Genomic DNA, 72,089 nt, shown 5'->3' on the forward strand with positions numbered 1-72,089 from the left:
GCTCGGTCCTCTTCTTTCTCCTTCTCAGTCAGTACCTCCAGGCTAGTCTTTGGTCTCTGTATTTGGCTGGTGCTCTTCACTCTGACTGCTGGAATGTTGACACTGAATGGGGTACAGTCCCCATCTTTAGTGTCCTTAGAGAAGCTGACGACAGGTTTCAAATGATCCACCATGTGTTTGCTCAATATCTTAAACAATTCCAGATTTTCAGACATGTCGTTGTACAAATTATATCTCAAGAAGGGTCCCTCAAATTTATCCAAGCGTGGTATGGTCTTCAGTTCATCGTTTAAAGAGAATTTAATACGGCAGGCATAGTCTCTGATGCTCTCTGGGTCTGCCAGCACCTTATCCAGGTTATGGAGGAACACTCTGTTCTTCTGATATTTTGTTAGTTTCTCTTGCAGCAAAACACACAAGTGTTTGATGAAACTGTCTTCTCGAGATGAGGGCTCAATGTTTGCGCTGGTGAGATCAAAACACAAAGCTATACGTAGGACCGTCAGCACAACATCAAGAGGGACAATCCAGTTTATGATTGCATCATTGTCTGGTAAATCCCTCACATTCGCTGAGTCCTTTTGGCCCTTTATTGGGAGGTTTATACCAGCCATTGCATGTCTGCTGTTCGAAACACTGTGCCCAGGACTAGAAGTCAGCACAGTCTGCTCTTTCTCCACCTCTCCAAATATTCTAGCTCTCGGAAATTGTCTCAAGAGAGCTGAAGGGCTGCAGTCCATAGCTAATGGGTTCTCAGTCTCTGCATTAAGCACATCACTGTTGTCTTCATTTCTTAATATCCAAAAGGGAATCCATATGGCATCACTTTTGTGATTACCACGCTCAGCGACTTTTTGCAAGACATCTTCAATCTTAGGCTCTGGGTGAAGACGGTATGCCCTCCTGAATGTGCTAAGAGACCGTATCCAAAGTCCAAATTCATTGTACATGTCCATTTTCATGGAATCTGGCAATGGTGTGGAGAACAAATCTTCCAGCTTCTCTTCCTCCATTTTCTTGGCCGACTCCGGGAAGCATCCATCATCTGAAGGACACTCAAATAACTTCAGTATTTCATTGATCACAATGCTCGGGAGGGTAGCGAGAACATGAGGGTCCTTGGCTGCTACCAGCTTTTTTACCCGGATGCTTGTACCAAAGTTTTTAATAATGGCACTCTGAAGATTCAAGGTGGCTCTGAAAAGGGTCAAAGTTGGTAATGCAGCCTCTTCATTCACCTCAATGTCAGGAATTTTGGACAAAACTTTGTGTGTCATTGCGGAGATTCTGACACACAATGCCAAAAGGTCTTGCTTTGGCAACTCCCGAGTGCCTCTTTTGTTAAGGGGATGAAGTTTCAAAAGTAGTCTGGTCACCAAGTCATCTACCAGTTCACTTTTTACGGCATACTTTGCCGGAAATCGAGTGGACGCGATTATGTTTTGTGTAATTCCATCATACCCCAAAGACTTGTCTGAGAGGCAATGGGCAATGGCTTTTGCCACAAGACGAGCAACATGGTGGACTATGATTCTTGACCGGATCCCGACTGCTTGTTCAAGTCCACTCCATGATCCTATAAAGCCTTCCAGTTTCTTCACTACACATCTGGCAACTTCAGGGGCAGCAGACAGATCCTGCAAAACATTGGCAGAGTCCTCCACTCCAGTCACTTGGATCCAGGGGAACTTCTTAAACAATGTCTTGGTCTCACCCACAATGGACCACACAAGTGGAGAATCACTGCTTGTGTCGGAGTCATCTTTTGGCTGGAACAGGACCAGATCAATTATCTTAGCAATGGTGTTTTCAGACACTGCAATCTGCCTTGGGATCCATGTGCTCTTGGACGCAAGCCTTTTCAGCCTGAATTCCATGTCATTTAAGGCACTAATAACAATACACTGATCCAAGTACTTTCCCATGGGTGGATCGTTTTGGGCGTCAGTCCCGGGCATCTCGGCAATCTTCAGGAAGACTGCGTTTATGACGTCTTTAACTTCGGCTTTGGAATTCAAAAACATCTCCAGTAGTTTAGCGGTGGGGGATAATCCATTGCATTTACAGAGGTAGTTCAAGATCTCTCTTCTCACCATCTCGATAACTGCTGATAAGAGTTTCTCAGCGTTCGAGAAGGGATCCTCCAGCTGACTCGAGTCCCTCCTTGACATTTCCATTACTGTGCTGCTAAAGGTAGTCAGGTTAAAAAAGTCCTTCATAGCACCATTGTTCTCTCCAGAAGATGTTCCGGCCTTTATCAGTGAGTTGCAATTGATCAGAGGTGCCATAACTGTCAGCTGCTGAACTGGATCATCTAGTAGGCACTTAATCATTCTGCTGCAGCTCCGTAATATTATGTAGGCCTCTGGTGATTTGGGAGAGACTCGTGGAGGGGGTGCTGAGCGTGGTCTGTTGGCACTCTGTGCTCTTGGTGGGCTCTTCAAATATAAGAGGGAGAGAAAGAGAAAGTAAGGAATAGGAGAAAGAGAGAGAAACAGAGAGAGAGGAAGTGATTAGAATACTGGGCTTGAAAATGTTCAAAATAAGTTAACTCGTCTAAAAAACCACTTACCTGTCCCTGAGACCCAAATAGAACTGGTATGAAGATTTTATTGACGAGTGAGTCCAGGGCTGGTCTGAATTTCTCAATCAAGGCCTCCAGCCCCTTCAAGGTCATCTTTACACAGGAGAGAGATTGTGTTTTCAGAATGTTTTCCAAGTGAGTACAAATCAGCCAAATGTTTGCTTTTACCTAATGCATCATCCAATTGCATCAATATAAAAAGTAGCTGTGGTTTATGGCCATATTACCTTCAAAGTGAATTGCTGAGAGAGGCTTAGTTCCATGCGGACCTCACGAAGCAGTTCCTCCTCAATTGCTCCTAGCTTGCATTGGCTTTTAACAACCCACATCTACAGATAGGTTTAACAGAGTGTTCCAGTAAAATGTCGCCCAATGAGGCAAAGTCACGCAGGTACTATTTTCTTATTTCTTTTTATAAAGACATGCTAATTTCCTCATTTAATACATTATCTAAGCAAACAAAATGCTTGTACACTTGCAGTAGCACAATATATTTCCACAATTACTCACCAGTTCATTGAGATAGACTATCCTCTTTGCAACGAAGTCTTCTAATCTTAAAAAAATAAAATACGGCACTTGAATGACTTGTTTAACAAGAGAGTCTATCACTACATCCTTCTGTCCTATCACTATGACAGTCAAGACTACTACAAAGCAAGCTACCAAGAATTTAACAGTAGGTTACTCTTAAAACGTATGTCTTGTTAGGAAACTGGTAATGTTCTATGAAAGAAAATATCAGAGCATTGCTGAGACATTTTACTATTGATAGCTTCACACTTACTTCTCAGTGAAGGCTGTTTTCCCATGGAAGATGCTCCATTCCTTCATGTGAGTGGTTGTTATATGTGGTGGCAGGACATTCTCTCTCTGGACCAGAACCTGTTTGAGCAGATCTCGCTATAATACAGAGGAATCCATTGCGGTCAGTGGAGGGAATAATTTACATTTGATAAAGGCAAAGTCATTGAACTTTGACAGACTTACCTGCTCATTGCATTGGGTCTTTTCCCTTGAGGCATTGCTCCTCAAGCCCTCAGAGGCCATACTTCTGACGTTCTGCAAAAAAGGGGAAAGTACTAAGATTGGGGACATTAGATGAAACAAAACTACTGTTTGCCTACTTATTATGGATACAGATTACTCCGTATGAATCTAAATATAGTGAATTTGATCAATTAAAAAACTGCAATATACTGATATTGTTGATAATTGTACATGTTAAAAGTTAAAAAGAGCGGTAAAAGTTAAGGTTGTGTGACATTTAATTATTTGATGACGTCGCAGTGTTAGAGTATGATAAATGCATTTTTCAATCTAGTTCCATCACGGAAGTAAGATCAAGATAAGTGAATATAACAATAATAATAATAATAATAATAATAATAATAATAATAATAATAATAATAATAACTGGTTAATACGTTTACTTACCGAATATTTTGTCAAACGGATCAGAACCGGCGTTGTGAACTGATGCAGGAAACTCTAGAAAAAAGATTAATACCACCAAGCACAGCGAGTGAAAATGTAAGTTAGTGTTACTTACCAAATGTCTCCCGTGTGGATTCTCAAAATAAAAAGATTTTTAAAATGACTCTTTCAATAAAGCAGACCGTAAGATACAGGTCTGGTGGTCAGTCCGATTAATTTCAACAGCAGCCAATTAAACAATTATTGGTGTAAAGGCGAAGAAATGGGCAGTTGTCTGGATTCTCCAAAAACTGTAGTTAATAAAGCTAAACCTCAGGTATGCTTAAATAGAAAAACGGCGTGACCGATCAATTGTGTTAATAGCCGAAAGGCCCAAGCAGGCCAACGTTGGGACTCAAGGCGAAAATCTGAATAGTCGTATGGGTTTTTAAAAATTGTAGGTACAGAGGTGAGAAGTCGAAGAGGTTAAAATTCAGATCTGAAGTCTCAGAGAAAATCGCAAGGTTTTGCTATCTGGAGAGCAGCGTAAAAGCGTATGCTTTCGGCAAAGTTGTGAACAACTCTGACCAGTGTTTGATTCTGGACATTCTATAGTTACCAGGAGCAGAACAACGTATTGACATGGAGACGCACTTTTCAAAAATTCAGAAAAACAGCCCAACCTAATAAACCATCGCAGTGTGCGCGTGTCATATAACACAGCAGAAATTCTTCTTTTTTTTTTTTTTTCTTTTTTGGACAAACTGATGGACACAAGACTTTGTATTATCTGTAAACTACGGAATAAAAAATACAGCTGGACTATGACGAGGAGACTATTACTACACTACATACCTGGCATATCGGTGTGAACAGAATTCAACCGGAAAGACCCCCACCCCCCTTTTTTTAAATTTAAGCACAACTGCTGTTTCCATTTTATAGATTGAATCTAACTCTGTATAGTGAAGGCAGAATGTTCACTACTGGATAACAGCTCCAAATTGAACTGATTTTAAACAGTCTAAGATGTACGCTGGATCTTTCAGTAAGATTGATTTGATTTATATAAGTCGCTCAAGCCACCCGGATTGCACAGGTTACATATTGTGCTGAGAAAATCATTTGACATAACCGAAAGGGTGAATTTGTTTTTTGTTTTTCGGTTTTTTTTTGTTTTTTTTTTGAAAAATAAATCAAATGCGTTAATGCGTGTGACCATCACTCCCTTTAGAAGGAAGGTATCTTTCTACAAGCGCGTCATTTAGAAGACGACAGTCAATAGAGGGCTCATACTTTTATAAATATAATAAACATATCTTCTCTATTGGCACATGGGTTACAACTCGTTACTGAATACATATTTGGTGGGGGTTTTTTTTTTTATCAAGATTGTCGTCATCCTTTTTATCAAGGGATCAGCTGTAACACTGCAGATATTTAAGCCTTCTTTAAGCCTCAGTAATTCTGAAGAATATATTGTGCTGTTATTTGTTGATGTTTTTGTTGTTAATTTCCCAAAACAACTTGTTCATTTTCTGCAGTGTTATTTGTATAATTGTGTGTACAGACCCATTAACTATTTTAGACCACAAGAATTCTCATCATCATCACCATCATCATCTGACACTTATCCGGAACCAGGTCAGTAACTTAGCAAACCCACAGCTTTGGGTTGCTGATAAACTTAAAGCAAGCTGCTTTTTATATAATTAAACCTGAAACCTTTTGGATATGTGAAATATTTTTTCAAGACATGCCAATTGCTTGACTTTTTTCACTTCAAGTTTGATATGGGCAGCCGGCCAGGGCGGCATCTTGCCAGGAGGGGCACAGGGCGACCGCACAAAATGATATCATGTCAGCATCTGGGTCAAGAAACATTATCGGAGTTGGCACCCTGCTTCCAGTTTGTGAGCTAAGTAGGCTACTGCCTGGGAAGGTCTCCCACTCAGAAGTACACTAAGATTGTCATGTAGATTAACAGTAAAGTACTGGCAGCAGTGTTGCCAGTAGTGTGCTGTTAATTTTACAGGTCCTACTGTAACCTACTTTACAGTATGTTACTGTAATAATACCATGTACTAAATTACAGTACATTGCTGTATTTTCTTGATTTATCAGCAGAGTACTGGCAGCAGGGTTGCCAGCACATGACCTTTTTTCTGCAGTTTGCTTACTGTAAACTTAATTTACAGTTTATTACTGTTACAATACCATGTACTGAAACATGGTATATTTCTGTATTTTATTGAATTTACAGTATACTAGTGGCAGCAAGGCAGCCAGTACAATATTGTTTTTTTACATTACACTGGATTTTCACTGTAGTCCCAAATACAGTACCATGTAGTCATTTTCGTAAATAGAGCATATTACTGGCAGTATTGATGACAGCCACTCTCACTCACTCACTCACTCACTCACTCATGATCTTAGCCACTTATCCTAATCAGGGTCACGGGGGGTGCTGGAGCCTATTCCAGTGCTCATAGGGCGAAAGGCAGGGAAACACCCTGGACAGGTCACCAGTCCATCGCAGCTGATGACAGCCAGTCACTAAGAATTAAACACTGCCTTTACTATAACCTTGATTAGCAATTTTAATGTGATATTCTATACAACATATACATACTGAATGATTTAGTTAACTAAAATGCAGCAATAAAAACATTCTGTGGACAAGAAGAGACTTATAGGATCTATTGTGTAACCCAACATTCATTTAATGAAATAAATAAATACTGAAATATTAAATTTTTTGATATAAACAAACTGTTTTTGTTTGGTTTTTTTTTTCATTACAGTTGGAAATTTCAGGTATGCATAACAGAACATGGCAGTGATGCATTCGTTCATCAAGTGTGATAACACTAATTAACTTTTTAATTTATCACCACTGTGAGTGTCACTGAAATCAGCCTTATGTACAAAATGATAAGAAATAAGTTAACGTTACTGATGTACTCTCCAGTCACAGCAGGGCAAGTTAAGAGGACTGCATGAGAGTGCTGCAAGCTACACTCAAAAAAATAATTTGTTGAATGAACACAATTTAACCATAGCACATATTTCCACATACACAAATCAGGTGAAACTGGTGTGTTTTTATCATGTTCTACCAGGAAAAACCAGGGGGGTGCTCCAAGTTTGTGGCTTAATAACTGACCCAGCTAAATTAACTCAGAATAAGTAGTATACCTCCTAATAGAAGAGCCCTATAACTTTCTTCTACTAGAACAATGAAACCATAAGACTCTTTTCTTTGGAAGTGGTTCATTATTAATTTGCCAGGTTAGTTATTAGACTATGTACTTGCAATCCCCCCCTCCCCCCCACACACACAACCAGAGTTTACCTGATTGTAAAGTACAATTCCTTTGTAATTCCATCTAAAGTACGCTACCCTAAACGCTGAAAATATGTTCCTGTCCCACTGCAGCTTTGAAGGCTCCAGCTCTCCAGCCCTGGCGTCTGTGTTTTCACAGTTGGACACAGTTCGGGGTGGTTGGAATATTTATATATCCTATGCTATACAGCCCTGGAGTAAAAGTTGACATCGTCGTTCAGGTCCGATTCGGAATTCTCGGTTGCCGTTTGTACAGTGCTTGCCTACATGTTGCTCTGTAAGCCACACTGACTAGGTTAACCTTTATACTGTAACTTTATACTGTATTTGCTTTTGCACTTCCACTAGTAAAATACATAACATATGAATGTACAAGTATACACAACCAGTGGGCATGATTGGGGACTGGGGATGATTGGGTAGAAGGAGGTCCTACTGGAAAAGATGAGCTCAGAGCAGCTCATTTTAAAAAAATGGAAGAAATAAACTGGGACTGTGAACTTGCTCAAAATTCAAAACTGTTAACAATGAACGTGAACTTGTTCATTTTAATCTGTGTGAACTGATCTTTGAGCTAGTTCTTGTGAAGTGTCAACTTGCACAACACTGGTTTTAATTTGTTTGTCGTTGTTGGTCATGACTCACTGATTTGCTACCCACTGTGGTATGAGTAAGACCTCCTTTATTGTTAAACCTATTATTTTTGCTGACATAAAATGCTTATTTATGTATGTATGTATGTATCTATTTATTTATATAACATTTGTTTACAGAAGATACTCTTTTGTCGCGCTGACCCTGGCACAAGTCCTCATCTGTGAGTTTTATTCGAAGATGAACAAATCTGCGCACACTTGAAGCTGTTCTGCATGGCAGGAACGTGGCCAATGTTCTGCAATCTGTGTCCGTAATGCCACGTCATTTGATGTCACTGCCGCACCTGCGCAGCCATTTTGAACTTCGAGTGAGGGCGAACGGGGAGAAATAAAAGACAAGACAAAACAGTCGTATTAAAAGACAGTTTTTAGGTATGTCAGTAAAATAGCTAAAGCTAATATCTGTCCAGATCAAAGTGTCAACAACGGCAGGGAAACAGAGGGAAAGAGAAAAACGAAACGCTTCACTCAAGTGCCTAGAAAATCAAGACCTACAAGTCATCTTTTTTCCTGAATAAAAAGGAAGAGGGAACAGTGTCAAGTCTCAAGCAGCTAAATACAGCGCGACTTTGTGTCACATCATGAATCCAGAATAGTGAGTACATCTTTTGACCTCCTCCGATTGCTTTGTTTATTTCAAGTTCTTTTCCAGGCTTCCATCCCACCGTCGCCAATATATTAGCATCAGTTGCTAACCTGTATAGCTCTTAAGTCGCACGGGCGGTGAATGAGTTAACCTATGTAGACGGCAACCACATTTGAGAAGTCTTTAAACCACTCTGTCTGTTTGGTGCACAAGCAGACCGCAGCCATATGAAGGAGTTCACGATTTTTTAAAGCGTGACTCAGTGTGTGACTGCTGATGCTGACTGACTCCCATGCTCACTTAAACGCACACAGGAAGGTTGCAAGCTAATATGGCCAGTCCGAAACAGTGACGACATTCGTTTGACACCGCACTGAATTGTCCTGAAGGATACTAGAGGTATCCTTTGTAACGTGGGTCAGAAAAGTAACAGCGGTGCTTTACGCTCATACTAAGCTACCGTATGATTTTAATACGATGGCACTTGTGGTATCTGTGTGACAATTTGGGTGTCATTTAGCGGCCTTCAGTAATTATGGCTTTGACAAGTCTTTACTTGTGTTTTTTTTCTCGCCGATCTTGCTGTCATTGTCGTGGTTCAACCAGAACATAATGTCGTTTTGCCGGCACTGTCCACACACACACCAGGAATTCGTAAGCCACGTCGCCCGTGCTCAAATTAAACGCTTGAAAGGTTTTCACCGGGAAGAATAAACTTGTTAGAGCAGACCTGTGAGGCTATGACACGTTTTCAATACGCAAAATTAGGTGATTCGTACAACCGTACTTTGAATAATGGACACCAATATGTGACGCAGCATGTTCGTCCTTGACAGAGATAACAGGCGGTTTCTTATTTTAGATGACACGAGAGACGATCATTGATTGCGCCATATTTCTTAGTTTACTAGGCTGTTTACCACATGTGATCTTGTTTTGAAAGCTTGCTGTGTTGTGTATACGATCTTGCTCAAAATAGAAGGCAGAGTATCCCTTCACATGACGTCTGTGGTCATTCTTTTTTTTTGGTCCAAATGCAGAGATTTCTGTTAAAATTGCTGTTACAGTGTGAGTTGGAAGGTAGGTGACGGGGACACTCAAACGCTTGTAGCCAGTTAACTGCTGGTATTTTGATTTTTCTCTGTCAAACATGGACAATGAAAGATACTTCCCAGGTCATTAACTTAATATTATGCTGGATCCTGAGGTAGCTTGAGAATTCAGAGATCTGAACTTTAATGGACCTGTTTACAGTCCTCTCTGACCTGAAGAACACTATTGCGCTCACATAAACCTCATCCTGTTGCTAGGACCTAAATACAGATTGCATAAATGGCCTTATTGTTTTCCTAGTTCAGCCATCTCTTAGCAGATATAGATGGATATAAACATGGACATAAAGAATGCCTTTTTATTCTTTCTTTCTTTCTTTCTTTCAATCACCAGTACATCCATCATTAGCATAGACACCTTCTGTAGGTGGACAAGTTCTTTGATTTATTATGGAACAAACTGAAAGACTAATGTTCTTCTGTTTTGTTGCTGCACATCAGTAAAAGGTGAGAGAGCACCTGTAACAGTTTGCAGTGATGATAACACTCATTCTGGTTGTTTCTCTGGTTGTGTTTCAGTGACTACCTTTTTAAGCTTCTCCTCATTGGTGACTCTGGCGTGGGAAAGTCATGTCTTCTTTTGAGATTTGCTGTAAGTGACACACTGAAGATCTTCCTGGTCCGCTCACATGTGCAACTTTGGGCCTATTGTCTGCTGAACATTTGATTGCTGTTCCTCAGCCCTTCCCAATGTAATCATTCTCAGGGGTTCTGTTTGCAATGGGCTTGTCTAATCTGTCTTTTTTTTTTTCTCGTTCCAGGACGACACATACACAGAGAGCTACATCAGCACCATAGGTGTCGATTTTAAGATCCGTACTATCGAGTTGGACGGCAAGACAATCAAGCTGCAGATTGTGAGTTGAGTTTTGCTCTGTGTACTGTCCACTGTCCACACCCCCATCCACATGCGTGCGCGCACACACACACACACACACCCTTCCCTCTCGCTGTGGCCGAGCACAAATCTCATACATGAAAGTGCTTAAGCTGTGTGAAATGACTTGGATGTCACATTAGAGGAGTCTGATGTCACATTAGAGGAGTCTGAGGGAAAAAAAAAAGAAAGAGAAAAAACATGCCTGTTTGTTCAGCCTGCTTGTGCTGCTACAGAAATGTCACATGTTGTGTGTGTTCTCTGCCTTTTATACATCTCCATTCTTATCTTTTTTTTTTTTTATATTGCGTTATAATCAAATACTGTGAAGGTTTTTAGTGCTGTCTGTTGTATTTGGTTTACTGCCTAAGGTGGAAATGATATGTGATTAAGGCACACAAATCAATTTACAGGCTGAATCTTTTGGTGTTTGCCTTGTCACTGGGCCATCATATTGAAGTAGAGACATTGCTTGAACAGGCAAAAATTTACAAACAAGCGTGCCATGATGTGGAGAGGCTGTGAACTGTGTCTGGCCATAAAAGCCTTTCTCTATGTAGCCTGATTCTGTCGTGGAGAGAAACACAGTCTGAGTGGAAGAAGTGCCTGCCACTAGTCTGATGTTGTACCGCAATGTTCAAACACAGAGTTCCGTTTCAGAGAAAACAGTCATGAAATAATGGAATAATATTGGCCATAATAAGTAATATTGACTCAAGACATGAAAAGTCTTCTTAGAACATTGTCAGTAGGTTCAATTCAATTCAATTTTATTTGTATAGCGCTTTTTACAATCAAAATTGTCTCAAAGCAGCTTTACAGCGATCAGTGTCTAGCAAGTATATTGTAATTCTCAGTTACATGAATGCATTGTCCCCCATGCCAGCACTGAGGTGTGAGTTGATGCACTGCATGTGGGATGAGGCATTTGTAACTGACATGAAGTAACACGAAAAATTAGGCATAGTACAGCTCTGATGAGCTTTTATGTTTGTATGCAAATTTACGATAAGCTTCTACAAATTTATCAGAGGCGTCGTTGGGATTTCCTGTAATCAGTGGTTCGAATGTGTGCGTGTGTTTATGTGTGTGTTTATGTGTCTGTGTGTGCGTGTTTGTGTGAGTCGCAGTGACATTGCATATAAACCTGTTAATGCATGGAGTTTCACAAATCTGCTAACACAACTCGTGTATATTCCCTTGCACCCTGTGACAGTGGGACACAGCAGGCCAGGAGAGGTTTCGCACCATCACCTCCAGTTATTACCGTGGAGCCCACGGCATCATAGTAGTGTATGATGTCACGGACCAGGTACACTCACACGTGAAAATAAATAAATAAACAAAGAATTAATATGCTGTGTAAAATTAAATTTGCTGGAGACATGTAACTGGCGTAGGCTGATTTAAGGCTTTTAAACTCATTTCTAACTTTTTTCAATGCTAATGGAAATGAAAATGTTGAAAAATACTGATTGTGACTTGACCAATGCTAAAATCTGGTGTTAGACAGTATGATATTTGATTTGCAGAAAGCAGGTCATGACAGAGGAGAGTCATGTTTCATTTAGATAGTATTTTCTCAAAAAACAAACATCTCATGAACCAAAGAACTGAAATAAAATTAAGATGATAGAGTTCATTCTCTCTGTCTCTGTCTCTCTCTCACTCACTCTCTCTGTCTGTCTTTCTGTCTGTCTAGGAGTCTTATAATAATGTAAAGCAGTGGCTTCAGGAGATAGACCGTTATGCCAGTGAAAATGTTAACAAGCTTTTGGTGGGTAACAAGTGTGACCTGACTACCAAAAAAGTAGTGGACTACACAACAGCCAAGGTAAAAAAAAAAAAAAAATCATGAAGTGGTTTTGAATGGGAATCTCACTGAGAATAAATTTTTTCTTTCCTGTCTGATTCACAGCTGAATAACGTATTACGTTAATACACCCCTGTGTACAGCCACCCTGCAGCTTCTCTGATAAGTGAGAATTTAAAGCTCTGATGTAGTAAAAGATGCTTTGGTGGTATTTTCATGTGTGCCACACAGTGAAAGGTCATTCTGTCAGACAGTTTTGTTGTCCATTGTTTGTATACACACGTGTAAGAAACTTCCGAATATTAATGACTCATGGCTTACTTACGGTTTTGCACAATACAGAAGGCCCCAGGTTCCTGTCAGTGGTCTGACCTGATATCGTTCTCTCATCTCTCTGCAGGAATTTGCAGACTCTTTGGCCATCCCTTTTCTGGAGACAAGCGCCAAGAATGCCACTAACGTGGAGCAGGCCTTCATGACCATGGCGGCCGAGATAAAGAAGAGGATGGGTCCCGGAGCCACTGCCGCCAGCGATAAACCCAACCTGAAGATTGAGAGCACGCCGGTGCGGCAGTCCAGCGGCGGCTGCTGCTGAAGGAGCTGTTTGTCCCTCCACCTCCACCCATGCCCCCACCTACACCCAACCGCTCCATCTGTTCACACTCTCAGTCTTTTACACTCTCCTTCACAAACCGACCAACCCACCCACCCACCCACTCACTCCGGCAAAACCGGTCCTGTGTTTGCCAGTCATCCACAACAGCATCCACCAAAAACAGCCACAGTCTCTCATCGAAACAGAGGGTTAGGGTAGAACTGTAGGGACGGGCCTGAGAAACAGCCAAGAAAAACGATTTGAGAACAGAATGAAAAAAAAAAAGTGTCATTTTGAGGACAAGGTGGAAGAGAGAAATGATTGGAGTCTCACTGTCTCGTTGAGGAAAGAACAGGTGATTGAGAACAGATGAGCTGATGTTTCCGGATTAAAAAGAAAGAATAGAGATGAATTGATAAAGTAGAGAGAGAGAGAGAGTAAGAATAATCTGAGAATTTTAAGAGGTCTTATCTGTCATTCACACACTTACACACACACACACTCACACACACTCACTCACACACACACACACACACACATCACATCACATCACATCACATCACTTACAGCATAATTCCCAGTTGTAACTGGGGGAAAAGAATCTTTCCATCTTGATCTAGGACAACCACACTTTGTGGCCTCCTGATTACTCAGTTGCATCACAAGGTTAAACTCCTAATAATGTTCAGTGAGAAATCTTGATAGACCCCACCCTGTTGCAGTTTGTCATCTTCATTCTCACTGGTCATGTTTTTGGCACATTTCTTGGCCTGATTGGTTACTTCAGCTGTCAGTCAACACACAGAAAAGGAAATCTGCCACAGGACTGGGCAGGACTTTCATCATTTTGTGGTTGAGAGCTGATGTTTTGGGGCATGTTTTTGAGAGACAGCACTTTTATTGTCCTCTCCTAATCTCTATAGCCATCATCTTTGATATCTTAGTATTTTCACTATTTGTTTAATGAAAAGTTCTCGACAGAATATGCACACACACTCTCACACATACATCAGAATACTGAACTAGTTTGGGTTGAGTCAAAGGGAGGGACTTTGGCTATGGAGTAGAAATCCAGCACAAGCAGGATGGAGTTATTCAAATGGGCAATATCCTGGATTTTCTCTTCAAATCTTTACGCTCATATATCATAATTATGACGATATTACCACTGATCCCACCCCTCCCCATTTTTCAAATCACAGACGTTTGTACAGAGTTTCAATGGTTTGTTATGACTTTTTCTTTTTTTTGTTTCTTATGGCAGGGGTCTTAGGCTCAAATCTCTTCTTGGTGGGTTTTTGGTTCATTTATTTAAGCTACTGTTCCCTCCTAGACCTAACCGAGCTGCACCCGCGACCTAGCACTGGTCATTCATTAGCGTCACTAGCAACAATAAAAATTTAGAGTGTGTCAGGAGACCTGAGAAATTGCGAGTGGTGTAAAAGCTGAAGCGCTGCTGCCACTCGCTGTAATTAGACAGAATTTTTCAACCATTACCCCTGCATATTTAAGGGCAGGCCCAGTTTCTCTTGTCAATTAAAATGAACGGTAGCATGTGTAAATGCTTTTTCCTTTAACCTAAAAGGCCGTGTATCAAAACCCTGAACATTCATAACAAAACACACACACACGCACATACAAAAATGCCCCTACACGTCCTTATTATCAAAGGAAATAAAGTAAATAACTGCTTTCATAAATCAAATTTTACAGCCCATGTCATACATACTGAATGGTGATTTGGAAACATAAAAACAGGTGACGGGTGATTTTTTTTTTTATTATTATTTGTGACGGTGTGACTTAGTTTGATAAAGGATAAACTACTGCAACATCACAACTAACTAAATCTCTTTTTGCCATTTTAAAGTCCATTCATACATTGTACTTTTTTTTTTTTTAAATCCCCACTTTGTTAGGCTATTTACTAGTAAACATATACGATATATACATATTTAGAGCCAGTATCAAGGCCCTTGTTGTGGAAACTCACAAAAGTGTGTCATATGTTCATTTGCCTTATATATGTGTGTGTGTTTTTTGTTTTCTTAAAATTTGTTTGGAGTAAAGGGATTGACTGGTTTATGTTTGATAGCCGGATATGACTTCCTGAAACTCCGCTCTCAGACGTCAAGTGAATAACTGTGGATGTGTGTGAGCTCTGTGTTTTGGTTTGTGGAGGACAGCTTAATCTTCTTAGCCTTTTTTTGTTAAGTTTACCTTTCTTTTAAACACTCTGCTGCCTGCTAAATGCTATTTCTTCGCCGGAAACCCGTGAACTGCAGAGATTCCTTTTCCAATGAAAGAGCCTTAGTACATTTAAACGCAGGAGACGAGTTGTTTTTGGATGTGGCTGTTTCACTGTGTAGGCTATGGCTCTAGAAAGTGTGTAGATGCTTGTTATGAAGTCACTGACTTAGCTGTGTTTGATCTGTCTCGAGTAAGTAGGTAAGAGCGATTTCGTGTCTTTTTTCTAGTGTAGAGGTCACTGATAAACTGAGCCATTGTCATCCAGTTATTAAACAGCTCTAAACAGTAAACACCATGTCTAGTGCACGCACAGCATCCTTATTTTGACTCTGAAGTTTTTAACGTCTAGTTATTTATTTATTTTTTAAGGAAAACTCACACAGTAGTCACATGCTCTTGGTTGGAGGGAACAGTGGCACAAGGTTGAGGCAGGGTTGTGTTTGGGAACATTCCTGTCAGAAAACAGGGCGATTCATCTTGATCTTATTAAAGTTTGTGACTGAAACAAAAAAAAACAACAAAAATTTGGATAATCCATTTATTCTCTTTCACAGCATTTGTGTTCATACACAGAGTCATATAGAAAAATAAGAACTATACTGGCACCGTATGGTGGCACTTCCCTTTTGATTTTTGGATTGCTTTGGAAGGCCTAATTTTGAATTTCTCTCAATGCAGAAGCTTTTGCTTTTTCTATTGGTTTTAATGTATAAACTGAAATATACTGTGGAAGTACTGTTTTAGATTTATGGGATTGGGCGTGGTGGAGGAAGCTGTCTGATTGGACCATGGTTAGGAGGCGGGACTGGGAAGGGCTGGGTGGGCGGGGCTATTATTGAATGTGACGATGGAAACTCGCTACGCTCTTACTCTCCATATATTTGTTTTTACTTTTGAGAATGTTTCTTTGTCATTTGCACATCTCTTCATCACTTTCTTTTTTTTTTTGAGGCAAAATAAAGGCATAAGTGATCAAAGTGAGCACCAGCCTGGTAGAACTTCCTTAATCACATCTGTGATTTTTTTTTTTGGTTAATTTTCCTATGGCTTGTTTACTCTTGGTGCTGCTTTGCATAGCTGTATTTGGTTGATTCTCTCTCTCTCTCTGTATATATTATAAATATATCTATAATAAAATGGACTAAAACAATTGTCATGTATTTTGTTCCTGTCTCTCTTATTTGTCTTGGTTGTTTAATACCTGAGTATATGTCTGTGTTGGACAAGACATGACCTGGATGCCTAATGGTCTCATCTTAGCCATGGTCTTCCGTTAGTGCTGCCGCTAGGAGGTGTCTCGCGGTGCAGATTGTTCTCTGTTGTGTGACTTCTCTGGCCCCACCTAGTGGTCAGTCTGCAAACACCAACACTCTAGTAAACCATCTTTTTTTTTTTTTTTTACACAGTCAGCACCCTCCACATATCCTGCAGCACTGTCCCTATCCAACGCAAAATGATGAATGAGCTTTGTAAGGGTTTCAGAGAGAAATATTTTTATCATCAAATGACAGAGAGAAAGGGGGGGGGAAGCGATTTATTATCTGTAATGCCCTTTTTTACCAATGTAATGCGGCCATCTATATATCTTCATGAATTTTTACTGTATGTCAAAGTCTCCTTTTCGGTGGGAACACAGACATGAGGCTTAAGCTCAGAGGAAAAATACTGTTCAAATGACCTGTAAATATGAATTTTGGCTGATACCTTTTCACACTCGTTTACTGTATCCCCCACCCTCCTCTTCCCTCTCTCTGCATTCCCCCAGACCTCAGGGAGACGTAGCCTGTGTGGTAGTGGTGATGTGTGAAGGCACCAATGACCTTGAGTTATTTATAGCCAGTGAGGGGAGCTGCAAACCAGTGACTGGACCACTGACTCCCCAGACTCCCCTGGGCCTACGCACGGCCGCTGACCGCAGGGACGGAGCCAGAGTAGAAACACTGCAGACAAACAGATATGCTGTAGTCCCTCTCCATCTAAATTAAGGTGGATGGGGTGTTTTTAATGGCTCTCCTCAAACTGCAATTACCATGTGGTAATGTGCTCCCACCCCTCAAAAAAAAAAGAAAAAAAGGTGACGCTGATGTGGTTAGTTCTGAGGGAGGCTGTGAAGGAGGTCACCTTGAAATTATGACATTGCAGTTAGTCAGCTGTGTTGATGCTGTTTACAGAAATTCACATTATACTTATGTTCTCTCCTCCTCTCTTTCCCTCTCTCACTTCATCATGTTTAACCCACAGTGCATAGTTACATGACCTCACTGTACTGATATCTATGATTTATTAATTTTCTGCTAGTGTTTCTGTCTGCTGACACAAATATTACCCCACATCCTCAGAACAGCACAACACCCAGGACACATTACTTTAAAATTACTTAGAAAACACAAATAGCTGTAGTCCTATTTCAATATGTGGCACACCTGTTGCAGGTGTATTCATGATTTTCATACATGCCTCCACTGTTTACATCATCCATAGTATTGGGTTGAATTGCTATGCAAGCTTTGGAAGTCTCCAGCTTAAACATTTCCTCTTTCATTTCAAGTGGTGTTAACATTGGGACTAAAAAAAAAAAAAAAAAAAGAAATACAACTGACACACCCATTTAATTTTTTCTTTTTATTTCATGTCCTTTATTTACACCTTCATCTATCCAATCCAGACCACATTCCCTCTCTCTGCATAACTTCATCTTACATTTTATCCGTCATACACGTTCCACTCACGCTCCACCTCTTGCTCCCATCTCTCGTTCCTCGTTTTTGTGTCTCTGTAACAGTCTAGTCGTCTGCCCCTTTGCGGCGAGTTCAGTCGACGGGGCCCTGAAAGATGAGTTTGACGTAGCCTTGCTCTCCGGTCAGCCAGGTGCCACAGAACGGACATGCGGCGTGGAAGGCGTGCGTGCCATGGGGCAGGGGGATCTGGCTCCACCCCTGCACTGTCTTTTCGGAGCACACGTGGCCGCAGGGACAGAAGGCGTGGGTGGGGGGGCCCGCGTCCAGGTACAGCCCCCCCTCGCAGCCAAGCCACAACGGAACGTAAGGCCCCACGCGACGGCACATGGGACACTCTCGCTCACTCATGCTCGCCGGGGCAGTGCCGCCCGAACCAGCTGCCGTTTTCTCCTTCCTGTATCCCCAGTTGTGGTAGCCGTGCACGTGGCCGCAGTGCATGTAGACCCAGGGCTGTTTCTTGTCGATGGTGGCTCGTTGGGCGAGGCTGGGGAAGGCCAGGGTGTTGAAACCCACCGGGCACTGGGGACGGGCGGCGTTCAGCTCCTGACGGAGGGACTCCAGCTGCTTGAGGGTGGGCGTGTGACGCAGGCCGGCTGGTGTCCGCCACAGAAGCGTGGCTCCACAGAGGTCGATCAGGGAACCATCCTGCAGGGTGTTGGATTCGTTCTCCACCTACAGGAGCACCAGGGGACAAACATGACACCCATGATGTTATACACGGCTTTACAGATGTAGAGGCCTTCATATGTGGCATCTCCCTTTCACTCCAGCGCAAACCCAGTATTACCCATAGCCCTGATCACCAAGACCACCTCAGCTTTGGCTCTTTTAGTCTATTCAGCATACTGAATATTTCAAATCTGTGGTCAAGCATTGTCATTTTAACGACACATTTTATGTATCCAGCTGAGGAGGGTAAAAAAAATGAAATCTCAGTGGTCTTTCTCTTTCATGCACACGTGCTGTCCTGTGTTTAAGAGAAGACATTTGCTTTGTTGACAGTATTTGTTCATCATGCCAGCAACTCGTCAGCTGTATTGTTTTAGTTGCAATTCTGCGAGATTTTTATGTCTTTGTTGTCTGCTTATTGTGCTTCAGCTGTGGTTGTTTTCCTGATTACCGTATTACAGACAGGCCTTGAGCAATGACTCTTTCAAAGGGTTCAAAACACTAAACAGAACACAGAAAACTGTGTCTGGTCTTTCTTCCTATTCCATTACTTGTACCCTCTTTCAGCTTACTAACTGACTGATTGATTGATTGATTGAATAACCCTCTGAATCTCTTACCAGTTTTCCTCTCTGCTGGGCAGAACGCGTCTCTCGGAGGGCGAAGACATTCCCGCACACTGAAATCTCCCTCCACACTCCCGGGGCTGGCTCAGACACAAAATCCCCCGCAGGGTGCATCACCAGCACCCCATTGGTCGTCAGGCCATCCATCAAACCATCTGAGGTCCGCCATTTGGCTGCCCGCTCCTAGAACGCACAGAGAGTCATACACTATTGAAAGTCATATACTACCGAGAGTCATAGACTACTGAGCGTCATACACTACTGAGCGTCATACACTACTGAGAGTCATATAATACTGAAAGTCAAAGACTACTGAGAATCATACTACTGAAAGTCACACACTATTCCTATAGCTGTGTTCTACATCACTGTAGGTATTCCAAAGATGTGGGCAGAGACAAGTGGACTTTTTATCTGAATATCTATACACAGTTTCTTAAAGAATACCCTCCACTGCAGACATATAAAAAGTATAAAGCACGTGTCTTGTTAGATCTTGTGTTCTGTCTCTGTGTGGTGTTATGATACAAATCAGGACAGTCATCCTGTTAGTTGCATGATTAATTCTTGATTAAGGGTGTTTTCACACTTGGTCCCTTTCAGCCCTCAAAACAAACTCAGAGCGTTTAGTAAACATTTTTTGCGCATATGTGAACACTCCAAACTAACTCAGACCAAGCGAACCAAGTCCACATTGCAGTTCTCTAAACTTGTGCATCGTGAACACAAAGCGCTCCAGGTTCGCTTCGCCTGTTGCCATTGTATTTTAGTCCTCTAGGCTTGCAGTAGACAGATCATATGCTATTGCACTGAGACATTCAAAAAAACAAATAGAAAGAACTATGGCCACTGGTAACTATGGAAGCCCTCAGATGCCATGAATTTACATTTAATTTAGATTCCGTTTTCTCATGATAATGTGTTATTTTTCTTTGTTTTTCGAGATCTCAACTTATTTATGTCATTATCACGAAATAATGAAACTTTATTTTCTCAAGATGACATAATTCGAGATATCTCCCATAATAACAAATTAATTATGTCATTATCACAGGAAATCAAAGTTTTGTTATTTCGTGATAATGACAAGTCAAGATCTCGAGGAAACTAAGAATAATAGCATGTTGTCATGAGAAAATGGAATTCATGGCATCTTAGGGCTTCCACAGGTAATGATAGCAAGAACTATAGTGTGGACAGAAAGACAACTGAGACCCCATCAGAGCTGAAGTGGACCAGAAAGATAACTGGGGACTATATGTGAAAACACTGAAATACATGATTAACTCTTTTGAATTCCACTCGCTGTGTTTGCCCTAATCAATTCTTTCCTTGCTTCCAAACCTGAAACCTAGTTTTCTTCTCCGGGACACATCCATGATCAGCCCAGAGTGTAATGTTCCCTGAAGCATGTGACATGTCATAATTCATAATTTAGCTTCAATGATAACAGTGGTTCCCATCAATAATCAGAATAAAACCAGTAGACAGAATGGACTAATGTGTCAGGTACTCATTTGACATCACAGACTTCCTTCTCCTTTTATCAGTCAATGATATACAATTTAAACTACCCTGTTTCATTTATCAATTTGTCCTTGTTATGTCTATTGTACATTTATACACATTATAGCCAAAGTTTTACCCTCTGTCATTTAACTTAATTACATATTACATCCATGCCTGCTAGTTCCCTTTGTGTCAAATCTGAAACATTACTCACAGAGTTTTCATGACTCACCCTTAGATATTAAGGGAAGTTCCCATTAACGTAATTTGTCCATTTAATTTGACTGACATGCCAAATGTCCAATAGCAATGTTCATAATTATTATAGGTTAATAAATCACAAACCAATAAAAAAAAAAACAAAAAAAGAAAAAACAGAAAGAAATATTCCCCAAGATGATGGATGCTTTCATGCTATTCCATTAATAACTGAAAACGCCTACTGGTTGAGAATGTATCTTGTAGTTATATTTTTACATCCTCTCCTTTCTTTCTTTCTTTCTTTCTTTCTTTCTTTCTTTCTTTCTTTCTCTCCACCTCCACAGGATGACAGTGGGCTGCACAGCCTGAGTCTGGTCCTTGCCAAGGACACATCTCTATGTGCCAGTTTTCAGGATTCGTGACATAATTCTGAACACACTTAAATGACAGTTTGCGTTGCGCTATTACATACTTCGCACTATTAACCTTCACCAAAGAGAGGATTGCACAACCGCATGACTGTCATCATTTCGTATTATAATTTATATCAGGCTATTTGACCCTCCAACTGTGTTATCCATTTATCTATAGCTTTATTGGCCATTTTACAGATGTAAAAGATTTTTGCTATGAGAGACCAAAGCTTGAAATCCAGTCTTAGTTATCTATGGCCATGTCTCTCCATTCCTTCCGGCCAAAATCGTTCTCCTTCGATATTTCACATCAGATGAGCAGAAGACAGGCAGCGTGGACAAGCACAAATGCATTTCTGTTAGTGGGTAAGCCTCAGTTTTGGATCTGGATCCTTCAAATCAATGAGCTGCTTAAATACACAGCTGTTAAATACACAGATATGTTTAAATTAAGTGCCACAGGGTTCATTTCAAAACAATAGCCTGCCCTGAGTCAAATGTCCTAAAAAAGCACAGGTATTCATTTTTGCAATGTGGCCATGACGCATTGAAGATGACTAGCATACCAGTGCAGGTATTGTAATGTTTAAATGAATGTTCTGGTATAGTTCCACGTTTAGCTATTTTTTCAGCTGTTTTTGATCACATACTGTAAGGCTGTGTTATGTTGAGTCTGCCCTAATCATTTTCTGTGAATCTGTGGCATGGGCAGTGCAGGTCACTGATAGCACAGACTAGTGACACACAGAAACATATTGGATAGATAAGACCGCCTTGACTTCCATGTACTCTTTGCAGTTTTCTCCATTCTGGTTATCTGTCATTGTGACTGTTCCTGTCTGATATCTTATCTCCATATACACCCTGGAAACATTTATAACATTATCCATAAAATTCTACTGCATAACTTGTACATCTGACAGTGGTTCCACCGTGTGTGTGTGTGTGTGTGTGTGTGTGTGTGTGTGTGTGTGTAAGCACTACTTTTGCTGTATTACATTTACAATAGATGGAAAAAGAATGAATTACCCTGCTCATATTTTCATATTGTATGTTTTACACTATTTTCCTCAGGATCTTTCAAGGCAAACTGGATGTCTTCTTTACGTCTGTTACAGTGAGGACCACAGATCCTCTGAATCTGTTACAATCTAGACATGCTGTTAATATGTTTTCACCATGGATGTTACCAGGCTCTGCTCTGACTCAGTCTTGTGACTGCCACTGTGACTCACCCCGAGGAAGATGTTCTTGGAGGAGTCAAAGCCCGCAGCGTAAATGCGTGCCGTGTAAGGGGCGCTGCGCTCGCACATGATGCGACAGGCGTAACGGGAGATCGTGCTCTGAGCAGACTGCCCCCCGCCCTCTCCGGCCCCGCCCTGCGCCTGACCGCCACCCACTGTGTCCGTCACCACAAAGTCTATCATGCTCTCTGTGGATCTGCCGATCTGTGAGTACAAGAAAACGTTAGGAAGACATTATAAAATCACACACACAGAGAGGTCACAGAGATGGGGTGAGACAAGGGAAAGTATTGAAGCAATGGGATATCTTTAGTTCAGTAGGGTAACACACTGGTTTGTAATGAATTTCTAATGAGTTACTGTTGGTCTGGCGAATTCTGACACAGAAAAAGAGCTGACAGAAAATTGGATAAATAAAAAAAAAGACTTCAAATGACCAGCTTCAATCAACTAAGACCTGAAGGGATTTCAGAGAGACTAGCGATATAAAAACAAAAAGCAAAGTGATTTCAGTAAACTCCAGCGTACACTGATTCAAGGGACATTCAATGAACCGTCACTATATTCTTCCTCTTCACACTACTGCTTAACGAGAAGCTTAATGCTCCAGTGACCAGTTTTTTTGCAGGCACAACATCTGCAATGGTGTCACCTTCATTTCTATCACCCTGTCTAATGTTCCGTCCATTTCGACACAGCTTACCTGAAACATATCTGTGTTGGTGTCATGTGTGTACTCCACAATAACAGAGTGACTCCTGGACAGGGTGTAGGAGATACTGTGCTGGCTTTTGTTGCTTAGGGCCTATGCAAATACAACACATTTAAAAGGAAGTAATAATGTGAAAAGCTCTTTCATTCAACTCAGTTAAACAAGGAGATACTTGGAGAGTATGCCAGGCTCAGGCAATTAGGCACCCTGCTAAAACAGAATTGCACATTCTGAGTACATTACATTCTAATATACATGTTATATTATACATATTATATTCTGAGCATATTACATTCTATTATACCATACGATACCATATTATATTCTGAGTGTATTACAGTCTGCAGATTTTAAGCAACTGCCAGATTTTAAGACTCTGGTACATTAAGCTCTGTTTTATTTTGATGGCACATACATTTAACTGTTGAGAGAACACAAACTGACCTTTGACACTAAGGGAGTGGAAACATTATGAATGACATCAGGTTTGACCCCATTGGCCTTAGGCCTCTTGTAAAGGGCCAGCCGACTTCTCCTGCGTCCCTTATCCCCACTGGCCAGCGATCCGTTGTGCCTGTAATAACAGCAAGGCCAGAGCACAGCTGGTGATTTAAAAGTGATTTGAATAATTTACATGCAAGTTACATAATTTAGAAACTCTCTGACGTTCTAAAACCCACAACACTCCAAAACCCTCAACGCATATCAGATTTTCACGATTCTTTGTGATTAGGTTATGTATGCATACACATAAAATACTGTGAAATTATTCAGAAGAACTAAAGTGTTTTTTTTTGGGGGGGGGGGGGGGTTGTGAGTGTGTTTTGACTCGTGCATGAGCAGTCTGTGGAGCTGTATGGATACCAGTGTATATCAGTTCATTGATTAATGATTATCTGGTGTCTGGTAATATATCATCCTGAGTTTAAAATGTCAACCAGCCAGTCATCAGCTACTTAGAATCTGAGAGTTGCTCTGATAATTAAAATGATCTCTGTCACTAAAATTAAAAAATTACCAGTCGTAATATGGGTTTGACCATCCCTAAAAACATCCTGTGATTGTTCTAGCATAAAACTTAGACAATCAGACTTCCTTCTCATTACTGAACAGCTGAGGTGCATCAAAACAGAAGTGAAATGCAATTGCATATCATATCCATTCTCTGCATTTCCTGTCACTATCCCTCAGCGGTTTATGCATTAGATTCCTTCACAGACAAAATCCATCACACGTCCCACAGACGCAGAGATCGGTAGTTGAGTATGAGAGAGGTGTCGTTATCACATGCCATTCAAAGCACTCTTTCCCTATTCTGTAACACGGCTTGGCAAAACGTGAATGATGTCTTTGTCGGCAGTCAGATGTGGTGTTTTATATCAGCAGCTTAATTCCACGGATGAGTCTGAAAACCAGCTCTATGTTTGAGGCAGGATGTGATAAAACTTGGATGAGTGTGTTCATCCAAGGGGATCAGAATTCAAACCTTAATTTCAGATAAGTAAGGTTTGAATTCTTTAACTTGCGCATCTAATGGTATTTTGGGTTTAGGGACAGAACACAGTAGAATCTAAAAACGATGTTTTAACCATTTTAAGAGCTCTACTACAGCTAACTGTGGTCCTGTGGTTACCTCCCCCCCCCCCCCCCCCACACACACCCACACACACCACCACCACCCCACCACAGGAAACTGTTCTATTTGTTCCGTTCTGTCTGTTTCTGTTTGTTTACTCATTTTTACATTATCATGTGCAATCAGTTGGTTCTGCTGACACAAAATGGTTTTTTTTTCTGTGAGACACAAAAATCCTCAAATGTAACATATGGCTGTAAATACCCACCTTCCCCTCCCTTAAATGGCTAAATTAAAAGAAGCAACATTAGTGTTAATCTGTAAATTGAAGCTATCAGTTGAAAGATAACTTCTGAATGATGTAGTTTTTAAGAGCCCACAATTAACCCAGTAATATGACATGAATAATAAACATAATTCATCTCCATCAGACCCCCTGCTCACCACACATAAGCCGTGTGAGTATCACTTACCCTAACACGATTAGCTCTCCGTACTTCACGGGTTCCTTGTCTCCGGGGAAGAGACTTTCATTGGGCTGGGAGCCAGAGCCCAGGGGGGGTGAAGGCTGGCTCTTGTTGCACGACGGACGCAGCTCCAGGGAGGGCGGGGGGCACAGAGCCTCGGAGCTCCCTTCCAAAACCATGACAGCAGGCCACAGTAAAGGATCACAGCTTTCAGAAAGAGACCGAGAAAGAGAGAGAGAGAGAGAGAGAGAGAGAGAGAGAGCGAGAGAGAGAGATCATTTCTCTCTCCTTACATGATGAGATGTAGTCAGATAAGTGCTATGGGGAGGGAAACCTCCCATTGTTTGGCTATTTCTTCCTACTGTCTTTTGACAGTGTAGGAATATCTTATGACAGGGCATTCCGGTAGAGGCATGTTCCCTGCAGTTATCTTCATATTTACAGGAAAAAAAGATGTATTATTGTGATATAATATTGTATACATACATAGTAATGTACTCATAAAATGTCTACACATATTGGTAGAGAACATCAGTGTGAAGTATACAGGTGGCTATTGACAGCAGTTTTGTCTGTTTCTGAAACACGTCCACGGAACCGTGTGATTTTTCTTTATACATGTTACATAACGGGGTCTAGTAAAACCAACCGTTTTACAAATACTGTTGAGCACTGGGCTGCATTCAGCTAAAAGTATCTTCTGTAAGCCAAACCTAGTCTAAATAAAATGGAAATATGGCTGTGTTTACTGGGTCTGTTCAGCTCAGAATCATGCTCCTGTTGTCTGATATATCTTGAAGCGAGCAAGTGAGCTTCCTGTTTACACGTAACAAAGAGCTAACCATCAATCAGCAATCTGACACGTTCTCAGGGAACTCCAAATGAATCCCATGATTGTAAAAACCTTTTCACAAACCCTTTGGAGGGCGTGACAACACTGGCATTTACAGGGGGTTAGCACATGTTGTTGGGCTCTTACAGCAGCAGTCTAATACTAATCCCTCCCACTAATAATACAACTAATGTCTCTAATTCACCTTGACTGGACTTTTTGATTTCATTGGTAAGTGTCTTGGCCAGTAATCGGTTTGGATTTGGAATTTTTTTTTAAATATAAATATCTCAAAATCAATGCTTTATAAAAAAAAAAAAAAAAACATTTAAGAATAGAGCGATGTAGTATTTATGAACTTGGCAGGAAATCATATGAGGCTGCAGATGTTTATGATATAGTAGTCGTCATCTGGGCTTCAGAATGGGTATTACAGATAACTCAGAGTACACAAAGATGTCAGGCACTAACAAAATAAGGCCTGTTACTAAACTCATCCGCATAAGAACATACCGGGACTGGATGGATACTGGAGTTTATAGAATATCTTTTACACACTCTTCCACATAAACTGTCATTACAACAGCCAGCTTGGCTTTCCAAATGACAGGAATAACATTAAATAGCAATATATATAAGACATAATCTGAAACCCTATAAAGCTTTACACACCAATCAGTCATACCGACTGGAAAAGATCGGTGCAGTGTGGTATTTCCGCAGATGTACTAAAAGGCTCTCAACTCAGAACAACACAGAAATGTTAGCGACATCAGCTGCTTTACACTATAGAGTGTGAATAACTGTGTTTGTGACATGGGTTTCTGTTTTCCATTTCGAGACTACAGCGTCAGAAATCCAGGCTGCGGTCGAATACTCCTTTTGCTTAGGAAGGTTCCTAACCGAGTGAAATAACCCGGAAGTATCTAAGTGGCAGCTATGATAGGAGCTGGGCTGCAGTCAAAGAGTAAAAAAATTACGTCCTGTCTTTTCTAACCACTGGAGAATTCATAAGGACTTGGGAAAAGACAATCGTGGTGCTAAGAGAATCCGACTGCACTCACACTAGGCTACGTGTGAACGTACAGTGAGAGCGGCGAAAGCGTCAAGGCGACCGGAAGTCATTCACTTTCTATGTGAGCCGGCGAAGAGCGGCGCGGCGAGCGCGGTTTAAGCGTCAGAATAAAGTTGAAGTTCGGTTAACTTTATGGTAATGAGCTATGACGCGGTTCGGCGGCAACCAGTCAGAATTTAGAAGTGCTACCCACTAGAGAATTCTGGAGAACACAGTCGTGTAAACCTTTGTTCCCACCAAACATGTAATTTAGTTCCCAGCACAACGGAGGGGAGTTTGATCATAGCCGTTGCGGGTTGAAATGTTGAAATTTGAGTTAGCATTGTTAGCATGTTAGCACTTAGCATCACTGCAAAAGTCACACCACTCAAATGGCTTATAATTAGTTTATTTCGTTAGTTTATTTTGTTACCAAACTTGTCATTGTAATTGTTCATTTCTTTCCTTAATCGATCAATTTCTCAGCTTCACATTTAAAAGATTTCACTTGGTGTTAACTTATACCCTACTTGTGGTCAGTCTGCATATGTCGGTCTACACGTTTGATTGCTGTTGATAGCGTTGTTGGCAGGGCGGCTTGAGTGAATTTTGACGCTCTCGCCACTCTCAGTGTGAACGTACAGTTACTCTGTTGTCTCATGCAAGCTAGTGGTAGTAGGTATAAACAGTATAGAAAGTACACCGGTATGAATTTGCCCTACGATATGGATTTTGACAATATGAATTAATTCGTTCTGATTGGGCGAAATCGGAGCGAATCCAGCAAAGCAAGCGGTAGAGCAGTAGAAAAAACTCTCTCAATGGTTCTGGTCGGGCTGTAAGTGCCCGATCCATTCAAGCTTCCCAATCCGTTCTGCACATGCACTCGCTTATGGTCGGGGTTGGGGTTAGGGTTAGGGTTAGGGTTAGTTGACTTTTGCGCAAGCGTGCACATATGCAGAGTGGATCGGGCAGCCGGGACAGATCAGGCACTTACATGGACAAATAGACCATTGTAGACCTTCCTTTAAGCACTCAAACTTTACCACTAACAGGATAGCGAAACTTGCTTGCTGTTTTCGGGACCAGCGGCCAGAGCGAAAAGTGGTGGGGCAAAATTCACAAGGTGTTTCGCTCTGTGTGAGCCTAGACAGTAGGACTGCTGCGATTAGTCAATGTAATCATTAACGTTTATGCTGAAACTGTGTCTGCATCAATATTTTAAACTAGCACATCATTGTTTTATTTTTATGAATTTGTCTTTTTGATTTCTTTACACTTTAATTCATTATAACAAATGTTTTTCTTCAATATCACTACATAATTGCTGCTAGGACTGTCACTAGCAACTATTTTTCCACTGATTAATGTATCAACTAATCGAGGCATTTTTCCAAAGGCTGCCCTTAAGAGAAAAAAAGTCAGTTGTGGACAGACATAACAAATGCCATCACTGTGTACTTGTTCTTAAAATACCTCTGTACTATGTGAAAAACATCCTAGTAATACAGTTAAGAGTACAGTAATAGCTGGCATGCAGTTGCCATACCAGTGCTTTACCCCTTCAGAAGCATTTATATTGAAATTTTAAGAAAAATGAATATACCGTGATATATACCATTAATGTCAGTGCTTCAAATTATACCGTGATGTAAACTTTAGGCCATGCCGCCCAGCCCTAATGCAGGCTACATAAACATGGACAACCCGTTGAAAATGTTACTTCATCACCAAGGTTGGAATTGAAATGAAAAAAAAAAAGGAATATAGGCCCCCAATCACAAAAGTGAAACAAAATTGTTGTCACACTGAGAATGGATTACTCATACTTCCAGAAGTCTGTCTTTCAAGAAAAAGGGATATGAGATGTTTTTAGCAAGATGATGTTTTTAATTCAACAGGTTTGAACCGCGGTTGTCTTTTCCTAAGTCCTTATGAATTCTCCTTCACATCTTTCTTTGACCTCATGACATTTTCCATCAAGGTCAAGGAAAAGTGGTTAGGATAACACATAGGATATATTTTTTTTGACTATTCGACAGCAGCCCCAGTCACTCTAGACGACTGGGCCGCGTGAATCAGTCAGCTTCAACAGAGCAAACGAATCAACAGCTGGCACATTGAGCTTTGCCTCAGATGACTCATCATTTTTCTATTATTTTTTATGAGACCCTGATATACTAGTGTTTATGAAAATGGAAAGCCCATCAGCATCGAGTATGACAGGAAACCCAATAGTTCACATCACTGCGGTGTGTATGTTTGACCTTTAAGAGAACTGCTCGTCAAATGGCTGAAAAATAAAAATTCCAAAACGCTACTTCAATGCGACTCTTGTTGATTAATTAATTTACTCAGTTTACTTAAGTTATATGTGCTATGCTTCCTTCCTCAAAGTGTCCTAGCCTAAAAAAAGGGACTTGTTCCTGTCTGTTCTGCAGCTCAGCCATTTGCAAATTAAGTTCTGTCAGCTCTGGGTTGACCTGCTATTTTGTTTACAAATGACAAAGCTTCGACCACTGGAATGTCTGTTTAATAATATGTAATGTGTGTAACTAAGTCATGACATGGCATTTAAAAATGTGTGTGTCATTTGCACACACCCACACACATATATATGTGTGTGTGTGTGTGTGTGTGTGTAAAGTTGATCGAAGTTCAATGTCTTTTTTTTTTCAGTGCATGTATTTACATTGCCTATTGTATGTTCTCTCAAAGAAGAAAAACACTGGCATTTCACTATTTCTATATATCCAGAATTGTATCTGTTGCTCTGCGTAACTCCTCATACAATACTCATTATGAATTGATGAAGACACCCAATATCGAATAATAATAATGACAAAAGGCATATAGATATTTTCTCATATGCTCTGCTCACTATAGCATGTTCTCCTGAAGGATTCAATTAAGATAAGCTCTGGTAAAACAGGCACCTTTCCAGGCAAGTTTCCCCAGTTAAGGAGATGACAGACTGCAGAAATCACAACTCCGCCAATCCATCATAGTTTCATTATGTTCCTCCCGTGCTCTCAACTGTGTTGAGTGGTAGAATAGAGGATGGACAGAGCAAGAGAGGGAGGAAGGGAGGGTGGGAGCTGGAGGACAAAAATAGAAAAAGCATACCAGTGCAGGTGATAGAAGGAGAGAGAGAGCGGGAGAGGGAGAGGGAGGGGGGGGGGGTGCTGGGTATAGGGGCGTGCAGAGGTGAAGCTTTAGCACATGCATAAGGGGAGAGGGTTGTCAGAAAAACAACAGCCTTGTCCTCCAGGCCTAGAACCATAAGAATCCATGGTAGACAGGGGGTGGGACAGCAAAAAGCTAGTCAGTTCTGTGTGTGTGTGTGTGTGTGTGTGGGAGCGCCTGTTTCACGGTTTGGCAGGGTGATGGATTGCCTGTTCTGTGCCACGCAGTTTCTAATCAACCCACTGCCACAACCTGGGGGAGGAGAGAGAGGGTGGCGGTTAAAGAGAAATGGAAGGATATAAGATATAGGAAGACAAAGAAAATGAAAGAAACGAAGGAAACAGAGAGGTTATAATGAGAAAACTGTGTTCAGCTTTTCTCTGAAGATAAGGCTGAAGACGACTGAGAACAACAACACGACAGCTCAGTGCTATGTGTGTTTCTCCGATAGATTATTGGACAGCATATTGATAAAGGCACCGGGCTGACTCTCTTGCGTTCATTAATAATATTAAGCCCCAAAAGCCTTGGTTCCATCTAGCTTTTCCTCACTTTCAAAACGTCTCTCTTTCTCTCTGCCCCCTCCTGCCTGTGCTCACTCCCACAATCTGCTCTCCTGCCACTGCAGAGGAGTGTGTGATGGTGTGGGAGGGGGGAGGAGAGGAGAGTGGGATAGAAAGAGAGAGAGAGAGAGAGAGAGAGAGAGACTGCCTCATCTATCTCCATCAAGAAACAAATGAACAGCGAGCTAAATTTACACATCTCAGGATATTATCTCAAGAATAAATTATGCAGTCTTATAGTGTCTGATTTTAACTACCACTTCTATTTCTCTCTTCTGTCATTTACTTCTTTCACTGGCAGATTATTAACTATGGTGTAATAATAGTCTTACTCTTAGCCTTACAAACTATGGTCTGTCCTTTTCCTCACTCATTATACTTCTTCCAGTTGTAGATTTGTGTTATTTTATGGAAAAAGAGATATGGTGTTATTATGCTATTGGAGGTGGCCACAATGACAGTTGTAAAAATGGCACCTATTTACTGACATAGCCGAACACTGAAGGTTATAATTCCAGTTAAATAACTGGTGGTGATACATCAAAACAATGATTTTTTTTTTTTTTTTTTGCTACCTGTAATAATAAATTGTTCATTTTAATATTTCAGTGTGTAGGAGATACTGTACAAGCTTTTCGTGCTTAGGGCCTCCACAAATACAACAGTGCATTGTGCAGCGTGATGTTCAAGATCCGGTTCATCACTGTGTTGAATGTGTCTTCATAAATAAAACCTACGGGAATAGGACTACCAACAATCCTTGAAATGACTGCAGATTCTCTCTTTTGTGTTAAAATAGTAATGATGAGGTATTGCACAAAGCAAAAAAATGGTTCAAATGACAAAAAGGAAACCAATTCATCATTTAGAAGAGGGTGATACTACAGTTATGAACACAGCTGTTGGTCAAGGTCCATCCATTCTAAGCGTTTGAGGTGTTTCTTATGTGCAGCTTCCTTTAAATTTCATTAGCATTAAACGCTAGTTTCAATTAGCATTCATCTTGTTTGTTTTGTTTGTTCTTCAACGAGAATGAACTCCGAACAGTGAGCAGACATAAAACTCAGCGAAGGACTTAAAACTCAATGACTCATAAAAAACTCATTAAACACAAAGCAGGAGAATGTTTTAATCTTGACACGGGTCAAAGGGGTTTCAATCCAAAATAACTGTGCCCTAAAGCTCAATAAGAATAGAAACCAACACCCAGTATTCATTTTCTCTTAATTGGGATTCACCAGGCCGCCATGTCTGCACCACTTTCGTCACGTCCACTATAATTTAACCATACTGAAAAGTGCTTTAAAAACCTCCTCTGACAGCGATAGCTTTCACCTCATTGCGAGGTAGCGTCCAGTTGAACTACCTTCTTGCTCTATTGATCCTATAAATAGCACTGTCGGCAAACTGATTGACCAGTGGCTCAAGCCAGCCGTTGGACCTAGACCTCCAAAGTCTAGACGTATCAATTCACGAAAAAAAAAACTGTAGCATCTTTAAAGTTGCATATAAAGAGCAAGCAAAAATACGTTCCTTTTCTCTTTTTTCGGTTAGCGTAGATGTTAGGCCAAAAAAATTAACTGTGGCAGGGATCACACCTCGTACCTTACTCTCACAACATATCAGCTAGACAGAACTAGCGTATCGTTGGCGGCCCTTTAGCGTCTCCGTGAGTTAGCATGAAACACGCATCTCTGACTGCATCTGCACAAGCGATGGGGGCAAGGTTCACTGTGTTACGTTGTCTTTTTTATTTTCTCATTAAAAGTAAACATTTCACAGGTGGAAGCCTGCTGCCAGTAACCACGAAAAACACAAGGGCACACACGCGACAAGGGAAAATACTAGAATTTGGCGCACGACTTCTTAAATTAGTTTTGCTCTATTTAGATTTGCTGAAGTTTCACCCGTATTATGAGTCCTCTGTTTTCAAACATCATGCAACAGTAATCTTCTATCCTCTGGAGAGAATGTCATAACTACATCCTCACGTTTGACTTCGAGTTAGAATGTTTTTATGTGTGTCCATATTAGGTTTATGAATAAATCAGAAGCAATCAATACAATCATTTATTAAATTATCATCAGTCTCTGGAGAAAATTAATAATTTATGATCACTATATGATGAAAAGCCTTGGAATAACTGCCAGGCCTGAAGCAAGGGCTTAGGAGTTGTGATGGCCACCTTGCAATTGCACCCAAGTTGCATACGTTAGTATTAGCCCACTGATGGTCCAACACCCCTTCAGTGTGGAGACACGTCTTCATAATTGACGACTATGAGGTCAGGATCTGTTTAATGCAGCGGGACTGTGTTAATTCGACATTCAAACATTATATCCCTTGCACAGACTCTCAAATGGTTTAAAACGACAGATTGCAGCGGATTGCGTCTCTTGTCACACCACATACAGACGGTTAGACAACCTTGCATTTCGATGCTAAGCTGGGACCTTGCCTGAGAATATTTTGCGTCAGATATCAAAGTAAAAAGAAGCACAGGTGTAATTTTGCTATAGAGTTACGGAAATATAGTGTTTATTTTGCTAATGTCAAACACTCCAGAGGACAGCAGTCTGAGAGGCAAAGGAAGTACACAAGGGATTCCGCTGCACAGACAATAATAGTGTAAAACGAACGCAATAAGAGCCCGCATTGACGTAAGTACAGTTCCTTTTATACAACAGTCTGATATTAATAACCTCAGCAGAGGAATCCCAAGCACACTTTGGACATAAACGAACAGCTATCAGTTGACATATAGCCAATAAATACCCGCTGTTGCTTGAGATGGAGGTCCCTCTGCTTTGAATTCTCTTGGCTTGTCAATCCCCGTGTGGCCACGAAATAGGGCGTAGTGCTGTTAAAACATCACCTGGTACGGTAAACACGATGGGACAGCCATTACACCGAACACTTAGCATTTCCTTCCCGTTGTCATCGGGGACAAGATAGACAGCGCGGATGTTACCCCTTCAGGAGTCGGATCGCGGTCCAGACATCCCGATGTCACGCCCATCTCTTCCTCGCACTTTATCTTGAAAGAGTCATGTTCATCTGGTTTCTGCCCTCGCCCACATCGTGCGTCTCTTCGGTTGGTCAGAATTCTACGATTCTTGCGTAAGCCCGCCTTCGGATACTGATAGTGCCCACAACAAGTGCCCACTTGCAGTGACGATTTAACCAGCGGAGGTAGCTGTTTACAGACTCATATTAGGTTGCCAGCAGCAGGTTACAGTAGATTTGTCAGTGACCTAACAAACGCCTTGTATGGCACATGTGAAATGGATCATGATTTGAGATGCACACCAATGCCAATCACGATTTGCCGACATGGTTTTTATCCTTCACTACTTTAAATTACCCATTTTTCGGTTTATGTGTACATGTTTACATATGGCTATGTTATTACACAAACAAGTAGGCTAAATTAGGAATTACCTTTGAAGTACCTGTAAAACTTCAGGGTAGTTTAAATATTAACTAAATTTCAGATTTGTATCCGGTTTAATAATAAAGGCTATAGTATCTCAAAAAATCAAGCAGTTGTAAAATAATAGCATTTCCTGGAGATGTTCAGCTTAATTACACGACCCACTCAGGCGAGAACAGTTTGTTTTTCTTGATGCAATACTCTGTCCTGCAAAGATGAAGTAAACGTTTGTCCATACAGCAAAATATAATCATAGAAACAACAGGTGATTAATACTACATAAGTCAATTGTGAGTTGCACTATAACTACTTTTGAGAACAGAACAAAGTATGAATTCCGTTTGACTGGGGAGCTTTTACTGTTTCGGCTCAAAATGTCTAGTTTCAAATTTTATTGAGTAATAATAGGGTTCCGTGGTGCAAGTGTGATTGTACTTTAGGAAAGGACTGCAAGCTGAAAACAAAGGCTACAAAGTGGAACACGATAGAGAACAACAGTAGACAAGATCCAGATGAAAATATATTGGTCATCAAATGAAAGATGACTCAGTACAACATCAGATTTCTGCAAAATGCTAATGTATCTATTCTATTTCCGTCACTCTGCGGTGAGCGCTTTGGCATCTGTTCAATTCTGTTGAACATCATATCCAAAATGAAAAACCTCTGTCGTATCAAAGTCAATTCCGACTCTTAAGAAAACGATAAACTATGTATTAATTTGACCTTCAGTGTGCGAATATCGTTTCCACAGTATTATTCCAAAATTGGAACTTCTTTAGGGACAGAGAAAGATGTCCTAAAAACTTGGGACTCCTTGTTACTTAAAGTTATAAGCTTTTATGTTTTCCTGGAAATAACAGTAGCATCTTAAAGCGCTAGAAAGAATTTACTGCTAAATGTACAAACTATAGCACTCTCGTGTCATTCATGTCATTTAGTTGAGATCATGACGCAACTCACCGAGAACGGAGCTTTAGCGCCGCGCGATGACGTCATCACATGGCGCCAAAAATCTACAGTTGTTTGTCTTTTTAGAGCTTACATTCATTGAAATTTTCAGAAATATTACAAGATTTTTGGATTTGTTTAAGCTCAGTTCTCGAATTCGTCCCCCTCGCCATGACAGAGGATGATGATTTGACACCTGATCCTATGTCACAACAAGTACAAAGCAATGTCGTTTTTGTACCTCCTGACGGACTTTGCTGGGTGTCCATTCTATCATGTTTATTACTCGCATGCTCGTACGTCGGGAGTTTATACGTATGGAGAAGCGACCTTCCAAGGTAATGTTATCCTTAAAACGTATTTCCTGCCACTCCACAGTATACTCTTTTTCAGTCGCGTGTGACTGTTAAATTGAGCATTGTTAGCTTGTTAGCTCGATGTGTGTCTTAATACTAGCTTACTTGGCTAGTGTTGACAGTTGAAATGAATTAGCTGTATTATATCCTCCAATGAAACATAACTAGTTTTACTAGCCATTGAAACAACTTATGATTTTGACCGAGTGAATGAGTCTTTGTCCTGTTTCGACAAGTCTGAATTGATAACTGTCTGCAGAGATTTTAGGAACTGTTACATAATAAGAGTTGCTTTCAAATTACGCAAGAAGTACAGCTAACTGCTGATAGCAGTCAGTTATTCGATATACTTTACATTTGTTTAACTTTACATTTTAACTTCACCTGTAAGAGCAAGCCAGCTAACGGAGAAACTATTTTGATGATAGTGTTTACATCAGTGTCTTTATGTGTGTGTGTATGTGTGTGTGTGTGTGTGTGTGTGTGTGTGTGTGTGTGGATTGTTTGGGTTTTACTCAAAGGGATCACCCAGCAGTGATCAAGAGACGCTTCACCAGTGTATTAATAGTGTCGGCTCTGTCTCCGGTCTTTGTCTGGGCATGGAAGGAGTTCACAGGCGTCCGTGTAAGTTCAGACTTAATGCTAATCCCTCGTACTGATCCCACTCACACTCTACTTAATTATAATTATGAATGGGAAAAAAATCCAGAAGACAGTGTGAATATGCTTTTTGTGTTCTGCTAATGGCTATTGTGATACACGTTGTGTGTGTTTATCAAGATGTTTAGGTGAAACGAAAGAAACCTGCATCACAAGTTGCAGCTATAAATAGATATATACACATACATGTTAATATACATATCAGTATCTAGATGTCTATTTAGATGTAGACTACAGCTGTCGTGAATAAATGTAACATTTGAAAACACTCAAAGGATCATTCTCAGACACATGCATCAGGTCCTCATGCTTCTACATGTTTTGCACGCACAGCCCTGTCACCAGAACCAGGCAGATTAAATGAAGAATCAAGAGACTGCACCCAATGCCTAAATACACATGTCCCTGTAAGCATTTTAGTAAAGCCGAATTCCACAATATCGGAGTAACAGTGTTCCAGTGGCGTCCTTTAGCACTGACAGTGCTTTTATATGAAAGTGATTCTCATTTCCATATCAGTTCTCAGCTCTTTTTCATCCCCCTTAAAAGTAGATTAACACATTTCTTTTCAGGATTCAGACCATCCCTCAGATCCTTATACACATACAGGTTTCTTGTTTTTTTTTTCTGTGACTGAAACACAGATCTCTCAGCAAAACACACCACTCAGTAGATGTCACCAAAGTAAACCCTGACATTTGCAGGGCACTGAATGTCCAGGTTTTATTTCAAATCTGTATCCGAGACAGACTGCTGAGTCTCTGCTACACTGCAGATCTGACTTTGGTTAAGTGTAATTTTCATCCACAGAAGCCAATTCGACAGCCTTATCAAAGACACTCAGCTGTGCGTTTTTGAAAGCGATGTGTCAGATAATTTTACACATCAAGTTGTTTGCTCTTGAATGTTATGGTGTTTACTGATAAGTTCTAATGCATGTTAACGGATCTCCAAATCAGTTTGTACAGAGTAATCTACAAAGATATGGTACACATTCACATAGAGTGTTTCATTTTTTACTTTCAGTTGTTGCATTTTCTCAAGTTATTAACCCATTAACTATTTCAAAATCGTGGCCGTTTATTCAAATTAACTCATAGGTTATTATCTTTGCAGCGATAATATCGTAGCAGTAATAATATCTTCATAGGTTAATATCTTAGCAGTGGCTTTTATAGAGAATTTGATGTCTGAGTTGTTGATCTGTTCAGTTCTTTCTCTGAGTTTAAGCTTTTCTTTTTTTCCACTGTAGCCCAACCATTCACTCCTGGCCCTGATGGGCATTCGGTTAGAGGGTTTACTGCCCGCTGTCATTCTACCACTGCTACTCACCATGGTAGGGCACTGTGTCTTTCTTTTTTTTTCTTTCTTTCTTTTGTATCATCATTGGAAGAGCAGTGTAATATATTTATAGTTTCACTTAAAAGTTCATTTGACACTCAGAACTGGATTTTCAGCATTAATCTAAATTCCGTCTTAAAGGTCCCTGTTGACTTGGTAACCGGGATGGAACGTGAGAATTACGAGTTTAAAGGATGCACCATTCTCTTCTTCCTCAGGTGCTTTTTCTGGGCCCCCTGATCCAGCTGGCCATGGACTGCCCTTGGAGCTTCATTGACGGGATAAGAGTGGCCATTGGTAAGGAGTTGAGTACCTTTTAAAATCTCCTTTAGAGGTTATGTGTGTGTTTGCCACACATGTTACACTTTAGGGAAAAGAAGTCTAACTTAACAGCTGCTCAGCAAGAAGAAATCAGAGAAAAAAACAATGTGTCTAGACATTTTCATTGATTTCCTGTGCAGTTTATTAAACAGAAGGACAATGTTTCACTTGTGAAGAATGTTCATCAGACATGAAACTTCAAAGACACAAAAATGCATGAACTTCCATGTACCCAGTAGTGTAGGTATAATACAGGTTATGTCAGATAGCACCAATTTTTATTTTAAAAACATAAGAAACCTTGAGACAAGTACTGGAAAAAAAAACACCATAGTTTTCCTTTAGTCCAAAACCCCCTTCAATCTGTGTGAGTCTTGACCATGTACTGCAGTGAACTTTTTGTCAATTACCTTTATTCTCACAGGGTTTTTTTTCCCTTTATGTCCGTAACTGTGCCGACCTTGGAGCCGTCAGTGTTAACTGCTGCTGCTGCTATCACATTTTGGCACTGGACATGTTTTCTCTTGTTTCTAAGACCACTACAGAAGACCCTGACTAATGCTCTGTTTCTGGTTTAAGCAGTTCCATACAGAATGGTCAGTTTGACAGACAGTAATGTTGAGCATCTTTGCCTTACGTGCAGATTGTCCGGTTTTGATTCTGTTCATACTGAACGAGCTGAGGAGCTTGTGTTACACTGTACATCTGCTTTGACTGCTCTCCAAAAATATGAGAAGATAGAAATATTTGGTCAGCAGCAGGTGTTCGTACAGTGGGTCACAGAAAACGCTTCATACTGTGTTTTTACTGTGAGATCACGGTGAATGGTCTGAACAGTCTACAGAAAGTCACTTTAAAACATTAAAACAAAATCTCCTGAAAACTTTACAGAAGTATCATCACAGAACTGCATTATCCATTATTATATGTATTTAGATAGAGAGTGAGAGAGAGAGTATTCTATGTTAAGTTTAGTTTGTTATTTTGTCGTTGTTTTGTTAAGGTCAGCAGTTCTTATAGTAAATAGTCCATCTTACCACCTGCAATGGTTGTAGACACCGATAGACATCTGTAGCACTTGCTATTAGAGGCCAGGCAGTTTATGGAAAAGGGTTGTGAATGAATGATCAGGGTTGTGAACAAATGAAGTTTTTGCTTCAGACGTCAAAGCGGATTGTCGTCTCCCGCAGACCCGTCGTTTTGGGCGTTGTGTTTGAGCGACATGCGCTGGTTGAGGAACCAGGTGGTGGCGCCGTTGACGGAGGAGCTGGTGTTCCGTGCCTGCATGCTACCCATGCTCGTCCCCTGTGCTGGTCCCTCCACCTCCATCTTCACCTGTCCCCTCTTCTTCGGCGTGGGTGAGTCCCTCTCAAGTTACATCTGCACAGTCTAGCCCAGACACGTCCACCTGCTCTGGAAAACCATGGCTAATTCCACCACCCTTTCATCTCCAGTCACATGTATACAAGCACTAGGTGAATTGTACGTGTGCTCACACAAACGAGTTAATTACTTAGGCCGATTTTAGCCCAAAGTTTTCCCAAATGGCCCCTCCAGTCCTGCCTGTCATGTTCCCCACCACAGGTTTTCTATGACTGGTCCAGTCCAATGTTTGTTTTCACTGGCTGGGTTAACTTACATATGTTTTTAAAAACAAATGTTTAAAATATCTAGTGACATGAATGCTGCAGGCCATATGATAGAGGTTATTTATTGTTTGTTCTTCATAAAGTAAACTGCAGTAATTTTCAGGGACTGAATATCTGAATGGTGTTTCTTTTGTGTGTCTGTTTTGACTTCACAGCTCATTTTCATCACGTCATTGAGCTGCTGCGGTTCAGACAGGGAACCGTTTCTGGCATTTTCCTTTCTGCAGGTAAGACTGGTCTTTTCAGTGGTGTCATTCAGAGCAGTGATTCTCAGCTCCAGTCTTGGGGGCCCACTATCCTGCATGTCTGTGTTGTAACTCAGGACTGACACACCTGATTCCACTGATCAATTCATCATCAAGCCCTTGATTAGCTCAATTAACCGGGATAATGAAGAGTTAAAACAAAGACATGCGGGACAGTTGGCCCCCAGGACTGGTGTTGAGAATCACTGATCCAGAGGCTGTTGATTGGCCAGTTTAATCTGCTATTTATGTCTTTGGATAACTGACTAACTAAATACTGCTCCATTAGCGTGTCACTCAGTATCAAACCACTGACTCCTATTTCTCCTATTGTTTGCTAAATACATGTAGAGTTTGACCTTTAATGGCTAACTTGTGTGTTTGTGTGTGTCTTTGTTTGTGTTTGTGTGGTGTGTGTGCGTGTGTGTGTCTGTCTGTCTGTGTGTGTGTATTATACAGTATTCCAGTTCTCATATACGGCAGTGTTCGGGGCTTACACTGCGTTAATATTCATCAGGACAGGTGCGTGTCTGTATTCTTCAATAAATTTTAAATCCAAACCAGTGGCTTTGGGAAGGGCAAAACATTGTTTAAATTCACATTAAATTAAACAGAACATGTTTTTTATTATTTAATTTAAGCTTTTACTATGTATTTTTTTGGTTATTTCAAATACAAAAACTTCAACTCAAAATCAGAAGTTGGGTTCCATCGGTTTCACAAACCCAAGACCCGCCCTGGGACGTAGATGGGTGGTTTCAAACGTTTTCTTGCAGTCCTTGGTCTGACTGCTTTGGGTATCAAATTATATTAAAATAAACAAGAATTAGAGAGCCAACTTTCAACATGAAGAATTCTGTGTCACTCACTTGAAAAACTGGTATAACAAATGAACGCTGGCCAGTGGCCTCCTGTTTTTGTTTATAATAATGACCCTAAGACAATACATTTGATGACGTTTTTATTTCCTTTATCATACCACTTATATATATATTTTCTTTTCATAATATTTAGTTTAAACGTAGTTTTCATTGGTAACATTTCTTATTTTTATTGAATTTGCTGGCAATTTAATATGCTTTTAAACTGTGCCTTGAGGTTTAAAATGTGTTGGGTTTGTTTGGAATTTCTGCCTCTCAGAGGCTGCTCAAAATTAACCTGGAGATCATATTTCTGTAGTTCAGATCAGCTGAACTGCTTTTGAAAAGCCATTGATCAATCAATGGAAAAAAAAAAAAGGTACATTTTTATAAAGCATTTTGTCTAATTGACTATGAACTCTGTGTCTGTCTGTAGGTCATTTGGTGGGGCCTGTTCTCTGTCATTCCTTCTGTAATTACATGGGTTTTCCCGCCGTCAGTGCAGCCCTGGAGCACCCGCACCGCACCACTGTTCTCTCCTTCTACCTGCTGGGTGTTCTCCTCTTCCTCCTCCTCCTCTTCCCCATGACTGATCCGCTCTTCTACGGCGCCCCCACGCCTGTCTGCAGCCTTACCTCTGCTCCTGCCTCCATCTGCTCCTAAACCACACCTCTATCCATCCATCCTGTTTGCACCCGGCCCCTCTCTCTCTTTTACCCGGGCCCACGGACTCCTGGAACCCGAGACACCCGTTCTCCCAGGAAGATGACTTGGGAATTTTTGGGAATGATTGGGTGGGTCAGTGAGAGGGCTTAAAGAAACACAGCTATGAGAACTCCGGGAATGTTGGACACCTAAACATGGACCAGGCTCTCTGTGTCGCATTCTGGTCACAAACCAACAGCACCTCATGACACAGTCAGCTAAATAAGGTGATTACCTTTCCAATGGCTACCTGATACCTGACCTGGAGTCAGTAAGCCTGTGCTCTCTGTCCTTGGGGAAGGGTGAAAAGGATGTACATTTAGAGACAAACCTGTTTTGTTTTTTTTGTTGTTGTTGTTGTTGTTGTTTTTTTCTTTATTTGTTTTTTTTCTGTGTGTGATTTTTTTTTTTTTTTTTTTTGAGAGGGGACAAGATGAGAACTTGATACGACCTTCATGGCGAAACTGGTAACACAGTTTGCATTGCCTCTTGCTTTGTGGAGTCTTTGTTTGTTTGTTTGTTTGTTTGTTTTGCTCGCACTGACTTGAATGATAATCTTTGCTATCACTTGACAGGGTCGCAGTCCTTGCACTTCACAAACTTTCAGCTTTACAATCATTGTTTATACTTATTATATAACCACCCCACTCCCCCTTAACAGGAAGATACAGGCCATATGACAGTATCCACATCAATGTGGTATTGGATGAAAGGCAGACAGTTCTCTGAATCTGCTGATAGGCTGTGATGGTGCTCATGATGCCTTCAATGGCAGCACGACAGATGCTACAGTTTGGTCCAGAGTCAAGTTTCTGGAAAAATTCAACCATTCTCAGCATTATGAGTGAGTCTAAAACATGTGGTAGAATCAAAATATTGATTCAAATTACAACTTTGGTAAAAGTATGGATCCTGACAAACCCTCTGTGAAAGCTTTCATAAACATCTCCTCTATCGTAACGTTTTCAGGGCAGGCCTTGTTGGATCTCACCAGACTTCACACATGTTTATTGTACACTTGCACTTAAACACACTGCTGCTAACCCACAACTCAAACTCCCGTGGGTGTGTCGAGTCGGACATGGGCGTTCAGGGTGGTGACGGTGACTTAGGACAGACAGCTGGCAGTCAGCAGTTAGAAACTTCTGGAACACATAACAGTAGACCGTCTATTCATGCCCAGCGACTGAATCCTCTTCTTCTTCTTCTTCTTCTTCTTCTTCTTCTTCTGAAGCGTGTCGTCAGTGCTTTAAGTCAAACCTCCACAGATCTTAGCAGAGGCCTTAAGCATTTTTAATCTGAATTCTCACACAACCATCTCTAATTCACACACAAACTGGTAAACTGTACCGTCATATTCATTCATGGAGACACACTGCATTCTTTTTGGAGGGTCTAAATGATCTGAGCTGTTCATTTTACCCAGTAATACTCATCAGAATAATAGGATCGTTTACTGTTTCTTTCCCTTTGAAACATAAGTATACTGATGTAGGAGTCTTTTTCTTTCTTTTTGGCTTTGCAATAGAGGATAGATAACCTTGAATTGAGGCACAACATTAGGTCCCTGTTAGGGATCTGCCACTCAGGTGTTACCATAGCTACACACATCACTACATAGCATGCTGCTACGTGTTTAACATTGATGTTGCACCAGTACAGACGCAAATACACACATTTAAAAAAAAAAAACAAAAAAAAAACGAAAACCTTACAAAGGAAGAAAACTCCAAAATATTAACGCGGTTGAGTTTGACAGTTTGATGGATGAAGTATTCATGTAAGATGAGGTTAAAGCCGTTACGCTGGTCTTTTCCTAGTGTTTCTTAACACTGAAGCTGTAACACACAGAATGACATTATTTTTACACACATCCTGTGGCAGTGAATGTTTGTAGATATATATATATTACATATATACATATATTTTCTGAGACACCCAAACAGTTTGACAATAACTTGCGTGTTTTCAAAACATAAAAATGAACTAATTTTATACTGTTACTCATGTTTGTTTACTTTGGCACCATTTCAGATTCCTCTTCAAAACTGACATGACACTTGCCTGCAACTTCTGCGTAAGCGCTGTTGTATTATAATAACCTGGTGTGTGCAATTTGCTGTCTTGCATCATAGTGAAATTTTCAGCAATAATCTCTCAGTCAGGACCAAATCAGGGATTCAGCTGTAGTGTCAGGTACAAAGTTATTGTCTTTAACTGTCCCTTTTCTTGTCTGGGGAAAAAAAAACATCCGAAGAATTGTTAGATCATTGTAAGTCATTATGTAAAACAGATATTCACTCTAACCCTCTGAATTGTAGTAATGGTGATTATTTTGGCGTTCATTGAGGGAATCATTTCACAGTTTGAGTTTAAATGCTCCCTGGAAACTGATGGATCATATTTGCTGTAGGTCACTGGATTTACTGTTGTGCCAGATTGGTTTAAATTGTACCAGAGTGTCTTCACTTGAGTTAATCTACCATAAGAAATGGTGGCTACTATTTAAAAGAAAAGACAAAACTGGTGCCGTTTTTTTTTTTCCCCTCCCTAGTGATGTTTACAATGAGTGCTCATAACAGATGAGAGTTTGTTATTATAGTGGAGCTGTTGTTACAGATATGAAACAACAGGGGGAGCCAGAGCATCTAGTTATGTCAAGCTCATAATTATTATTTTTCTGCAAAACAGAGCTATCCAAATTACTTTGTTTTTTAGTTGGTTTTAGTGAATTGTTCTGCCAACAAAATGATTTTGATGTAATTTAAGTTTACTTGACATGTTCAAACCAATTTAATAACTGAGAAATGTTTGGGGAAAAATGACTAATCTCTGATTAATCTCTGCATTGTGCAGTAACTCAGATGTCTCTTGTCTCACTGCTTGACCAGGCTGCAGGGTTGCTGTTGGGAATTACCAGATTTTTGGTACTGCCATTCACAATGCTAACCACACCCTCCCGTTTTTTGGGGGGAAAAGAGAGAGAGAGAGAGAGAGATTTTCAGACATCAGAAACTCTTAAACCTGTCAAAGCAGTGTGATTATGACCACACTGTGTCTCTCAGCTAGGGCTGCTCAAACCCTATTGGCAGGTTTTTTTTGTGTTTGTTTGTTTGTTTCTGTTTTTTTCCTTCATCTTAATGGATTTCTTATTCTGCAAAAGAGTCAGCCAGGGTATTCCTCTCTTTCTCAATATTCATGGCTACTTCCATTACAACTGTTCTTATTTGTACCTGTGGCTGACTTGAAATTCCATTCATCATGTATGTATGAAAAGAAAAAAAACCACCCTGTCATTTGCGTTTTATGAATACCCTGTGATTGTAAGTTTTTTGGGTTATTCTGTTTAATATTATTGCGTGCAAGCCAAACTATTGCAGCTGTTGTGTGAGGTAACGTTAGACGCTTCCAGTACAACAGATACATTTGTAGAGAATGAGGAAGCAATAGATATTAGAGTATATTTTTGTTAATGAAACGGTGAGCACAGAACGTGCCGCTTGAGGACAAATAAATCGACAGTTAAGTAACAATATATTGTTTAAAGATTGGATTTGGAAACAGTCGAGCATACAGTGCGTGTATATTGACTGGACTTGTAATTATTAACAATTCAGATGTTTATACTGAGCACTCTATATTTATAATCAAATCTATTTTGGTGACGTGAATAGATTCTGATTATATGTGCACATAAGTTCATTTTTTGACCAATGCCAACATGCAATGCAATTTTCTGCAACTTCTGCAACAGATATTTTATGACAATCTTTTACCTGGTCTTTCAAATCACTCTGCAAAATTCTACTGTTTGTAAATAAAAAAAGCAACATTTTCCTAAACATCTGTTTGAGTCTGAGTTTATTTGCAAGTGAACAAACATGATGTCCTGTCTGTGACTACAAAGACTGTATTCAGTTATACCAGTGGGGAATTTTTGTAGTAGGGATGCAATGAAAAGGCTGGGTAGACAGTTTAACACGTTAGAAGAATTAATCTCAGACAAGCATGTGAGACAGGGCTGGATAAGGAATAAAACAGAACAGGGCTTTATTGTCCACAGTGTGGAAACGTGTCCTCAGTTTCGTAGTGACATTAAAAACATTCAGTAAATAGCGTCAGCACATGAAGACATTCACAGACACTCATTTACAGACAAATTCTGTGGCAGTTCCAAAACAGCTGGTCAGAATAGCCAAAAATTCACATGATGGTATCGGTTTTATTTTGGATGGAAGCAGTGCGTATCACTGAACAGTGTCCTCTTATAATTAAATGAGGTTCTTTAATGACATTAAAATACAAATACTTAAAATGCCAAGTACTAATCTCAGTACAAGACTGAATAGTTCTAATTCTCTCACCATTCTTGTGCACATTCTTCATTTGGAGTTAATAATAAGTTACTTGTGTTATGCTGCCTCCCATGGCTACTGCTGCTCCTCTGCACTGTTATAGCAAATTATGTTATATGTCCTCTCACTACCAGACTCTTTAAATCAAAACCAGGTCCACGTGGTGGTGGAGGCATCTCTTTTTAGAGGTTATCGTTTTATCTGGCTAGATTTGGAGCTTCTGGCCTGCTCCCACTGTACTCCATGTCCCCAGCATTTGAAATGCAGATAAGGGGTGTTTATTTGCATAAAAAAGTAGTAATTTTGCTTTCGATAAGAGTTTAATAAAAGCAATTATTTGCTTTTATTAAACTATATTTTAGCCTACTGTTCATTGTCCAAGACCTAACATCTCTTTATGTCTTTATTTTTCAGTGGAAGCACACACTAAGTCACTTGGAGTAACTTCATAATACTCTTTCCATGCTAACAAATCACTCTCGTTGCAGCTGGCTTAGCTAAGTCTTTCCTGGTATGACGGCTGATCCATTCCACTGCACAGACCTCAATTCCATTTTACGATATTAAAAAGTGCAAGACAAAGGTGAATGCAGTGGGCTATGCCCGCACTTTGACTTTACTGGTGGTGTTGCATAATTACACAGTGATTTGGGGGTGATCTGAAAGCGGTTGAGCTGAGTAAAAAGAAAACATGCAAGAAATTGAGCAATTTTGGGTATGCAGCTTGAAGATGACTTTGATAAGGAGTCGGAGCTTTTCATCCAAACTCAATCCTTCGCATCACATATGACAATTACTGTCACTCCCTTTTCAGCCAAGTTCAAAAAACGTATTTTTACATATCTTTGAAAACAAATGAAGCAGAAGTCAAGGGTTCAAGCGGTCTCATGAGAGTCATCCTATCAGGAGAAGCCTAAGTTGTCTAATTTACCACAGGGCCAAGGTCAAACTACAGCTCTGGAAAGAATTTCGGCCCCTGTTTTTTCCTCATTGTACAATGATATCATGCTGCTCAATGATTGGATACTAATTTGACATCTGCTTCTGCTTCAACTTTCTTCAGCTTCAGTCTTCAGAGTTATGTACAAATCTTCAACTTTTACAATGTTCTCTCTAAACTATTCAACAATTAACCAGACCACACCAACTTCATGCAGATAAATGTGATAAACAAAACCAGCGCTTTGACATCACAGGTGAGTTCCACAAAGTAGTGTTACAAGGTATTTAAGCTCATCCCCAAAAGACAGGTGGTTGGGAGCCTTGTCTAATTAAACAGTACGCAATCTGTTCATTGCAGTGCATGACTCGATGACACAATGTTTGTGACATATTGAGAAGTTATTAAAATTGTTTCCATAAGTACACCATGTCCATTAATATAATATGATACATCACACTGCAATGATACCACTCCCACAATTCTTTTAGAAATAGCATGCTAGCCTGTCTCTTCACTAATCCCATTTGGTTCCACAGTGTATCATCATGTAAATCTGAAAAGCTTTATGTCTTATTAATGATTTCCTAGCTCTGATTTGTTTAAATGATCTTTCAAGGCCTCAGAGTTTTCAAATTTAAAGTTGACCCATCATTTGCTTTCCCGACATGACATGCTAAGACAGAATCTGTGTCGTTACTCTTTAGAGTTTAGCTCTAGGCATCACCACGTGAGCCAACCTCTTTCCTGCATGTTTGTGCTTCCAGCAATGCCGCTGGAACTCTTGCTGTTGGAAACCTTAGGTGTCTGGGGAGGGGGGAAAACTATCCGGAAAACATAACTTAAACAGAGCACAAGGGGCCTAATAGCTAAGGCGCTAGCGTCCTAAATCAGGCAGACTTGAGTCACAGCTGGATGCTCGGAACCCAAGTGGTGTAGCAGTGGAGTGCTGGGCATGTAACCCTGGGGTCAACGGATGGAAACCATCCTGCATTAGTACTAGAGCATCCTTTCAAGGCTCTTTACTGAAATGTTGTTTAACTAAACCGTGCTGCAGAAAAAAAAAAACACGTCTGGTTTTGGGGTGGGGGGGTGAGAATAGTCATCTAATGGGAATAATCATATTGTATTAGATATCCTCACATGAGTTGAGTGGTCTCCTGTGTGCCCATGATCCAACCAACACCAGCATGACCCTTGCTGTTCGAAACCTAATTTGTGTTGTAAAGGAGAATGTGTCTGGAAAACACCATTAAAATTCAACCCAAGGGACAAAATGTCTTAAGTACTTAACACCTCTTTAAGGTTCAAGAGTTCAGGCCCCACCTGAGGTGTTCATGGGCAGTATGAGGCTACAGAACATGCTGGGCTCATAAGCAAGAGGTCAATAGAGCAAAACCGCCCTCTGTTAATCAGGATTTTGGTTTTAAGAGTTGTCAGTGAGGTGACTCTTGCCCTTGGATCAAAAGGTAAGTTTTCCTCATCACTCTAAGTTTGACCGGGTTGGTCAAGTGTTCAATTTCTCTTCTAAGAATGCGGCTGGTTGAGCTGTACTTAATGAAACAGTTGGGCTATCTTCAGAGAAAAAGCCATTTGGAGTGTTGAAAACCATCATCTGTTTAGATGAGTTTCAGTAACCTGGGTTTTGCCACATTGGTCAGGTTTTTTTCCTGATCACTGGTTCTCGCAAAGGTATTGCCGGCTCATTTGCTGATGTTAACTTGGCTTTGTCTTTGAAGAAATGGTGACTGGGAAAAAATATTTAAGCAGGATTCCATTGCCCTGATACAGTGGGGACAGGTCTGCTAAGACATGTTATCACCTTGAATCTCAGATTGCCTCATAGCGGAGTGGCTGAGTAGATGCATGCAGGGAGCATAACCCAGAGATCCATAATTTGAAACCACATTGTGCTAATAAAGCTGTCTCTCTAAAACCAAATTTGGTAAAATGAACTGTGCTGTTAGAAAAATTCTGATTTGATCATCTATTGACTCTTGGGAAGCCTTACATTATATTAGTATAGACGTGACCATTGATTCCCTGTAACCATGCCTGTTCTTCTATCTATGCCTGCTGGGAGTCTTACCAATATAATCCTGATAAATCTGGTGAGGGGGGAAAAGTGTTTAAAAAACCTTTAAACTGAGTCCTAGTAATCAGATGGGAGAGGAATATGCCTCCTAAACCAGGGATCACAGATTTGAGTCTAAGTTCGACTGCTCAAAAGCAGAGTGGCACAGTGGAAGTGTACCTGGCCCATAAACTTCAGGTCAATCAAAACTATCCTCAGCTAGTCAAGAGTTCTCTTGTAGGGCTCTCAAGCCAAGTGTCATTTAACTGGGCTGGGCGGCAAGAACAACTTTGATTTAGAGGGATAAGAATCATGTTGGGAAAGATTACATTGTTCTGGGTTTCACCTCATACAGTCAAGTGCTCTCCTGCATGCCATTTCTTCCAGCAATGATGGATCTTGCTGTGGGAAAACCTGGTGCATCTGGCGAGGGGAACGGGGTCAAGGAAAAACATCTAAACAGAACCCCAGTGGCCTAATGGGTTGCAGGTTTGAGTTCAAGTTTAAGCGCTTGATAGAGTGGTGCACTGGAAACATACTGGGCCCACAGCCCAGAGGTCAGTGGATCAAAACCATCCTCTGATTATCTTGCTTTCTCTCTCTCCAGGCTTCATATCCAAGTGTTTTCAAAATAGACCATGCTGCCGGAATATTTCAAATGGTTCAACCATTAGCTATTGGGAAGCATTATGTGTTGCTTCATATGTTGTGTTATTTTGTCCTTTCATGTTCTTCTGCTGTTATTGTTGGAAACCTCATAAGTCTGGTCAAGGAAAAACAGCTAACAAAGAACATTTGAACATTTGACAGAAGCATTAGCCTTATATGTTTTGGATTTTGGGTTCCTATCTGAGGTTTTCATGAGCAGCGTGGTGAAGAAGGGTGTGCTTAGTCCATAACCCTGTGGTTTGAGCCCTCAGCTGATCGCAATGAAAGTAAAACAAGGCTAGTGATAAGTGGGTTAAGTTTGGGCACCATGTCACATTACAATGGACTGTGCTGGAAGAAAAACTCTGAGATGGAGGAACAAGAAAAATGATGTCTTGGAGAACGTTAAATTGGTCTGTCTTTGACTGACATGGGTTAAGTGTTTAGTGCTTGCTTGCTCTGGGACTGCTGCCGATGGAAATTCAGCATGTCTGGTCGGGAAATAGAGTCATGCAAAAAACATCTAAACAGAGCTTCAGTGATCTAATGGAAAGGGGGGTGCTTCTTAAGCCAGGGATCACAGACTCGAAAACCTTTGCTTGAGTGCTTGAAACCCAAAGTAATACAACAGAAGGATGCTGTGCTCTTAACCCACAGGTTGACAGTTTAAGACCATCCTCTGTTATTCAGGATTTCTTTTTTCCAAGCTGTGAGGCTGAATATTTTCAAAACAAACTGCTGTGGTCCAAAAACCATGGATGTGGAGATGAGAACCATCATAATTATCTGATATGTATTAGATCAACACATGTATCAGCACACTGGTGTATTAATCAGTGAATCAGTTGGTTTACCACTTAGTTACCGCATTTAAAATGATGGAGATGTGTCATATCCATTGAGGTTTTTCGTCCGTGAAGACAACATTAACTTTACCTGACAAGATTAATACATTGTGTCACTGACGTTTAGATATTGTTTGAAGCAGAAGCAAATTTTCTGTTATGGTCAATTTAATTTCATATGTATGATGTGGTTATTCACAGCTATATGCTCAGATCAAACCATTTTTAACATCAGTCAACATGCAGCTTTCTGTTGAGGCTGCATGAATGGCATACGTTATTCTTTACAAAGCCTGAGTGGGTTGTCAGTCACAGTGCACTTCACACTTTTTTATTCCTTTATGCATTCAAAGTGCATCCCACTACATCTGCCTTACACATAGAATCTTTTTCTTATTTCTTATTTCTTTTAGTGGTAGGAAGGCCGTTTACTTATGATGTTTGAGATTACCATGCACCTTCATAATGCAATGTAAGAACATTTGGATTGTCATTCACTGTTCAGCGTATACGTGATAGACTCAAAAATCAGGTGCATTCACGTGTTATGTGAATTGCATGTTGTTGCTTTTTTTAAACATACTAAAGAAGGAACGTGAGGACATTTCAAGAAAATAAGGGCACATGGCCCAGTGAGATCCAGAGAGAGCGAGAGAGATTGAGAGACAGAGACAGAGACAGTGTATGTGTGGGATTATGCACTGAAGGTCTGCTAATATGTCATACACACGACTGTGCCTCACTCCCCTCTCTCAGGAACACACTTCAAGGGTAAAACTTCAATTAAACAGCCTGCATGCGGAGAGGGCAGGACTCTGATCTATTAAACCAATCCACAGGTCAGCCTTGTGGACTGTCTGAAGTTTCCTAAACAAAACTGTTTGCACCCCATCAGTTATGATGTGATGATTTTGAAATAACATTGATGGACTTGTTCAGAGGTAAAATTGTCAGTAGACTCAGAGATAACTGATCAAAACCTTGATCTTGTGAAGTTATACTTGAAAAAGTAATCCGATTCATCAGCGTTAACTCGAAAAACACACAAATCAAGGCAACACACAAGAGTGTGATCATGAATTTCTGGTTGTGAACAACATAGGCCAGCACAGAAGAAAGTTCTTGTTGCATCTGAAGTCACACCAAAGCAATCTATCAAGTGCACCATAAGAAAAAAAATTATGTAAGTACAGCTATTGTTTTTCAGCAGCCATCATTTGCAGTTCATCATCCGAGAAACAAAACTGTCCCCCACACAAACAGGCATATTGAATATAATGTTCTCTGAGACAAAGCGTTTAACTGTGAGGACACATCTACCCACAATCCTCCCTGGTGTGTCTTCACAGCACTGGTATGCCCAGTCAGCTGTGAAGAACATCAGGATTGTCTTGACAGGTCAGCCACAAACTCTGTGAGGCACTTTGTTTTGGAGCTTACACTGTGAATTAAGTGTGCCTACAGCATAATCTCAGTGAATTCAACAGCCTGTAGTTCTGTACAGCTTCAGAACAGCCTGCGGAAGGTCTGGAGATGCTTTAATGGTCCTAGCGAACTGAATAATGTGTGGTACATTATCAAAGACAACATGACTGACATGTGTATGTGCAGCACTTTATCTGTGGTTTATGTCTCATGTTTAGTGCATTGTGACGTCTTTAGCCTTAATGAATCTGCAAGCATTTCCCACACCATGCCGTTCACCTTACCTGTTATGTCATTAGTCTGGCTACACTTACGTTCCATTGAATTGGTCATGTTAAAATGATCTGCCTACTCAAGCTGTCAGATTTAATTTGCTGAGCTTTTCCAGTTGAGACACAGTTATACCAGTTTCAGTTATCTTCATTTGAAGTTTTTTGAAAGCACATATATCTGCAGGAGCGATTTTTATTCCCCATTTGAGAGAGAGAGAGAGAGAGAGAGAGAGAGAGAGAGAGAGTGTGTGTGTGTGTGTGTGTGTGTGTGTGTGTGTGTGTGTGTGTGCGCGCGCATGCATTTGAGTGTGAGAGTGAGTGAGATTGCATGTGAGTGGCAGCATCTTTCAGTTCAGTGTCCTTTATAATTTTATAATGCTTTGATGGATTAATTATTTGAAAAGCATTATCAGTCATCACAATACGGTATGGATTTAGGTTAAATGTATAGCATATGCTGTAGTATTCCATGTAGACAAGGTAAGTGAATGAGTGTAGTTTTGCTCCATTGTACAAGTCACTCAAAAAAGCAAAGAGCTGATGTGACTCATAAAGTACATTGATATCTGCTGCTTTCATGTCATCCAGACGGCTGGATGGCTCCAGAGACACCGGAGCTCTGTATTATCTGTGTCACACCCGAGCTAGCCGTCATGTGGCATCTTCACTCAAAGTCACGTCCCCCATATTAACAAACAGATGAGACCATTGTGAGTCCCCGCTCTATTGGCCTGTATGTTGGTGCGTTTGCTTAACCTCCTGTGTTTAGACTCTGATTAATAGAGGAGAATGGACTTTGTAACACATATGTACACACACACACACACACACACAAAGGCGAGAGGCAGATCGCTGTCTGCACTTGCCTATGCATAGATCATCACTCACCATGTCTGAGTGTGAAAACATCTGTGTGTTGCCCTTGTGCTGGGTTGAGGCTCTAGTCACACCTTTACATCGCTGAGGGTTATATGCACAGCACCTTCACACAACCTCTCTGTGTGAGCTCTCACTGGCTATCTCCCTTTGTGTGAAAAACATGCCCTGAATGTCCCACCAAAGTCAAACGTGCTTTGCTGTCAAGTGCTGACTGTAAGGAGGCGTGGAGTGGTGGTAGGAGGATGCCAGGGGACATAGGTATTAATGACTCTGGTATTCATATGTTTTTGGAAATGCCAAACATTCATTCAAAGGTTTTGTTACAGCCGTAATAGTTGCAGGTGATAGTTGTACTCGTTTCCATGAACCATGAAGCAGTGGTCTCACATTACATTTGACGATATTTTATAAGAGCTTTCAGGTAATGGAATCTTAGCTATCTCATTGTGACTCTCTTGAAATTAAAAAAAATACACTCTTACATATTTGAACCATTGAGTCTAAATAAAGTGAGCGTTACAAATTAGTTCCAATTCAATTTGAATAGAAGCTCTGCAGCAGCAAGAGGATACGACTCACTTATCTGTTGTGGTTTACAACACGAAAACCTCTCTCTCATTCTCTCTCCCTCTCTCTCACTCTCTCTCTCTCTCACTTTCTCTATCTTCCTCTCCCTCTCACCCTCTGCCCTCTCTCTCTCTCTCTCTCTCTCTTTGCCCTCTCTCTCAGTCAGTAGGAACCAGTTCTCTGGGCTTCCTGTTTTAACAGTTCTCAGTAGATCCCTGTAGCCCGGGCCCAGGGTGCATAGAGGGAGACGGCCTGTGGAAAGTAAAGTCTAATTCCAGCATTCTCCAGAGGCTTTGTGTCCACAAACTTAGAGGACGGCCTGACGTTTAGTGCTTCACCAGGACAGTAACGCAAAACATGTGGCCTAAGAACAAACCTTCTCACAAGGTCATCAGACACATGCCACATTACAGGTTGGAATAGAAGCAAAATATAAACTGTCAGGAAATGTGTGGCAAAAGTAAATATAAAAAAGTATTGATATTGACAAAAACAGGGGTTTTTTTTTACACAGAGCCTGTAATAAATCGGATAAAAACAGTTTAGTAATAGTTTAGTGAGAATGGACCTTTCTGCAGGAAGAGCACACTCTGTGACTAGCCCCCACCAACACATACACACACACACACACACACACACACTTTGTATTGCAGGCTGACACCTTGTGTGTCTGAACACTGGAACATCTTATCATGGCCCTGTTTCTAATTTCACTGTGTGCTTGTCACTGTAGACCAGCTCCTGGGGTGTTTAAGGGTTGACCAGTGGAGGCATCTGCCTTGGGTACGTCCTGTCCCCACATACACACAGAGGTCCTATTCTCTCAGATCTTAAACCCACATTAGTACTTTTATCAGTGTGTAAATACCACAGAGTTGGCCATTTATCACTGCCGCATTATCCAAGCTTTTGGATAACCAGATGACTGATTACATTTGGTTTGAAATGAGTAAAGACACTTTTAAACTTAAACTGAAAAAAAATGCTCGGTCATATAAATTATATATTGTCCAGTACAGGTGTAGTGTGAAGCTATAAAAAATTTGATGACCACGAAGATATTTGTAAAAGTGTTCTTAAGATTTACAGACAAATGTGTCTGTTTCTTCATGTTCAGAAAGTGAGGCCCACTAATGGCTCTCTGTCAGTCCCCTGGTGCCACTTCAGGTGTATACACAAATAATGCAGCTACAGTGTTTGGTTGTTCAGCGTACGTTGTAAACAGGGTCTTCTGAAGTTTTGCAACAGGAGATTACACGGGCCTATGCTATCATGTGTTCCATGGGGGGAAAAAAGAAAAAAAACAGAATAGCAGTGAGCAACTTGTCTGGCACTGAAGTTTAAGGAGTACATTGCCTGTGTTTTTTCATTCGGTGTTTATCATCCTCTGTCTGGTAATCCCTCACATGAACATTGATGATGAGACCTTGCACTAAGAACCAAATTTAAAAGATCTACCATGTAAGACCATCATTAATATTCTTTTTTTTTTTCTTTTTAAATAATCAATAACTTGATTATTTAAAAATGTTTAGTAACCTCTTTGCATTATGAACTGCTTCAGTTTCCATAGAGTAACATGCAATAACCGTGCAGTGTAAAAAATGTTTGTATTGTTAAAACGCCTTTGTAAATAATTGCACAAATAATACACTCACATATTTGTTGTCAGGAGACAGAAATGTCAACGGCATCCATTTTAAATATTTAATCTAATCCCTGATGTCATAATAATCTGGTGAGTAGTGCACACTCCAGCTGTCTGCCTCGGCATATGTGTGTTTTTCTCATCTGAGAAAGATGGTGATGGCGATTCAGTAAAACATCAGTTGACCTTCAAGTCACATTTTCGCGGTTTGAAAAAAAAAAAAAAAAGAAAACAGCAGGCCAATTAGTGGCTAGACCACACATTTCCATGAGGATAAATACAACTCTACAGAGAAAAAAAACCTATGCCTCTTCACCACTGCCTCTCATCATTGAACCAATCAGGTTAAGGAGAGCTGAATACAAATTAGCTGCAACACAATGCATTGGAGAGTTATATGTGTAGATAAGGATGATGCGGATGAGTTTGCCCTGCTTCATGTTGCCTATTAACAGTAGATCTGAAATGACTAAATGGGTGTAACATGTAATATTTAAACCTCATATTAGACAACTGGTTTTCATGGCATTTCATTTCATTTTAAAATTTTAGTCGGTTTGTCTTTTTTAAAATTTGTGCTTTGCTTGATTTTTTTTTTTAATGTTTTGCTCTCTGTGTTCACGGCTTTGAGTTTAAAAAAAAGAATGAAATGCTTAACTGTTGTACTTCATTCGCTGCTGTCAAGTGCTCCAAGCTTCATATGTTTGTGTTTTGTCTTGGGGCTCTTGAACATCCCCTCTGGAGCCCTAATTCAATGGCACAGAGTGTAAAGCAAGTTTTTTTCCACACTCTTCTCATCTTCAGATCACAGCTAATGAAAAGGGCGAGATGACGAAAAGGAAGCCATAAGTGTTTCCTGAGATGAAGCTGCTTTGCCAGAACAAAACTACCCTCTCACCCTTGTCCCCTTGGCAAAAACGCAACAGTCTGTTGTTTCTATACGTGAGAGGGAGCGCTCGAGGACAATGCTTCGCTCACAAGAGGTTTCCACTTTCACTGTGTCATTAGATGAAAATGAATTATATTGATTACTTCGTTGTTTGGCATTTAATTCATGTTTTTATTTCATTATTTGTTTAATTGAAGTTGAACTGTGACTTGTGTATCTAATCTAAATAAGTATTCTTATTCACAATGTGGATAGTTCCTTACAACTGAGTAGCAACGTAAAACCATTACACAACAACACCATGCCGGTGGCTTAAAACACACAGTTAAGATTGTCACAGCTGTAATTTAAGCCTTCTTTCGGTGCCATCAGTGAACATTTGTGTCTAGTAATCGTCTCACTGAGCTGGTTTCTTCTTCTGTCAGTGACACGGGAAATGACCTTTGCTTTGGTTTGACTTCTCAGCCTCATCAAGCCTCGGAGAGCTTCCTTTGGAAGGATGTCTATTCACAAACGATGCATTCCCAATATGCTCTTGGTTGGCTGAGTTCCCACAGAGTATGATTATGTATGGAACGTACATGCAAAATGTATGATCTATCGAAGTTAATAATTAATGTGTCAAAATCATGATGTATATATAAACCAGTTTGTGACTGAAATGCAAACCGTGATGTAGATTAAATTAAGAGGGTTGTGATTTGAGGATAGGAGTTTAAAACACAGGTCTTTAAAGAAAATACTCAGATTCAAGCACATACAAGGATATTGGTTGCTCATATCCATCTGCTGATTATCAAAGGCTTATGGCACTCTTGTAACTTCAAATGAAACAGAATTTTGGACCGATCCCCTAATCCGAGCTCAGTGTACACTAGGCTGTGTTATTGTATATATGTATCTATGTGTGTGTGTGTATATATATGAGCTATTAAACCACATTACTGGAATATCATGCTTACTGTAAACATATCCATTGTTGCATCACAAACCCAGAGTGGATGTGCTGCAAACATAATAGACTTTTCATATTATCAAATACTCGTAGGAGACAGGGGCTGCCTTTCGATTGGTTGGTTATTAATCTGCGCTGTCATACCTAGGAGGTACCTGACTGTTTTCGTAATCAGCGGTATGCTGCAGCCAACGAAATAAATGGCAAAACATTCAGCCAGGGCCATATTTTCACTGTCACAACCGTGAAGAATGGACTTGCTATAAGCTATCAAATTTCCTTAATGCGTTATGCTTTTCCAAATGGCCAGACAACAACGTTATGCTTCTATTGAAACCATGTGAGCTCGTTGTCATGGAGATAAGGACACACTAAATATGCCTGAAGGGACTATGGGTATATACTAGATTATAGCTGCGGTTTAGGTTTTACATTGTCTTGTCAGCGGTCCAGCAATGCACTGTGCTTATATTCTGTAGTATAGCATATTCTTTTCTACATGTTCTATCATAGTATCTGCAAAAAAAAAAAAGACTATTTGGCCAGCAGCAACAAACTGAGATCTTGAATTGCATGGTGTTAACAGGTTATGTTAGAAATCCAGAGAAGTTTGTTTGTTTGCTTTTGTTTATAGGCTATGGAAATTATTAATTATCTTCACTATGCACCCATTTTTCTGAAGGAAGTGCACAGGGAGATGCTATAAGGGAGTCAACAACATATCCACGCTGGCCATGAAACTGATCTTGGCCTGGTTTCCAGTACTGTTTGGTAATAAGATGATATTTCCTTGTGGCACTCAAAATACAGATTCCAGACTGCTACCTTCAGAGCAGTTCGGTTTAGTAAGGTCTGATGTACTTAGTGGATGACTTAAGAGGTATCTTAAACCATTGAAAGTTGTGTTATCAGTTATAAACTGATGCTGTTTATTTCGAATCTTAAAGTAAAGGACTATTGATCACACTGTATAATAGATTTTCAGCATATATAAGTGATATATGTGCATTTCTGAAAGTGAAAATCAACCAATTCAGACTTTGTAAGATTCTCTCTTCCTCTCTCTGGATACATTCTAATCTCTAGAATCTGCAGTGCTCCCAAATGTGTTGGTATGTTCTGATTAGCAGACAACATATGGAAATTTAGACACGTGTAACTCAGTCTCTCCGTACATGAGTGCAAACGCGTCTTCACAGCTGAGGAGCTAATGATATTACACTTCTTAAAAAAAAAAAAAATATGCTGTGAATATGAATCATCAGCAGGGACTCCAAAACTACTTCTGGATACTTTGTACTGACAGGCGCGAAATGTTTTCCCGCATCGCCTCTGTGTGGTAAATGATCAAAGGGAAAATTGCGGCGTGACGAGCATTGGAGGTTTGGGAGAGGACTGATTCAGGCCCAATGTAAAAAGCCCGAAAGATTATGCCACTGTACTTCATGGGGTAGAAGAGCCATAAGGTTTACTAAATACTGGTGTCCTATTCAGGCTATTCAACTGCATAAACATACGGAAGCTGAAGTGCAATAAGTTATTATCAAAAATAGTTATAAGCAATTAATTTGTTACAAATATAAACAAAAACTAGTCATGAATTATTTGTCAGCAAATTAAAACTAAACAACATCTGCAAACCATAAACAAGAAAAAGTTTATTTAAATCAAACGACTGCCAGAATGAAAAAAGAAGGGGGGAAAATCGTCCCAAAACCTCCTGCAGACTGCTGATCCTACACCGAACTAAACGGAAGAAGAAACAAAAACCTGTACCATGTGCCAAGTGTCAGTAGGAGAGGAGTAAGATTTTAAAAAAACAGAAGACAAAGGAAGGAATGCCAAGTTTGCTCTTGCTTGTGTTGCAATGTACCCCCCCCCCTCCCTTTTTATCTCAGCTTTCACAGGTGGTGTTGATTGGAGCCATCTTCCACAAGTGAAAACAGTTCCAACAAACATTCACCAGGACACCAGGACTGATCACCTAGCAACAGCAAATAGAAAACAGGCCAAAGACTGACCAGTGTTTTGTATCTACCCTGTCCAGTTTTTGACCAGCTTAACAGTTTTTTAGAAAGTAAAATATAAATTTGTAACAAAAGAAAGTGAGTAAAGACCAAGTGTTTGTGAGAGACTCAACTATTTTAACAAAAGAAGGTTTTTGAAGAGTCAGTTTTTACTATTTCAAGACAAAAATATGAACCCACAAAATTAAAACATGTGCAGCATAACAGACCAGAGCTGGCCAAACTCTTCACAGAATTCGGCACACACAGGATCTGGCTGTGTGTGCACGTTTCTGTAAGTGTATGTAAGAGCAGCATCTCACCGTTCTGCCCCGGTCCATTCTCATACCATTACTCTTAAAGTTATGCAGATGGCCAGTTGACCGCAAACCATTAAACTGCTCTGATAAGAGATATTATAAAATAGGAAAAAGTGAACAGCCTACGTTGCATGTTGGTTTTAAAAACTCTCCATGACTTCAAGAGAAGGTTAATGTATTGTATATGTAGGAATGATCTGAAGTTTCACTTATTATACCACATTGGACTCTTCTTCCAAAACTTAAGTATTAAGCAGTTTGGCTAATCTTCTGTTTGTGCAGTCATATTTTTCAGCATTTCATCATTTTGTAAAACAAAACAAAAAGGGAAAAAAATAAATAAAATAGGCGTGCTCTGAAAACACTTTGGAAATTTGGCAAGCAGAAAAAGCTTGAAGTGTTTTCAAGTTCCGAGTTGAGAAAGAGCCAAGTCTCCTATGAAGAAAAATTCCACCATCATGTCTGGAAAGTCCACCACCCCATAGATCGTTGCCATAGCTGTATTTATTTACTTATTTGTTTGTTTACTGTCAGTAGAGAGGGCTTTACGAAGCCTGTATAATTCATGATAACAATAATGCCTTCACGGAAGGCCTCCCACAATAACAAGTAATTGTTAGCACTGACTATGTGTAATATGACTGATGACATTTTATGTGTGGGATGTGACCCCTGTTGACCTGCCCACTCAGGAGGCTTGTGGCATGTGTCTTGGTGTTCCATTGTTTGCTGGCATGTTTCAGGTACGGTGGATGTATTGATAATAATTTCATCTGTCCTTGGAGAAGTTTTATCAGTGTTGCTCTCCATAGCCATGCAGCTCTCCTCAGAGACGACCCGATAAGAATTAAGAATTCTCTGTTGGGCTTGTTAAAATAAAATTACAATAATATATCTCACTAGATCATTAACAACGTGTCACACCCAGGTCCTCTCATTCCCACTCTACTGGTCAGTTAGTGTTACTTTCTGGTTCCCCTTACTTAGTCTTGTTAGATCAGTCATTGGTTCCTCCTGTTTTTTGTTAGTTCACCCTTGTTAAGTCTTGTATAAATACTACTGTTTTTCCTCTGCTTCTTTGTGTGGAATTGATGAGTTGCTTGTCGTTTGCTGTGTTGGTTTTCTGTCTACCTGTTTGAAACCTGAATCTGTAAGTCCCTGAAGTCTTTTATGTTTGTCATATTTAACATGGAAGCTGACCTGCACATGCATCCAGTCTCTTTAACCCAGCATGACACAAAGTTCATATCATGACATTGTACATTTGCCTCCATGTGTCCCTCCATGTTTGTGCTCAGTTACTATATTCAAATATTTAACTGCTAATTTTTTTTTACCAAAGAGCAAAAGTGTCTTTCTGGTCCCTCCAGAAAAGTCACCCAGTGAATTGACTGGTGGAAAATGGTGAATCTCCAGTTTAGGTACCATCTAGCAGTGCAGAGCATTCTGCACCCAAGACTAATGTTTCAGGTCCCAGCTATAGCAGACTCACCAGCCATTTCCAAATGTGTGAGAGAAGAACTCTGAATGTGTGTCACGGATACTGTGACACCCATGTATTTACCGGTTTCCTCTTTGCGTGCCTCTGCGGAACTGATCATGGGTAACTAAGTGTTACAAATTAAGAAAAAAACAGGAGGGGAAAACTGCAAAAACAAAACATCTTGCTGGTGAATTAGCCATGTAGAACTTTCTCAGACAAGTCACTGGTAAACTTCAGTTGGGGACAGATTGCTAGGGTAACAAAAAATGCCATTAAAAATAAATGTCAGTTAACTTGTGGCTAAGTGTTGGAAGCTCATAACCATCTGGCCAGTAACTTTTAAAATAACACTCTCACTGATTTGCTTGTATTTACAATGTTGAGGTCTGATATGACTAGTGATATTTGTTGGCATTTATTGTCATTGCTATGTAGAGAGAGAGACAATTTTACATTTATAAGCACAGCTGTTTATCCTTATAGGCAAAACTGAAGAATATGTGCCCCCCCAGTCCAGACAATGCATATCAGTATCTCTGTATGCATATATTGCATATATTCCTGTTACAAAGGCAACCTCATGTCCAGTGTGAAATGGGATGAAATTCCCTCTCAGAGATTCCCTATTCCAGAGATGATTAAGGACTTTCATTCCCTGGGCCCCCTCACTCCAAGACCCGAAGTTACACTAGGAATGCGATGTTGTGAATGCCTTTCCCGCGTCCTACGTGACATTCCTCACGCTGAGAGTGGCTCAAGGTGCCAGGACCGCTGGGGCTGAGGTCAACATCTGGCTAAGATTAGGAGAGCAGCGGCACCCTGAGAAATCTGTTGTTGAAGACCAATGGGTTTCTAGAAACTTCCATTCATTAGCCGTTACTCTGTCATACAGGCCTGGAATGGACAAACTTAAAGCTCTCATCTGATTGGCAGTCCAGACTTATTAAGTTTTGCATGTTAATCACACCAAGATATTTTGAAGATTATATACAAGTTAAGATTATTCTTATACTTTAAATTTGATTGAAATTGGTGCTATCGCTTCTTATAGCAGCAATGAAATTAAAAATGAATAAATTATAAAATAAATTATTTTTAAAAATTTATTAAAAAACAAAACAAGTTTAAAAAATGTTTGTGAGCTCCTTTTCCGTCCAGCCAGTCAAGAAATAAACAGTGACTTATATGGATAGACTATACTTAACATAGCAATGGATAAAGGCCAACAATAAAAAAAAACAGAAGCGATCTTAGCACGACAAAAAAAAAAAAAAAGTAAAAGCTGAAAGCATCTTATTGGACATGGTAAATCATGTTTCAGCTCAAAACAACATTTCTCAAGACACTCCCATCCTCTTTGCATGCTTTCTTTCGTTTCTCTCTCTCTCTCTCTCTGGCATGTGTTTTCCAATGTACGGCTGATTGAAAACATAATGAAAAGGATATTTTCGCTGTCCTTGAATGGATCTAGACATTATACTGATGATTACATTTGGGACATCAGATGTATTGTTTTCTCTTAGAGGAGTAGATTTATTTCATATCCACTGTTTAGCTAACACAGATAAGAATACTCCTGTAAAGAAACAAAATTATTATGAAATGCACCACCCAAATGCACAAGATCTGATCACACTATTGTCAAGGGTAAAGACAGAATGTTTTCCACTAAATTATGACTAGTGTAGAGCTTTCTTCCTGTTGTCTGTAGAGTTTTGAGAATAGGGTTTGGACTTGTCTTTTTGTGTATATAATGTAGTTTTTTATTTCCTACTGAACAGATAAACATGCCCCGAAGCCTGAACGACCTGGTGGCTCTGTAAAGTCTGTTTTGGCAAATATTTATCCAGAAAGATGTAAACACATTATTTTAAACATGTTTATTGGTGTTTACAGAGTAACATCTTTTAATGAAGAGCTTTCTATAACAGAAGATTTCTCTTTAATGACTAAAACATCTACCTGCTACCTAGGGAAGCTGGTTTTGCAGTGATGACAATGGCTTTCTTGTCGTGCTGGACATTCTCGCATTACAATTGTATAAAATTACATGACTGATTTGTTTGTTTATATGTTGCTTGCATCAGTCTGGAGACAAGTGAGCAACAACTTGGGAAAAATGGCATATCACAAAAATGCAGTCTGTAAGATTTCCTTCTCAGAAGTTCATGGTTCTGTATCTGTCACGTTCACAGTCACTGTGCCAGTAAAAGCTATATGGAAAGAATTCATTTATTCATATGCAAGTATGTTCATGTAAACAAATGTGTCTTACTGAATATGTATACATCGTGTGAATCTTAACTGTGACACGTTTTTCATCTCTTCCCTAGAATCCAGGAGTGGGTGCGGGTGGCTCTGATGTGTCGGACTGAGAATGATTGTAGGAAGAATCTGTGAATGCTAATCAGTTGTATACATTGTGGAAATGCTTTGCCAAGCATTAGGTAATTCGAGGAGGGTGTGTGCTGCTTGTAGATTGATAAAGATGCAAGGACATGGTTTCATATGTTTTGAAGGATACAGGTGTTTACTCAAAGTACCTGAAGACTGGGTTTGGTTGTCCAGCGAGAAGGATCCTGAAGAGCGTAAACACGCAGTTCTATCCGCCTTCTGGTAATTGTTCGAGTTTAAGTTTATTGCCCTCAAAATCTTAAAGTGAGTAGGCACTCGTTACAGAGTTGCAAATTCATTTATAAAAGATAACATGAGTGCTCTTTTGAAATTACATATTGCATCTCTAACAACCCTCAAGATGTGGAATTTCATTCATTACAAAGAATTTTATCTCCAGCCAAAACAACACAATCATTTTTGATGACTTTTGACTACTTTCCATCCTTTGACCCCAGTGAGTTCACAGCAACGTGTCCTACAGAGTGATGTTTTGCTGATGGCCTTGTATATTTGTGTAGGATCCGATAACCTGGCAGCTCTGGGGTTTATAATGTCTGACACAGGTCTGAACCCAAAGCTGTCCATTAGAAAACTCATTAACCATGTGTTTGGACTGGGCTCTTAAACTCTTCTCATTCCCATATCTACACAGGAGTCTCTCTCTCTCGTATCACTATATCCCACTGCATGGGAGGCATTACAGGTCAGTTCATTCCTCTTCCTTTTTTTCTGCTCACTTTTCTTTGTTCTCCTCCCTTTTTTCCATCAACAGTGAATTATGTTCAATGAATGAAAAAGTAGATTGAGATTCCCCTGCTGTTGTTGTTGTTGTTGTTGTTGTTGTTGTTGTTGATAGAATTCTTTCTTCTTTTTTTTTCCTCCTGTCTCTCAACAGCTGCTGAGATGTAAGTCCCAGTACATTCTCCTTCAATAAATCAACTTCACCTTTTGCCAAAGCACGGCACCCTGCAGAACCACTCACAAAAACTCACAAGGAAGGACGATATATTGAAACGATATATCATGAGTGCAGGGGAATGAATCATATGATCACATGCTATAAATATTAACAGAGAGGTGATCAGGCAGTAGATTTGAAGGTATTCATAAATTGTAATTAGATGAATAGAACTTCAACTTTTACGCTGGGAAATTCGCTTTGCAAAAACTAATATGCCGTGACAGCTAAGCAGAGTTCAAACGCTGACCATGATTGGCCCATCACAAAACACTTTCAAAAAACATTTTCATTCTGTGTGGACACATGAGTGTTTCTTCTGATGTAAAGGGAAGAGAAATGTTAGATATTTATTTGCTTGGGGCAAAAACCTGAATGTGTCAGTTTTTTACTGTTATATTCACTGTTCTTGTTTCTGTGGTGAATGCTCTCATGTGCACCTACGGGGCTCATTTCCCAAGACTGCATACAAAGTAGTATGTTTTCAGTACAACATCGCGCACAGATACTTGGCTTATGTATAACAGTCATTTCATATATACTGTGTATATATATATATATATATATATATATATATATATATATATATATGTGTGTGTGTGTGTGTGTGTGTGTGTGTGTGTATATATATATATATGTATATGTATGTATGTATGTATGTACAGGGGTGTAACGAGCCAACACGGGGCCCCAATGCAAGATGGTCAAGACAGGCCCCCAGCCCATCTCACTTAACCAGAACACATGATGATGTAATGTCAATAGCGAGCGGAAGAAGTATCTAGAAACATGCAGCTTTAAAATGACCAGCAATAGCGAAATACACTGCACAGCTGACGCCACAATTATATTATTAGGCCACTAGTACTACGCAACAGACTACCGTACATTACAGGAAAGGAGAGAGAATAGCAAGGCCTATGGATGGGCCTAATATATATTATCAGTGGAAGACGGAATGCATTAGCATTCTTCTTAAGGAAATTACCTATTTTTGGAAGCTTTGCTTTTTGTTTCTTAGCTGCTTCTTTTAATTTTTGTTTTTGAAACCCACTTTTATGTTTGTACTTGTACTCCATTGCTTCTTGACTCGCTGTTTCACTGTGTGGAAATTGAGCTAGCTTAAGTTCAATATACTGTTCTTGCCACGCAGCACGCATGTTTGCCATCACTATGTCCCAGAATTCCGAGTGCTCATTTTTTTCAAAATGAAATCAAGTTCATTAATCCTCATGAAAACTTTATGTAGAACTATAATACGTAGCCATGAATATGTCACAAATATTTCTGTATGTATAACTGTTATAACTTATTGTATTATTTATTCGGTTAGTGACATTAAGAATGACACACCATTAAGGAGATGACTCTGCACAATGTATACTTAAAGGCCCCGATTGAACTAATAAGTGGTATAAAATCACAGCCACGAATTACTTCCTTGTTGCTGGTCATGCCCATATATATATATATATACACGCACACACACACACGCACATACTGTATATATATTTCTTGTGAGCTGAAATGAATTGTCATGGCTACATCTGACATCTGCAATGACAAGCTTGAGACAGAGTCATATCTCCCCTAAGCCACGGTATTCAAGTAAAGGGGTGTTATTAGATAGATAGCAAATGATTTGTGAATATTGATGAAATCATACGTTAACCATAGTGTTAATATGCTCCCCATAGACACGTCGCTGTCTTCTCCGATTCGTCAGTCCTAATGGCCTTCATATTGGTGCACGCATTTGGTGCGCAGATAAATAATTCACGAAGTTTTCGGACTGATAAGTAATCTGTTTTGAGGAAAAACAGAACAGTACTGATTACATAATTCATGGAGAGTCTGCAAACATCCACTTTGGTGAGATTTCATTGATCTGTGTATCCTCTTAGTGAAACAGAGAGAAAAAAAAAGTGAGAGAAAGAGAAAAAGAAGCACGCAGCTGTGTGATGCATCGCCGTTTTTAGACACACATCAGCGAGCTCATCTGCATTCACAATGTAGCTTTTTGCAATGCTAATTTGTGTTGTAATTATTTTTCAGTAGAATTAGTTTGTAAGTCATATTGTCAGAGGCGAGGCATTTAAGCCGTAACAACCTGGTAATGAAACTAGATTACAATTACTAGCTTTTTTTCAAGCAACGGAGTTGGGTTTAAGAGGGCATTTCTCTTAGTTCTCTGACATGAAATTGTGTTATGCAAGAGATCTTTGTAAATCAATAAAGACCATTGAAGCATACAGTGCCTAGGTCAAGTAAGGTACAATTAAAGTGTTTTCTCTATAAGAATGTACATTACAAGGATATACATACATCTGAAAATATATATCAATATGTAATATACACAACTAGCACTTTTATTGTCACTGTTGTTTGTGGTCTGAAATCTAAAGGCTGTCTTTGATCAGCAAAGCTTGTGTTAACTGAGCTTATCTGAGAGTGGAGTTAGGGCTTTGTAACTGAAAAATGAACTTTGGTTAATTATTGGATGGATGTCATGACATTATTGGTAAAGGAACATGGGTGGAGAGTGTATAAAATTTCAGCTGCACTGTGAGGGCACTGTGGGACGCGAGTTTATTGTTTGTTGTTGTTTGGTATTTATGGAGGTCTAGAAGATTCTCAGTTGGAAACCGGATGAAGTCTATTAATAACCAGCAGTGAGAAGAAATCTCCAAAGACAGCACTCCTCACTCTGGTCCTCTCCTGATACTACACACACACACATACTCGCACATACACACAAATGCATGCACACAGAGAAACATGCGTGCATGCATGCACACACGCACGCACACACACACACACACACACACACACACACACACACACACACACACGCACAATAATTTAAAAAAGATATGAGAAACCACTGTCAGTCATTTTTAATCAAGGCTAAAAGTTCCTGCCCCTCGTTACTGAAGATCTAAAATCGGTTGAGGGAAAACAACATGATTAAGTGTGTCTAACATATGTATGTGTAATCAAGGTGGATCTTGTTTTTCTGACATTTAGAGTACTGTTCAAGACAAGATGGGAAATATAAATAGCTTTGAGGTTTTAAGTTACACAAGGTTAATTAGGTGTAATCTCCTTAAATTAATTCTGTTTGCTTCATTTTCTGAGTGTCGGATACAGAGCAGGTAGGGCTTGGCTTTATTAACCTTAAACAGGCTCTTGAAATGAAGATGGTTCCTCATGGCGAATCTGCACAACCTTCGTTTGAGCAAAGGAAGAGAGAACGAGAGGATTCATAGCATGAGAGGAAGAGAGAGTACATAGCCTAAGTCACGACTTCATGCCAAAGCACATGTCCTCACAAATTAAAACCTCAGATACAGACATCAAGGGCTTGGGACAAAAGACAAATAATTAATGTAGGTTTATAACCTTTGTTTGTGGCTTGAAAGAACAGGTTTTCATCTTCTCTCTTTCTCTCTTTGTTGTTTTGCAGAGCAAAACGATTTAAAAAAAAAAACAGATTGTAAAATGTAATACAAGGTTACTTCACCATAAAGTAGCACAACTTTTTCAGCTGGTCCACAGAGTCGTGTGTAGTGGCTGCCTCGTTCCACATATTTGTAACCATTGTACCAATCTAGACTGCAGTCATCTGAGCCAGTTGATGAGAAGTCCTCAGTATGTTTAGTGTTTCCTGTTTTCCTTGCAGTGCCCCTTGTGGTGAGGAGGGCACTAAGTTCCCACTCTGTCCATGTTAATAATAGCGCAAACAAACCCTCATAACATTGCCTCTCTTACTGCAGGAGTTCCCAGAGGAGGGAATGTCCTCTGTCATCCCCTCCCTTCTCCCTTCTTTGTGGAAGGAAAGGCTGAGAAACACACAGCATTGCACAAACAGTCCATCTCCTCAAGGGTTTGCTTTGTTTATCTTTTGTTATGTGTGTGTGCGTGTGTTTTGCCTCTCCATGTACGTGCCTTAAACTCCCAGAATTCCCAGAATTCCATGTATGTGTCAGAGGCCTGTAATGTCCTGTTGCACTGAGACAGGGCAAGGCTCTGAGTTCTTTAGCACTGATTTTTATTTGTGTCACAGGCCATTTCAGAGGCTTTTTGCCTTTTAAGGATACATGGGACCCTCATTTGAGCTAAGGCGGGCTGTGTGTGTGGGGTGGCGACATTAACCCCACTCCGTAACACAGTCTCGTGCTTGATCCACTGCTTCTCTCATTTAGGAGGTCACACTCTATCATTTCTATATACTGTTAGGCATAGTTTCTCCTCTGTGAGTTTTATGTTGAGGTTCTCGTTGCCTAATATAGAATCAGAACCGCACAGGCCCCAGGCTCCCATGACACTGAAATTTGACATTTTGGATGGAACCTAAACAAAAATGCTTCCTGGAATGTGAGTAAGAGAATATTAATAAATGATTAATTAATTAAATAAATGGAATCACATTCAGTCCTCCTTATACTCTTTATAAGATTGGAAAGCAAATGAAGTAATCCAGGCTACTGGTCAAAGTTGAATTCGTGAATGCAGGAAAACTGGATGTCTGGAACCATGCACGTTTCACACTAAGCTTTTTACAAAGGAACATGTCAGAGCGTTTCAGTGCCTCAGAGTGGATTGTGGGGCCCACAGGAAGAGCCTAAATCTCTGCATGAACCTTAAATGCAGGGTCCTTAATTGCGCCTATCCCAGGCTATTTGTCCCATTCATCTTAACTCTGGTTTTATCTCATGGGAGGCTCTTAGTCAGTAATGTACTGTGACAGACCATTAATTATACTGATATCATACATGTATAAACAATTAAGTTTTTTTATTGTCTCCATTGTCCACGGTCTGAAAACCGACGGGTGTCTGAATCTGAAAGTGGAGGTAAGGCTTTGTGATTTGTGAAAAATGGACTTTGTTTAACTTGTTGTCTTGGGATGTCTGGTAAAGGAACACGGGTGGAGAGTGTGTAAAATTTCAGCTGCACTGTCAGGGCACTGTGGGACGCGAGTTTATTGTTTGTTGTTGTTTGGTATTTATGGAGGTCTAGAAGATTCTCAGTTGGAAACCGGATAAAGTCTATTAATAACCAGCAATGAGAAGAAATCTCCAAAGACAGCATACCTCACTGAGGTCCTCTCCCAGTATTCCAGTATTACACACACACACACACACATACACACAAGCATGCATGTATATATATATATATATATATATATATATATATATATATATAAACCCACATGCACTCTCATAAAAACATACACAGTTATCCACATAGCTTTCACTGATCGTTGTCAAACTTCTGACTCTGTGCTTCCTGTTGTATTTTTAGGAGGGGGGTGGGGTGGGGGTGGGGGTGGGGGTGGCGTGGGGGGAGGGCAGGGTCGTGGGAATAGCCAGAGGGCTGACCAGTCTGTACTGATGGAAGGAATGAGAGAACTTGAAAACGTGCTGACCCTGGTCTCATTCATGGGAAACTGAAGCTGGGACATCAACGTTTCTTAGTTGGTAAAAAAAAAAAAAAAAACAAACAAAAAAAAAAACACACATCAAATCTGTTTTGTTTGTAGCACTTTTACAAAAAAGTGTTCACAGAAATTATCATGTTTTCACTGTGCTGAAAGAAAGAGATAAATGAAAGAGACACTGTCTCCAGCTTTGACCATTTTTTGTTTTCTTAGTGCTTTGTACCTTTTTTCTTTTCTGCCAGTGCACGTACAATGCAGTTACTAATATCAGAATCTGCGTTTACACATGACTAAAAATGATGAGATTTCACAGTTATGTGTATGCAAGTATGGAAACCCATTACTAAACTGTATCACTTTTCATCACTTATTTTCAAACATAATCAACCATCAAAGTAAAAAAAAAACTTGAAGAAGATGAAGAAGGAGAAGAAAATGGAGCAAAAACAAAAACACACAAAATAAATGTAATTAGGAACAATCAAAATAAACATCATTACACAAGTAGTAATCACCACAAATGTGGGTACGATCTGCTTGACTCTGGAGCTAATGGTTTCGGCGTGTTTGAATAAAGGAGCTGGTGACATTATGAATTGGCGACGCAGAGAAGCATTAAACAGAGGTTGCCCTGTGATGGAGTCTAAAAAAGCCTCGGCCATTAGAGCTTATGCTTTGACCATAGCTGCCGATCATGTCGTGCAGAGAAAAATTAGCTTTCCCCTGAAGAAACAAGCAAGGAAGCATAAAACAAGAAAGCACTCCTGATGGCGTATTTCCGGATTGGAGAGATTAAGAGGGGGTTATAGATAGACTGGTCAAGGCACCTCCCCAGGGTTAAGATGGTAAACATTTTCCTCCCCACATTCAGAAAAGGGCTGGCAGTTCTCCAGAACACCCCCCCCCCCCCCCCCCCCCCCAACTGGACCATGACCTGGAGTTTGCACCCATCCTTGGAGCTTGGCACCGTTCAAGCCTGTGATTATAAAACAGGTCTGAACTGATCTATTTCCATGGCACTGCACTGTCATTCTTGGCCAGAGCAGATGTCATTTTTAGATTATGGAAGATTATAAATATCTCTATTTCCTCTCAAACATGAAATTATCACGTCATCCTTGGTATATATATAGTTTCAGAACAACATCTACACTAATATTTATATCCAGACATAAAAGATTGTAAAAATATTATATTCCCGACTGGGAACTTTATGTATCGCTCCCAAAATCTGCTTTAACTGCACAAACATAGGTTTAAGTTTCATTACTGCTTTTGTATATGTTAATGTTTCAGTGAAATTTGTGTGAGGGCGTATTTGCAAGTGTGGTCCTTTTTTGGTTTCATACACATGCAAAGTTATCTTTAAATGGGTCATCCCTGATGTTTGTGTATTATTTTTGTCACATATGTAGCCACTCAAATGCATTTGGGCTTTTAAGGCAGCTCAGATACTTAAACTTTTCTGTAGTTTTCCTTTCAACATCAGTTCCTCTGAAGACAAAGGACCCCTGTGTGTAAATCTGTGGCTGACATTGCTTCACACTGGGAAGCAGGAATCCACACACTGGGAACGTCAGATTAGACTGAAATAAGCAATGCAAGATCACGGGTTGTCAGGCTGATGGAAGAGCATTATAGCTGGGAATAGCTGGGTTACGGTAAAACTACACTCTGTCATTTGTGTGACGTGTCATTGGACCACAATCTGCCATTTTGTCAAATGCTGTATTATGGGGTCTATCAGATTAGCCTCTGTACCATTTTAAACCACCGCATCAATAACGTTAAATTCCTTTTGATTCAGTGTGATCCAAATATTTTAAGTAAAAAATTCAGCAGTTTTCCTTTCTGTTCTCAGTGTTAGACGTATGAGCACTGATGGGTATGGACGAGAGGGTCACTGAAAGGTCAGGCAATTGGTTATAATTTACTTTCAGTGCTCTCCCTGTTGGTTTCAGAAGATATTTTACTCTTGACTGCACAGTCAGTGAAAAAAAAGTTAATAAAGAAAATGTTTTTCTGAGGAAAGACTGCATTTTAGTGGTGCTCATTTGAGCGTACTATAAACTAATCGATAAATCAATGGGAATATGAAGACTGCACTAGCACATCTATCATGGCACACACACATGACTGGGAACATTGTAGACTGCCCATTTCATCATTAAAGCTGCTCTTGGTTGCCACAGGCGAGGCATGCTGTTTTATTTCTGACAGTGTGAACGAATGGGAACAGGAATATGTGCTCGCTCCACAATTTATGTTCAAAACCGTAAACAACAACAAACAGTATAAATGCGACTTTTCAGTTTTGGTTTTTATAGGATATACAATAAAGACAGTAATACATTTCCTCATGTCTAATTGTGTGTGTGTGTGTGTGTGTGTGTGTGTGTGTGTGTGTGTGTGTGCTTATAAGAAATAGGAATTTC

At 40.1% G+C, this 72,089-nt stretch overlaps 3 protein-coding genes across 5 annotated transcripts; 2 read left to right on the plus strand and 1 right to left on the minus strand.

Moving 5' to 3' along the window:
* The first annotated feature begins 8,309 nt into the window (after window positions 1–8,309).
* rab1ba (zRAB1B, member RAS oncogene family a) lies at window positions 8,310–16,336 on the plus strand. 3 transcript variants are annotated; one of them, XM_030780679.1, is made up of 6 exons: window positions 8,310–8,600; window positions 10,223–10,295; window positions 10,465–10,560; window positions 11,797–11,892; window positions 12,283–12,414; window positions 12,794–16,336. In XM_030780679.1, the coding sequence occupies exons 1-6, from the start codon at window positions 8,587–8,589 to the stop codon at window positions 12,986–12,988; spliced, it is 606 nt and encodes a 201-aa protein (XP_030636539.1). In that variant the 5' UTR covers window positions 8,310–8,586; the 3' UTR covers window positions 12,989–16,336. The 3 variants fall into 3 exon arrangements, with proteins under 3 accessions (XP_030636539.1, XP_030636541.1, XP_030636540.1); XM_030780681.1 differs by having other exon boundaries at window positions 8,312–8,393; XM_030780680.1 differs by lacking the exon at window positions 8,310–8,600 and adding an exon at window positions 8,923–8,939.
* A 1,543-nt stretch (window positions 16,337–17,879) lies between these two features.
* On the minus strand, window positions 17,880–34,067 carry peli3 (pellino E3 ubiquitin protein ligase family member 3). Its single transcript, XM_030779699.1, has 7 exons — window positions 33,805–34,067; window positions 25,400–25,600; window positions 23,795–23,924; window positions 23,342–23,443; window positions 22,630–22,842; window positions 19,266–19,454; window positions 17,880–18,648 (listed from the first exon to the last, which is right to left on the minus strand). The coding sequence occupies exons 2-7, from the start codon at window positions 25,570–25,572 to the stop codon at window positions 18,049–18,051; spliced, it is 1,407 nt and encodes a 468-aa protein (XP_030635559.1). The 5' UTR covers window positions 25,573–25,600; window positions 33,805–34,067; the 3' UTR covers window positions 17,880–18,048.
* Window positions 34,068–35,541: 1,474 nt separating this feature from the next.
* rce1a (Ras converting CAAX endopeptidase 1a) lies at window positions 35,542–41,859 on the plus strand. The gene is made up of 8 exons (XM_030780664.1): window positions 35,542–35,751; window positions 36,291–36,393; window positions 37,682–37,765; window positions 37,989–38,067; window positions 39,282–39,449; window positions 39,896–39,967; window positions 40,445–40,507; window positions 41,282–41,859. Exons 1-8 carry the CDS (start codon window positions 35,585–35,587, stop codon window positions 41,506–41,508), a joined length of 963 nt encoding a protein of 320 aa, XP_030636524.1. The 5' UTR covers window positions 35,542–35,584; the 3' UTR covers window positions 41,509–41,859.
* The last annotated feature ends 30,230 nt before the right edge of the window (window positions 41,860–72,089 follow it).

Source organism: Chanos chanos, chromosome 7, assembly GCF_902362185.1.
Source record: "Chanos chanos chromosome 7, fChaCha1.1, whole genome shotgun sequence".
Lineage (NCBI taxonomy): Eukaryota > Metazoa > Chordata > Actinopteri > Gonorynchiformes > Chanidae > Chanos > Chanos chanos.

Coding starts and splice junctions, on each gene's coding strand:
- rab1ba (XM_030780680.1), top strand. Junction 10,296..10,464: donor GTCTTCTTTTGAGATTTGCT/GTAAGTGACACA, acceptor TTCTCGTTCCAG/GACGACACATACACAGAGAG. Junction 12,415..12,793: donor TGGACTACACAACAGCCAAG/GTAAAAAAAAAA, acceptor ATCTCTCTGCAG/GAATTTGCAGACTCTTTGGC.
- rce1a (XM_030780664.1), top strand. CDS start 35,585: ATGACAGAGGATGATGATTTGACACCTGATCCTATGTCACAACAAGTA. Junction 37,766..37,988: donor TACCACTGCTACTCACCATG/GTAGGGCACTGT, acceptor CTTCTTCCTCAG/GTGCTTTTTCTGGGCCCCCT. Junction 39,968..40,444: donor TGGCATTTTCCTTTCTGCAG/GTAAGACTGGTC, acceptor TGTATTATACAG/TATTCCAGTTCTCATATACG.
- peli3 (XM_030779699.1), bottom strand. CDS start 25,572: ATGGTTTTGGAAGGGAGCTCCGAGGCTCTGTGCCCCCCGCCCTCCCTG. Junction 23,925..25,399: donor GGAGAGCTAATCGTGTTAGG/GTAAGTGATACT, acceptor CTGTTATTACAG/GCACAACGGATCGCTGGCCA. Junction 18,649..19,265: donor CCCAGCAGAGAGGAAAACTG/GTAAGAGATTCA, acceptor GTGCTCCTGTAG/GTGGAGAACGAATCCAACAC.